At 46.7% G+C, this 72,089-nt stretch overlaps 2 protein-coding genes across 2 annotated transcripts; both read right to left on the bottom strand.

Moving 5' to 3' along the window:
* Positions 1–22,045: 22,045 nt before the first annotated feature.
* On the bottom strand, positions 22,046–24,638 carry LOC136458306 (ATP-dependent Clp protease proteolytic subunit 3, chloroplastic-like). Its single transcript, XM_066458269.1, has 3 exons — positions 24,324–24,638; positions 22,545–22,640; positions 22,046–22,456 (listed from the first exon to the last, which is right to left on the bottom strand). The coding sequence occupies exons 1-3, from the start codon at positions 24,621–24,623 to the stop codon at positions 22,178–22,180; spliced, it is 675 nt and encodes a 224-aa protein (XP_066314366.1). The 5' UTR covers positions 24,624–24,638; the 3' UTR covers positions 22,046–22,177.
* A 6,999-nt stretch (positions 24,639–31,637) lies between these two features.
* On the bottom strand, positions 31,638–48,334 carry LOC136458305 (ATP-dependent Clp protease proteolytic subunit 3, chloroplastic-like). Its single transcript, XM_066458268.1, has 5 exons — positions 47,972–48,334; positions 45,253–45,367; positions 33,841–34,016; positions 32,062–32,157; positions 31,638–31,973 (listed from the first exon to the last, which is right to left on the bottom strand). Exons 1-5 carry the CDS (start codon positions 48,245–48,247, stop codon positions 31,695–31,697), a joined length of 942 nt encoding a protein of 313 aa, XP_066314365.1. The 5' UTR covers positions 48,248–48,334; the 3' UTR covers positions 31,638–31,694.
* Between the last annotated feature and the right edge of the window lie 23,755 nt (positions 48,335–72,089).

The raw sequence follows: 72,089 nt of genomic DNA, 5'->3' as shown, positions 1-72,089 counted from the left end.
TGTCCAGGTATGCCCCAGGTTTTGTTGATACCAAAGAAAAGAAGATAGAAAGTTTCAAGGGAGGCCTTGGCACGAAGCTGATGAAGACTATGGCCAACTCCAAGTGCACCATCTACAATGAGTTTATTAGTGATGCTTTGACCCAGGAAAACCATAACAATATGCATGTGGCAGCTAAGGGCCGCAAGAGGGTAGCAGAGGTAGGCGTCTTAGGTTCATATTAGTCTAGAGCTCCTATAACAGCTAGGCCATAGTTTCGCCCACCAGCACCTAAGTTCAGGCCTCTACCACCAAAAGCTCAGAATAGCCTGACCTCAGAAGGCATTCTGTAAGGTGTTTACTATTGCCTTACCCAAAGGGAATGGTAGTTAGGGAAGCTCCACTAGGACCTAGGAGTAATCAACCCTGCTACAACTATAATCAAGTAGGGTCATTGGGCCAAAGAATGCCCCCACCCTAAGAAGAACGGCAATCAGAATTAGAACAATCAGAGGCCAGCGAACTCAAGGGCACGTCCTAGATATGTGCACTATACTGCTGTTGAGGAGGTGCCCATGGGAGAAGTTGTCACGGCTGGTATGTTTCTTGTCAACCTAGCATCCTGCTATTATTTTATTTGATTTAGGAGCTTCTCATTCATTTATGAGCCAAGTAGTTTGCATCTAGACATGATCAAAAAGTAATTGAAGTAAGCAAGGGTGGTTATAATATAAGTTCAGCTGGGGCTACTATTTCTACAAATAAGATAGTTAGAAACGTGCTCATCTCTATACAAGAGAGGGAGTATACAATGGATTTGATAGTATTGCCTGGGTTATCCATAAGCATAATCTTAGGCATGAATTGGATGAAGGATCATGGTGTTCTCATTGACACTAGCACTCGTACTATTATGTTGAGAGAACCCAAGGGAGGAAATGCTTTTCTAGTACCACTTTCCCAAAATTTTGAACTCCAACACTTAGCTTGTGCTATCCAAACCACTACCCTTTGTGATATCCTAGTGGTTTATGAGTTTCCTGATATATTTCTAGATGAGTTACCAGGTTTACCACCTAATAGGGATATGGAATTTAAAATTGAGTTAGTGCCAGGTACGGCACCTATCTCAAGAAGGCCTTATAGGATGCCACCAAATGAGTTAGCGGAACTTAAAATTCAGCTACAAGATCTGTTGGACAAAGGTCTCATTCAACCTAGTTCATCTCCATGGGGATATCCAGCATTGTTTGTGAAGAAGAAGGACAAGTCCTTGAGAATGTGTGTGGATTACTAGGCCACTTAATGTTGTGACCATAAAAACAAGTATCATTTGCCTCGCATCGACATCTTGTTTGATCAGTTGGCAAAAGCAAAGGTATTCTCCAAGATCGACTTGAGATCGGCTATCATCGAATAAAGATTAGGCCAGAGGATATACCTAAAACTATTTTCTCCACTAGGTACGGCTTATATGAGTATTTGGTTATGTCTTTTGGACTAACGAATGCTCATGCCTACTTTATGTACCTATGAATTCGGTATTCATGCTCGAGCTCGACAAGTTTGTGGTAGTGTTTATCAATGATATATTGATTTATTCAGAGAATGAGGCAGATCATGCAGAGCATCTGAGGATTGTTCTGTCCAGATTGAGGGAGCATAAGCTATATGCAAAGTTTAGCAAGTGTGAATTTTGGTTGAGCAAGGTACCTTTCTTAGGTCACATCTTATCAAGAGATGGAATATCTATAGACCCATCGAAAGGTACAAGAGGTCATGGATTGGAAGGCCCCTGACTTCGGTCCATGAAGTTTAGAGTTTTCTAGGGTTAGCAGGATATTATCGTCGTTTTATCCCAGATTTCTCTAAGATAGCTAAGCCCATGACTAGGCTACTTTAGAAAGATGAGAAGTTCAAGTGGACACCAGAGTGTGAAGCAGCTTTTCACACCCTCAGGACTCTATTAACTACAACTTCTATTTTAGCACAACCCGACATTGAAAAGCCTTTCAATGTATTTTGTGATGCATCGGGTATAGGTTTGGGGTAGTGTGCTCATGCAAGAAGGAAGAGTTATTGCATATGCTTCTCAGTAGTTGAGAAAACATGAAGTCAACTACCCTACTCATGATTTAGAACTTGCTAGCGGTTGCTCATGCATTAAAGATATGGAGACATTATTTGTTGGGCAATGTATGTCATATATATACTGACCACAAAAGTCTCAAGTATATCTTTACCCAACTGAAGCTGAACATGAGATAGCAAAGATGCCTAGAGTTGATTAAGGACTATAATTTGGAAGTGCACTACCATCCAGGGAAAGCCAACGTTGTAGGCGATGCACTTAGTCGGAAGTCTCATTGCAACACTATGGAAGCATTGTTGGAAGATGGATTTAATTTGTTACATCCTATTGTACTACACAATATCACTATCAATTGTTCACTTGAGAGCAAAATCATAGAGCTGCAGAAGATAGATGTAGGTATATTTCACATCAAGAGTAAGATGCAAGAATAAGAAATCAAGCATTTCAGATTGGATGAAAGGGGTGTGTTATGGTTTGAGGACCGACTTGTGGTACCGAAAGACCGTGAGCTTAGAAATCAAATTTTAGATGAATCTCATTCGTCCAAGTTGTCAATCCATCCAGGGTAGTAGCAAAATGTATCAAGATTTGAAGACCTATTTTTGGTGGACTAAGATGAAGAAGGAGATCGTAGCCTATGTCGCTAGGTGCGATAACTATAATAGAGTAAAAGTTGTTCATATGAAATCTGCTGGATTACTTCAGCCATTGTCTATTCTAGGTTGGAAATGGGAAGAAATTAGTATGGACTTTATCACAGGCCTTCCAATGACACAGCAAGGTCACGATTCAATATGGGTCATTGTAGATCGTCTCACCAAGTCAGCACATTTTATACCTATGAACATAAGGTATCATGTGGTAAAGTATGCTGAGCTATATGTTTCTCAGATTGTGAGGCTACATGGGGTACCCAGGACCATAATCTCAGACCGAGGACCATAGTTCATAGCTCGTTTCTAGGAGCACTTGCACCAGGCTTTGGGAACTAAATTGATTAGAAGTTCGGCATACCATCCACAAACTTCAAGACAGACTGAGCGAGTGAACTAGATCTTAGAAGATTTGCTGAGAGCTTGTGTTATATCTTCCAAGGGTTCATGGGAGAAATGGCTACCTTTAGCAAAGTTCTCCTATGACAATAGTTATCAAGCAAGCATCAAGATGGCTCCCATTTGAAGCCTTGTATGGCAGAAAATGGAGAACTCCATTGAATTGGATTGAGCTCGGTGAAAGGAGATACTTTGGTATTAACTTTGTCACTGAAGCTGAAGAGCAAGTGCATATTATTCAATAGCATATGAAAGACGCTTAGTCCAGACAAAAGAGTTATGCTAATAAAGAAGAAGACCACTGCCTTTTGAAGTGGGAGACTGTATACTTAAAAGTGTCGCCCATGAAAGGAGTGCAGAGATTTGGAGTGAAAAGGAAGCTTGTGCCCAGATATGTAGGGCCATACAAGATTATTGAACGGAAAGGGAATGTCACTTATAAGTTACAACTTCCACCAGAGATGAGTGCAATATTCGATGTCTTCCATGTTTCTCAGTTGAAGAGATGTCTTCGTATACCCAAGGAAGCTATTGCACCCACCAACATAAAGCTTCAATTGGATTTGACCTATGAAGAGAAGCCAATCCGAGTGTTAGAAGAGATGGAAAGAGTAACATGGAGTAAGATCATTAAGTTCTATAAGGTGGTATGGAATAATCATAGTGAACAAGATGCCACGTGGGAACAAGAGGATTATTTACGAGAGGTTTATCCCGCCTTTTTCCAAGAATGGTAGGTCTTGCAAATCTTGGGACAAGATTTTTATAAGGGGGAGGGGCTATAACACCCTAGGTGTTAGGCTTGCATAATTTGACTTGCATTGCATGAGCATGAGCATCAAGCATTCATATTTAAGCTTTTATATTTGAAACATGTGATTGAAACATATGAAACATGTGTGTTATTTTATGTTTCTTTGTATATATGCTTATGATCATGAGTGAATACATGTAAATGGTTGATGTGAGTCACTAAATCATCTTAGCTACACTTAGGATGACTAATGGAACATTGTTCATGAAGATCACTTTGTCTAATCAAGTCCTTAAGTGATGCTATGTATGTTGACCTAGAAAGTGAAATGTGTAACCAATATATGAAATGTTTGTGTGACCTTATGGATAGCTTAAACATGTTTAGAATGTCATTATGAACAACTTTGGTATTCATGACTGAGGGTAATTTGGTCACTAAGTCATAGTTCAAGTGTTAGTCATCATTTAAATGTAGTAGGTTTGACCTAGTTTGAACGATATGATAGAGACTTTACATGGATGTGTGCACTAAAGTAAGGTTGTAGTATTTGATGAGAGGAACAACTTTTATTTTTGGGTCATGAGCAAATTATGTGCATAGCTTAGTCTTTTTGAGCTCACAAAATTCAACCTTTTGCTGTTTTTTTCAAAATCAAAAATTTCGCTAAGTCATTTTCGATTGACAGTGTGACGAGCTCAACTTTGGGCTGATTTTACTCCCTAACCATCGAGAATTAGGACTTGATTTCTAAATAAGATTTGTAGCTGGTACATAGCTCTAAAAGTTTGATTTTAGTGTTGTTCACTGAATCGCTCTAGATTGATAGAATTAGCGTCTTGAAATCGTGCTATCAGGCGCTTGAATGGGCACTGACGAACGCCGCGCCACCCCAGTTCGTGGCCGACCGGCCATAGACGCTGGTAGCCGCGTGGAGGAAATGAAGCCGCACGTCATCGTTGCCCTGGCCAGCCAGGCCACACTGAGCTAAAGCGCGCCTTCACCCTCCCCATTATCCACCGTGACGCCCCACGCTCCCATTTGCATTTCCCTACCTCCTCCTTTGCCGTAGCGCTCGTCCATAGTAGCCGCCGCAGCGCCGAGCTCACACTGTCGCTTTGTCGACCACCAAGCTTGCCTCGCATTGCTTCTCCACCACCGCAGTCACTCCACCGTGATCCCACCGCCTCACTGCGCTCACATTTCTCACTAGCCGCGCACGGTAAGGCTACCATGCTGCGTTCGCCCTCGCCGGTGTTCCGCCGCCATGCTACGTCGCCATGGCTAGGATGCTTTCATCCATCGTGTGCCACGATAGTGTTTGCTCTGGTTTCACTATAGCCTATAGATGCTTGGTCGAGCCCTAGTTTGAGTCGTCGTGGTCACCTCCGGTGTAGCTCATCCACTACTACTTCACCTAGTGATGGTGTTAATTATGATGCCACTCTAAAGGAGGAAATGGGACCTTGAAAAAGGAGGTCAATGAGCTCACTCATGCCTTAGGCAATGCCTTTGGTGGTGAGGTCCACTTGCTAAAGCGCTTGGGTAGCCAAATGATATCTCTCAACAAAGAGGGATTGGGCTATACCCCCTAAAAGTGTATTTGCCCCCTATGTGGGTTTTGGTGTATTGATGACATCCAAATTAGGGACTAATGTGATCTTAATGAGATATGTCACAGCTATTAGTCCCATGAAAGATTCAAAGAGTTGTTAAAGATGAAATAGTATCCCTCAATTCTTGAAGTTGTAAAGCGGACGAACTCAAAACACACTCCAAAGGTTTTATTTTTGTTTATGAGTTTAGGATCCACCACACTATTAAGAGGGATGCAAACTTAGTTGGTCTGAGGAAGATAGAGTGCTCAAGCATTAAAGTAGAATCAAAAGAGAGACACTCTTGCACTCCACGAGCACGTAGAATATTTTTCAGTGACTGTTGGTGTCGGAAGTCCTGACGTAATCCAAACTCCCAACTGTCGGAAGTCATGACTCATGTCGGAAGTCCTGACGCCCAGTCACTTAGCCTGCGCAGTGACTGTGGCCATCGGAAGTCCTGATGTGAGTTAGAACTCCCGACAGTCGAAAGTCCTGACCCAAGTTGGAAGTCCCGATACCTAGGTTCACTAGTCGGCTGTCTGTGCCCGTCGAAAGTCCCAACCCTTATCGGGAGTCCCGACACCTGGGGCTTTGCTGGTTGACTGTCTGCACACGTTGGAAGTCCCAACGTACGTTGGGAGTCCCAATCGTCGAAAGTCCCGATGTTTGTTGGTAGTTCTGACATTGACTTGCTCATGCAGACTTCTGACCCTATGTGAACAGTGTTTTTGTTAAGGTCGGAAGTCCTAAGATCTATGTCGGAACTTGCGACGTAGATCTGAATGGTTAGATTTCTACTAAGAGTATAAATAGCCCTCTCTTCACTTCTAACCGTTATAGACTCATTCACAGCTGACCCAACTTCGTCCCAACAGCTCCCAAGCAACAAAGGCACCCCTCTCCTCCTTCCTTTGCTCCAATCTTCAATTCCCCTATGGTTTTGAGTGAAAGGAGAGTGGATTAATTGAGAAAATCATTTTGTCAAGCTTGAGCACTTGATTTCTTCATCAAGTCAGTTGGTTTTGCATCTATTACTCTTGGGGCTTTGCCCCTAGCCAGCTAGGCATTGCCCAAGAGCTTCCATCTTATGGAAGAGCCTTGGGAAGTTTGTATTATCCTTTGATTTCTTAGTGGAAAGCTCAAGTGACCTTTGTGGTTGCTTTGAGAGAGGCAAGGAGGTGGAATAGACTCCAACCTTTGTGGTCACCTCAACAACAAGGACATAGGAGCTCCTTTGTGGGGTTGCCGAACCTCAGGATAAATCCTTGTGTCCCATGTGCTTGTTGTTGTGACTACTAGAGATTACTTGTATTTGTTTATCTCTCTCTCTCTCTTGAACTTCATTTTAGGGTTTGGACTCGATCTACGGTTTGGAGGCATTACGACGTCAAGGGAGTGACCCAACCTCTTCACCAAACAACAAGGAAGTGGGGTTGTAAGATTATTTTTCTACAAAGTTAAATTTGGCACTGCTTTTGTAGTTCACATAGGCATCGGGACTGCTGGCGTTTGTTCTAAAACTTCTAAAGACGTTGAGAGTTCCAACCCAAACGTCGGGACTTTTCGACATTCACTGACAAATTTAAACTTAGCATTTGCAGTTAATTTTTAGATATGCCTATTCACCCCCCCCCCCTTAGGCATTGTTAGATCCTTTCAATTGGTATCAAAGCAAGGTCTTCTTTTAGCGTTTCACCGCGTAAGAAGAAACAATGTCAAAGTCCAACAAGATGCAAGTCGTTGCCGCCGAGATGCCTAAGAAAATAGCTGAAGAGTTGATGGCTGCTCAAGTCAAGTTCTTTCAAGATGAAATGAAGAAGATGCAAGATGAGATGAGCAAGATGAAGGAAGAATTGAGAAAGAAGGTTGATGATGCAATAAGTGGCAAGAATGATACAACAAGTGACAAGAATGAAGCAAACAAAGATGCCGCTAGTGATATTGGAGCCGGTGAGCATGCTCATGGAAAGGGAATATATTCAAACATGAGCTTTGACTATGGACAGCTCATAAAAGGTTCAACACTACATACTCCATCCATCAACATTGGCAAGCCACCTCACTTTGATGGAACAAGATAACACCGATTGGTCTTACAAGATGAAGATGCATCTCATTGCCGCAAGACTTTGGGAAGTTGTGGATGTTTGTGTGATGATTCCTACCAATGAAGATAGAGAGATAACTCTAGAAGAAGTGCACAACCTCCATCAAAGTGATTTGGGATACTTTGAAAGTGTCATTTGAAGGAGATAGAAGTGTGAGAAAAGGCAACATTGAGTTACTTCATGGTAAATTGGAAAGAGTTGTGTTCTTGCAAAATGAAACAACACAATCCATGTTTGATAGGCTCATGGCATTGGTCAACCGCATAAGAGCTCTTGGAAGCACCGAATGCGATGACAACAAGGTTGCTAGAAAGATGTTGAGAACCTATAGAGCCAAGAACAACATGCTAGCGTCTTGTGATCATGGAAAGGCCCAGTTATGATGAGATGACACCCCAAGAAGTTCTTTCAAAACTCAAGCATCATGAGTGTCTAGATGAAGATGCAATCAATGCTCACAATCAAAATCCTAATGCAATGGGATACAACAAGAGTGCAGCCCTTAAAGCAACTCAACAACATGAAGGTCAAGGTTTAAGTCAAGAGAAGAAGAAGAAAGTGAAGGATGAATCCTCAAGTGGACAAGAAGATTCTGAATGTAGAGGTTGCATTTATGATTAGAAATTTTAGAAAGTTTATAAAGAAGAAGAGCAACCGCAAGACCTATGGTGATGGAAAGAGAAGATTCAAAAAGAGGTTTTGCTATGGATGTGGTCAAACCGGTCACTTCATAGCCGATTGTCCAAATGAGAAGAAGCACAAGCACAACAAGGATGAAGACAAGAAGAACAAAGGCAAGAAGAGAGGTGAAGCTCATCTTGGGGAAGAATGGGAGTCAAGTGATAGTGACTCAAATGATGATGAGAAGAAGAAGGGAGCCACAAACATCGCCATCCACCACTCTTCTTCACCAACAATGATCTTCCCCAACTCAACTTCACCACCAAAACTCTTCACCAACAATGATCTTCCCCAACTCAACTTCACCACTTCCCCAACCTATCTTCACCACCGAAGGTCTTCTCCAAGCTCATCGACAATGACTACTACATTCCAACTTGCCTCATGGCAAAAGGGGAGAAGGTACATGTTACACCCGATCCCTCTAGTGATGAGTATGATAGTTGTGATGAAAACATAGAAGAAATTGAGTCAACCATGATAAAGAAATTTGGTAAAAAGGCCTTCACTAAAATAAAAATACTAATGAAGAAATTAGAGAAGAGGGATAGATGCTTAGAGATGCAAGGAGATATAATCACTCAAGAGAGAGAGAAAAACCTTACACTTGAAGCATCTATCGCCGAGGAAAAGATGAAGGTTGAGAAGTTAACCGTAGAATTGTCTTTAGCCAATGACTCAATTGGGAAATTGACTAAGGAACATTCCTCGGTTAATGATCAAGTAGCTAGCCTCAAGAATGAGAAGAGTATAGCTCAAGAAAGCCTCACATGCTTGGAAGAAAAATACCAAAATCTTGAGATAAACTATAGTACTCTTTGGGCAAGCTCTTCAACTTCTCCTAAGGCAACCGAAGACTCTAATATCTCCACTAGTAATGGTTGTAAAAGATGCTATAAAATTGATGTGGATGCATATTCAACTAACCTTGTTGAGTTAGAGAAGAAAGACAAGGAGATTCATAGGTTGAAGATGATCTTGAAGAATGGGTACAAGTGTCAAGAGCAATCTAATAAGACTATATACAAGTCATCAAGGCACCCATCAATCAAGGAAGGCATTGGATATAATAGGTATGATGGAAAGGCCAATGGAAGGAACATGATCAATGGTGTGCCTTGTGTGAAGTTCAGCAAGGGCTTTGCTCTTGATGAGCTTATATGCAAGGCCAACAACAAGGTCTACAATCCAAAGATCCAACCTACAAGTGACAAGACAATCAAGACAAAGCAATCCAAGGCCTCCAAGCCACAAGCACCACTTCCATGGTGCAATGCTAGTGACTATATGTGTTGTTGGGGCAAGGATGGAAAGATTGTGGTCAAGTATGTTGGTGCCCAAAAGAGGAAGGAAATTATGAGAAGTGTTTGGGTGCCCAAGTTTTATGTGACTAACCCCTAGGACCCAAATCTTTTTGGGTACCTAAAACAAAAGCTTGATTTATCATTGTAGGAATATTCCTCCAGTGGAACAAGTTGGGTGTTGGATAGTGGATGCACCCAAATCATATGAGTGAAGAGGACATGTTCACATCATTCCAACCAAGTCATGATCAAAGTGGAAATATTGTGTTTGGTGACAATGGAAAAGGAGAAGTTCTCGGATTGGGTAAAATTGCTATATCAAATGATAATTCCATTTCAAATGTTTTACTTGTGAATTCGTTGAGATACAATTTGTTGTCCATCTCACAACTTTGTGAGATGGGTTATAATTGTCTCTTTACGGATAAGGGTGTGGAAGTCTATAGAAGGGAGGATTCCTCTATTGCATTTATAGGGTCATTTAAAAGGGAAACTCTATCTAGTTGATTTCACATCAAATAGAGTAAATCATGAGACTTGTTTAATGGCAAAATCTAGCATGGGTTGGTTATGGCATCGCCGACTTGCCCATGTTGGGATGAGGAACTTGGCCAAACTTCAAAAAGGAGAACACATCCTTGGACTAACAAATGTTTCATTTGAGAAAGATAGGATTTGTAGTACATGTCAAGCGAGAAAATAAGTTGGAGCTAAACATCCCGTCAAGAATGTTGTGACAACTGAAAGGCCATTGGAATTGCTTCATATGGACATATTTGGACCTGTCGCTTATATAAGCATTGGTGGTAACAAATATGGTTTCATAATTGTTGATGATTATTGTCGTTTCACTTGGGTATTCTTTTTGCATGAAAAGAGTGAAGTCCAAGGTATCTTCAAGAAGTTTGTAAGAAGAGCCCAAAATGAGTTTCGATGTCAAAATGAAGAGAGTTAGAAGTGACAATGGGACGGAGTTCAAGAATACCAACATTGAAGAGTTTCTCGATGAAGAAGGAATTAAGCATGAGTTTTTGGTTCCATACACTCCACAACAAAATGGTGTTGTGGAGAGGAAGAACCAAACGCTCATAGAAGCTGCAAGAGCAATGTTGGATGAGTACAAGACTCCAACCAATTATTGGGTGGAAGCGGTAAACTACTGGCATATCATGCCATCAACCGCTTATATCTTCACAAGAAAAGAGAAAAGACCGCCTATGAACTTCTAACTGGTAAAAAGCCTAAGGTGCACTACTTTAGAGTTTTTGGATCCAAGTGTTTCATACTTAACAAGAAATCCAAAAGCTCTAAGTTTGCACCAAAGGTTGATGAAGGTTTCATGCTTGGTTATGGTACTAACGAACATGAATATCGTGTTTTCAATAAAACCACCGGTTTGATTGAAATCGTGGTAGACATGACTTTCGATGAAACCGATGGCTCTCAAAAGGAGCAAGTCAATGTTGAGATTGTAGGTAATGAAGAAGCTCCACACAAAGCAATCAAGAAGCTTGCCATTGGTGAAGTAAAGCCCATCAAAGATGAAGATGAAGACCATGTTGTGCATGATGATCTTGATCCAACCATTCATCATGTTTCATCCAATGAACATGGTGAGCTTCCGCAACAAGAAATAATCAAGATGGGAGATCAAATGAAGCACAAGGTCACTCTCATGAAGATGGTGTCAACAATGAGCAAGCTCAACCTCAACTCAATAATGAAGAAAGAAGTAAAGTCAATCCTCCATAAGCTCATGATTGTGATCCTCTGATCGATCATGACCATGATTATGACGATGATGGCCCTATCCAAAGATCAACTCAAGTGCCACATCCTAGAGTGCATCAATCCATTCAACGGGATCATCCTGTTGATAACATATTGGGGAGCATTCGATGAGGGGTAACTACATGTTCTCATTTAGCAAGTTTTTGTGAACATTACTCGTTTGTTTCTCCTTTGGAACTTCATAGGGTGGAAGAGGCACTTGATGATCCAGATTGGATGATAGCCATGCAAGAGGAGTTGAACAACTTCACTCGGAATGATGTCTAGTCCTTGGTGGAAAGGCCCAAGCAAAATGTGATTGGAACAAAGTGGGTCTTCCGTAACAAGCAAGATGAGGATGGTGTGGTAACAAGGAATAAGGCAAGGTTGGTGGCTCAAGGATTCACTCAAATTGAAGGCCTTGATTTTGAGGAGACCTATGCATGGGTGGCTAGGCTAGAATCAATTCGTATTCTACTTGCCTATGTTGCCCATCATGACTTCAAGCTATATCAAATGGACATGAAGAGTGCATTTCTCAATGGCCCCCTATCCGAGTTGGTGTATGTAGAGCAACCACCAGGCTTTGAAGATCCCAAGTATCCAAACCACGTATACAAGCTCGACAAGGCACTCTATGGGCTCAAACAAGCCCCTAGAGCTTGGTATGATTGCTTGAAGGATTTCCTACTCAAACAAGGTTTTGAGATAGGAAAGGCCGATGCTACTTTGTTTACTCGCAAAGTCAATAATGATATCTTTGTTTGCCAAATATATGTCGATGACATAATATTTGGTAGTACTAATGTGGTTTTTTGTGAGGAATTTAGTAGGATTATGACCAATAGGTTTGAGATGTCCATGATGGGAGAGTTAGTTCAACCAATGGACATCAAGCAACTCAAGGATGACACATTCATAAGTCAAACCAAGTACACCAACGACAAGTTGAAGAAGTTTAACTTGGACAAGGCTGAGCCCATCAAGACACCAATGCCAACCAATGGACATCTTGACCTTGATCAAGGAGGAAAGGACATCGATCAAAAGGTATATCACTCCATGATTGGATCCCTTCTTTACCTTGGTGCATCTAGGCCCGATATTATGCTTAGCGTGTGTATGTGTGCAAGATTTCAAGCTAATCTGAAAGAATGTCATTTGATGGCCATTAAGAGAATTTTTTGGTATTTAGTGCACACTCCTAATCTTGGCTTGTGGTATCCTAAGGGCTCCACTTTTGAGTTACTTGGCTATTCCAATTCAGATTATGCCGGTTGCAAAGTAACCCAAAAGAGTACTATTGGGACTTGCCAATTTATTGGCCGATCCTTGGTGTCTTGGAGCTCTAAGAAGCAAAACTCCGTTGCTTTGTCCACCGCCGAAGCCGAGTATGTGGCGGCCGGTGCATGTTGTGCCCGACTACTTTGGATGAAGCAAACCCTCAAAGACTCTAGATGTGAGTTAACCAAGATTCCACTTTTGTGTGACAATAAGAGTGCCATTAAGTTGGCAACCAATCCTATAAACTACTCTCGAACAAAGCCAATAGACATCCGACATCATTTTTTGAGAGACCACAAATCCAAAGAAGATATCGCCATTCACCATGTGAGCACCTAAAAACAACTAGCTAATATCTTCACAAAGCCCCTAGATGAGTCAAGATTTTGTGCTTTGAGGAGTGAACTAAATATCATTGATTCTCGTAACGTGGCTTGATGTCTTGCACACACACACTTTGTTTGATCTAGTTAGGAGAAAAGAATTAAGAAAATATTGTGTGACACTTTCAAAATCTACTTTATAATTTTCATGAGTGACTATTGCTTTGTGTTGGTTGAATGAAATCTAGTCACTTGTGAAAATGTTAGTATCCATCATATTTTTGCCCTGCATGGTAGAGTGAGTTTAGGTTGAGGTGTTTTTTAGATTCCCTGCATCGGAAGTCCCGACGTAGATCGGAACTCCCGACGGCCGGAAGTCACGGCTCGCACTAGGACTCCCAACCGCTGGAAGTCCCGACGTACGCCAAGAGTCCCAACGTATGCTGGGAGTCCCGATGCAGATCTAGTTTTTTATCCACGTCGCATTGATTGACCACGTCATTTATACCCGACCCGACTCATTTTACTACGGTTACTCTCTCCATCCCCTACTCTCGTCGCCATCCCTCGCTTCTCGCATCGCTCTTGCCCTTCCTCATGCTGCCCCCACCCTTCCGCGCGCTGCCCTTGCTCCTCCTCATGTCATCATGCCCTGCCCGTGGCTCTGGCCTACCGGAAGCTTCAGCCCCCACCCCTTCTGGTTGCGCTGCCGGGAGTCCTGTTGGCTCCTCCGACCACCGCCCGTCCTTCGATCTTCTTCCTTGGCTCGGTGGTGTGGTGGGGATTCCATTCATGGTGGTGCTAGGGCTCATCAATTCATTCGTGGTCTATGGATTTTGTCTTTCTCTATCTCCTCTTTCCTCGATTCAAGGTAATACCATGGCATCCTAACCCTAATGCAATGTACCTTGCGATTTGCCTTTATTTCTTCTTCTTCCTCTCTACTCCTCTATCCTCCTTGTATGAATGTGTGTCGCGATTTGAAGCCCCATGAATGGGATGGTCACCATGTGCATCGGAAGTACTAGCGACCGTCAGAACTCCCGACGACAGGCTGGAACTCTTGGCTGTCTAAAGTCCCAACTCCGGCCAGGACTCCCGACCCAATGGTCACCACTCAATTCATGTTTCTCCACTTCTTGATGTTCGTTCACTTCTTGTTATCTTGTTTCTTAGTTCTCCTTCATGTTTTCCGCAGCCATGGATGGTGGTAGTCCCTCGCGTCGCAAGGAGAAGAGGTCCAAGAAGAATCAAGACCCTGCCGCTGTCCCCAGGCCGTCTGGCTGCACCAAAGCAGCATGTCCCCGTACTAGTGCTAGTGGTTCTCGTGCTGCATGTCACCATGATGACCAAGGATCTTTAGCTGTTGCTCCTCCTTCTGCTCCTACCTCTATTGGGGATGTACCTGTTGTTGATGCAGAAGAAGAAGCTCTTGAGCATGCTGGCCGCACCATTGTTGTTCCACCTATTCGCACACCAACTCATGGTCCAGGGTTCATCACTCAGCTTATTCCCTTCCCAGGGTGTTTTGCCAATCATGCGGGAGCCCACCATGGCTCCTAATCCTACTGGTGGCTGGACTCCTCCCCTGCCAGTTGACTACTATCATCGAGTTAAGGACATCAGGTCCATGAGAGGCAGAAACCATTATGCTAAGGACGAGAAGGATCTCCGGCTTGAGTATCGCTTCTAGCACCCGTTCCACTTTGACTTTATGATTCCATCATCTATCGGAAGTTTTTGAAGAAAAGGGAGCCACCGGTTCTTCAGATGAAATGCATTGATACATATTCTCTTGGTTTGTACAAGGAGCCTGAGCTGGAGCAAATGGTTTGTGATATACGCTCAATGGGGCTATCCTACTTGCTGGAATTTAGGAAGCACTGGAACAATGAGCTTATCGGTCAGTTTTATGCTTCCTATCACCATGAGAGAGACCCTACCAGTGTTGTTGACATTGTTCATTGGACCACTAAAGGCAAGCACTACAAGGTGGATTTCATTACTTTCTCTCGCCTTCTTGATTTAAGTCAAGCCGACCACATTGCACCTGAATTGACTGAGTATGAGGATGTGGCTTTAGAGGAGTACCAGCATATGTATCTTGATGGCCATTCAGCTAATGGACAGACTAGTGTTTCTGAAGCCCTACTACTATGTCCTCAATAACATTCTATGCCAGATCTTGTATCCAAAGCAAGGTGACTCCACTTTCCTTTGTGATGATTCTTAGAAGGTGCTTCAGTGCTTTGGTGATGATTTTCAGAAATTTTCCATCAGCCGATACATTTGGAACAAGATACATGATGCTACTGAGGATCTGGTGAAGCATCTTCCCTATGCACCCTATATCATGCATGTGATTGAGCAAGTGTCCGGCATCCGGTTCCCCATAGACACTCAACACAATCTCCTCAAGATCTCCAACAAGACATCTATCACTGTTGCAAAAGAACTGAGGGAGAAAGGTGCTGCAGCCAAAGCCAAAGGCAAAGGTGTTTTGGGTTCTTGCTCTCGTCGTGGTGCATCACCACCTGCTACAGCTGCTTGCTCTTCCAGTGCAGAGCCTCTCTCTTCTTCCTCCTATGGTAAGAAGCCCAACAAGTTCAAGTTCCTCATGACCTTCATGTTTGGACAATGTTGTGCTAGTGCTCAACGTGAGCATGATATCCAAGAGAGGCTCTATCAATTGGAATAGTAGGCTGGTATTGTGTCTTCTCCTCCACCGCCATTTGTGCCTCCCCATGATCCTTTACCACTTTATGATGAGGCTTGTGTGGCATATGAGGATGATGCGGTTTCTCGCCCTCATGGCAAGGGCAAGGCCACTGAAGCAGCTGAGGACTACATGGAGGAGGATGATGATGAAGATGATGATGGTGGTGATGATGGTGACCATGAAGATGATGATGACTATGAGGACGAGTAGTCGGTTCTTCATGCGGTCTACCCCTTTTGGCACTTGTTGACAAAGCGGGAGTGTTAGGCTTTGATCACTCTTGTAATAAGTTAGTTGGTTATTTAGTTTCGAGACTTTAAAACCTTTAGCGTGTATGCACTATGTCGTATGGTGGCTAGCTTGTGATGGACAACTATTTATATGTGTTTGTGATGAATGATTGTAGGACAAGTAATAGTTTTCTATCTATCTTATTAGCTTGTGCTTGTCTCTGCTTGTGATGGTGGATGTATTTTGGATGGCCATGTGATGCTTCGAGTTTTTACCTTGAAATCTTGGCCATCATATTCTCTTTTACTTGTTGTGTGAAATAACATGTCATATTGCATTCCTTTTCATGGATATATATTTGTTTACACACACTTGTTGCACCCCACGGATTACAAAATTTAGGGGAGCTTTTGTCTTGATGTATGCAAGTCATGTATAGATGATTCTAATTGAAATTCAAATTCATGCATACTTAAAGGGGGAGGTCTTCATAAATTTTGGGTTTCAAAAGCTTTAAATTCTTTCATTCTTATAAAAGCTTAAGTTGGTTGTCATCAATTACCAAAAAGGGAGAGATTGAAAGTTCATTTGCCCCCTATGTGAGTTTTGGTGTATTGATGACATCCAAATTAGGGACTAATGTGATCTTAATGAGATATGTCGCAGCTATTAGTCCCATGAAAGATTTAAAGAGTTGATAAAGATGAAATTGTATCCCTCAATTCTTGAAGTTGTAAAGGCGGACAAACTCAACACGCACTCCAAAGGTTTTATTTTTGTTTTTGAGTTTAGGATCCACCGCACTATTAAGAGAGATGCAAACTTAGTTGGTCTGAGGAAGATAGAGTGCTCAAGCATTAAAATAGAATCAAAAGAGAGACACTCTTGCACTCCATGAGCATGTAATGTCGAAAGTCCCGACGTAAGTCGGAACTCCTGACCGTCGGAAGTCACGACTCATGCCAAAAGTCCTGACGCCCAGTCACTTAGCCTGCATAGTGACTGTGGCCGTTAGAAGTCCCGACATGAGTCGAAACTCTCGACAGTCGAAAGTCCCGACCCAAGTCGGAAGTCCTGATACCTAGGTTTACTGGCCGGCTGTCTATGCTCATTGGAAGTCCCGTCGTACGTTGGAACTTTCGATAGTTGAAAGTCTCGACCCTTGTCAGGAGTTCCGACATTGACTTGCTCATGCGGACTTTCTGACCCTGTGTGAACAGTGTTTTGTTAAGGTCGACAGTCCCAAGATCTACGTCGGAACTTCCAACGTAGATCTGAATGGTTAGATTTCTACTAAGAGTATAAATAGCCCTCTCTTCACTTCTAACCGTTACGGACTCATTCACAACTGACCCAACTTCGTCCCAACAGCTCCCAAGCAACAAAGGCACCCCTCTTCTCCCTCCTTTGCACCAATCTTCAATTCCCCTAGGGTTTTTAGTGAAAGGAGAGTGGATTCAGTGAGAGAATCACTTTGGCAAGCTTGAGCACTTGATTTCTTCATCAAGCCAATTGGTTTTGCGTCTATTACTCTTGAGACTTTGCCCCTAGCCAGCTAAGCGTTGCCCAAGAGCTTCCATCTTGTGGAAGAGCCTTGGAAAGTTTGTATTACCCTTTGATTTCTTGGTGGAAAGCTCAAGTGACCTTTGTGGTCGCTTTGAGAGAGGCAAGGAGGTGGAATAGACTCCGACCTTTGTGGTCACCTCAACAACGAGGACATAGGAGCTCCTTTGTGGGGTTGCCAAACCTCGGGATAAATCCTTGTGTCCCATGTGGTTGTTGTTGTGATTGCTAGAGATTACTTGTATTTGTTTGTCTCTCTCTCTCTTGAACTTCATTTTAGGGTTTAGACTCGATCTAAGGTTTGGAGGCATTACGGCGTCAAGGGAGTGACCCAACCTCTTCACCAAACCACAAGGAAGTGGGGATGTAAGATTATTTTTTTACAAAGTTAAATTTGGCACTACTTTTGTAGTTCACATAGGCATCGGGACTGCTGACATTTGTGCCGGAACTTCTGACGACGTTGGGAGTTCCGACCCAAACGCCAGGACTTCCGACATTGATTGACAAATTTGAACTTAGCATTTGTAGTTAATTTTTAGATACGCCTATTCACCCCCCCCCTCTTGGCATTGTTAGATCCTTTCACCCCCCAAGAAAGGTAAGGCGGCCTTTGCTACTCACAAGACTTGTTTTGTGAAGAATAATGGTCGGTTTTGCAATAGTTGTAAGCAAGTTGGGCATCTATAGCAATATTGCAAAAACAAGAAATCACAAGCTAATGTATCCTCAATTAAGTTTGATTCTTCTTATATGCTTACCAAGGGTGTGAATGGTGTGCAAGCTATGTTCATTGGTGCACCAATTGTGGGCTTAAAGAAGAAAGTCATTTGGGTACCAAAGATCTTGGTCATGAACCTTCAAGGACCCAAAAAGGTTTGGGTACCTAAAAACAATTGACCTTCTTTTGTAGGTCAATTATAAAGCTAGAGGAAGGCATTGGGTGCTTGATAGTGGGTGCACACAATACATGATCGGTGATTCAAGAATGTTCAATTCAATCAACACAAGTGGCAACAATGAGTTTGATAGTATCACATTTGGTGACAATGTCAAAGGCAAGGTCAAATAGGCTTGGTAAGATTACAATATCCAATGACATGAGCATATCAAATGTGTTGCTAGTAGAATCACTCAACTTTAACCTAATGTTAGTAGCACAATTGTGTGATCTTGGATTTAAGTGCATATTTGGAGTTGATGATGTAGAGATCATAAGTGTAGATGGCTCTAACTTGGTATTTAGAGGATTTAGATATGATAATCTATACTTGGTTGATTTCAATGCTAGTGAAGCTCAATTATCAACATGTTTATTCACTAAATCTAGCATGGGTTGGTTATGGCATAGAAGGCTTGGACATGTTGGAATAAAACAATTGAATAGATTGATTAAGCATGATCTACTGAAGGGCTTTCAAAGATGTGATATTTTATAAGGATAGATTGTGTAGCTCTTGTCAAGCTAGAAAACAAGTTGGACGCTTTGAGACTAACACCCTTTTAAAGCTTATCATGTGTGTAGTAGTCTCATTGCAAGGAAAATAGAGTCCTTAGAGATACGCATCATGCTTTCAAAATCCACCACCCATTGCAAGTGGTGTCAATCCAATTGAATTTCTACATGTGGTATTTCTAAACTGATATCATTATGTTGATATTACATTTGGTATATTTATATGCTTTCTCCATGCATTACTCCTTTGTGCATTAATTTGTCGGTTATGCATATGCTTTGCCTCACATCATATGTATGCATACACTTAGGGGGAGCTTAGTCTATGTAATGTGAGAGTCAAGTTTTATGATCAATTCCACTCCACATACAAAGGATCACAAAATTTGACCCTCCCTTGTGCTACTAATGTCTTCCTTTTTGGTTTTTGATTCCAAAGGGGGAGAAGTTGTAGGACCAAAAGCAAGCCCAACCCATAATAAAACCAAATCCAAAATTCACATATTTTTTAAGATACCATGATACAAGTGCAAGCATTCAATTGGTATCAAGCATACAAGTGGTTTGGTTATGGGAAGATCAAAGGGGAGAACCCCATTTGGGAATGATCCGAGAAAGGGAGGAAAGTGGATTATGGAGTTAGGGGGAGGCTTATGTCCATAATACCACAAGGGGACATTGGCAAGGGCAAGATAAGTTTTCAAAGATCCATACAAGTGATATCTTTTTAGCATCATATGATCTTGGCTTTGCATTGCATCCCTAGTAAGCAAAAAGGTTTTCCATTTGTATTTGTTATTATTTGCTTACTTTGGTTGTGTTGTGATGAAGCACCAAAAAGGAGATTGTAAGGAAAATGAACCCTTGGTCCATTTAGTTTGCATTGGTGTCCGATGAACAACATGATCATTTGGACTAATGTTGTTTGCTAGTATACAAGGTGGACTTTGACTTAGGCAAAGAGGTGACCCAGATGATCAACACCTCAAGCAAAACATTATTAGCTTTTTTGAAGACCTGAAAGACATGCTAGAAGTCAAATACACCAAGAAGTAGAAGCGCGGACACAAATACACAAACAAAGTTGAAGCCACTCAAGCTGAGACAAAGAGGTGAATGAATTGGAATCGTCTCATGATTTTGGATCTGCTCAAATTGATATTACACCAGTTCAAAGCTATAGAGCTTTTCATCACCTTTCCAAAAAGTCCAAGATCAACAAAACCAGAGTTTGGAGCTAAAAGTTACGCCCAAAATACGGAAGTGAGTCTGCGGTGAAAATGGAGCATGAGATGGTCCTACGCTAATGGTACGACGCCCCCATCTTTGGTCCGATGCTCACTGAAATGAACTGAACAGTGTCACCATATGGTTAGACCCTCACAGTTTGGTCTGATGCTCCCAGAAAAGTTGCAACGGTCACTGACACCTAGCCGTTACAAAAGCGTCGGACCCTGACACTAATGGTCTGACGGTCTCCTTCAATCCGGTCCGACGGTCCGCAGGAAGGGTGAACTTGTCCCCAACGGCTATATCTTTGCTTGGGGCAATAAATAGGTGCTCAAATCAGCCAAGAGATGTGTGGAGAAGCTATGTGAAGGTGCTAGAGTGTTGAGACACCATATTGGATCCCTCCAAATGCATAGTGCTTAATAGATCACTCGGTGATTAGCGTAGGTACCTTGCGAAGTGCTTAGGTTAGTTAGACCATGCTCATATGCGCTTGCTCTAGGTTTAGGCCTAGTGTTTAGTGAGGTTTGCATACCTCTTACCACTCGGTGCTTGCGCGCACCATTGTTGTATTTGGCGGGGCTTGTAGTCTTGCGAGACCACACCAGCCGTGTTTGTGGTGTGGCCGCCACCATGTACCGGAGAGAACAAGGCCCATGGTGTTTCGGCCGAAAGCTTGATAGTGAAGATAGCATGGAGCAGTCCGGGAGAGGCTTGCCGGATTGTACATCAGAGACCTACTTGCGCGTGGGGAAGGCCCGAGGCTATCCACGGAGTTACCCGACCGGGAGCTTGGCCCTTGCGAGGGATTCCTTGTGAGGGGCTCCAACGAGGACTAGGGGGAAGCTTACGTGCTTCTTGATACCTCGATAAAAATACTAAAGTCGTCCACGGAGTTTGCATCTCTACCTCATCTTTAGCTTCCGCATTTATATTGCAATCTTGGTTGTGTGCTTTACATTTCCTAGCGTAGTTGATAGGCTAGTTGATAGGATTAGAACCTAGGTTACATTAGGTTACATACTCTTTTACGGTAAAGACAACAACACACTAGCAAAGTCGTAGTTGCACATCTAGATAGTTTATTTATTTGTATAGGTTTTGCTAAGGTGAAAATTAGAGGTCATAGTTAGAAGTAGAGTTTGAATTGCCTAATTCACTCCCTCTCTTAGGCGTCATGGTCCTTACAACATCCACTCTTCTCATTAGGCTTGGTTAGGTCAAGTGAAAGTTTGTGCTTATTACTCTTGGTGATCGGCATCACCTAAACAGCTTGGTGATGATTGAAAGTTTGGTGATCACTCGGTGGAGCTTGTGGGTGAGCCAACTCATGTTGTAAGTGGTTGTGGACGATTCTCCGCGTCAGGGTGACAAAAAATCAGCCCATAGTGAGCACTTGATCCTTACACGGAGCTATATCCTTGTATGGGTGCTCCAACGAGAACTAATGGGGAGTGCCAACTCTCCGATACCTCTAAAAAACATCGTCATGTTTCTTTCTCTCTTTATATTTCACAGTTACATTTGTGCAATTACTTTGACGGTTTTACATTCCTAGAATTATCTTGCTAGATTAGGATTGAAACTGTTGCGAAACTCCTTGTGCAGTAAGATAGAAATCACTATTAGACATAAGGGATCAAATGAGCTAAGCGATAGGTTTTAATTGTTGCAAGAATTTAGTTTAGCCCAATTACCCCTCTTGGACATCCTTTCAGCTGGGATTATACCTATCAACTTTAGTGCAAAGTAGGATTTTTTTTTATACATTTTATACGACATGTCTTTCTAACCGTCCTCGTTCCCACGTACAACAGGAATCATCGTTATGCTGGGCAACTCCTTGTGTTATGGACTAATGGTGCATCGCAAGAACAAGAAACCAAATATGCACCCCGTGAAACAACGCAGCATCCAAAACACTGCACTGGATTAACATCCTCCCATAATCTGTATCCATACAATGATTTAGAATACAGCTAGCGCACTAAGCCATTTCTATTATCGACCTATAATGACCTAAAAGGTCTTCAAGTTGCCGATGCCTCCTTGAGCTTCCCATCATCTCCAGTTGCACTTCCGTTACCATTGTGAATTAGTTTCTCCTCTGAAGGTAGATGTTTCATGATCTTCCTGGTCGGCCCCGAAGCCTTCCACAAGTACCACACGCGCGATTTTGGAGGTGGAACAGATCCTGCCAAGGGAGCTACCAACCCTCGTTTCCCCTCATCTATGATACTGTCAACTATCCCATAATCCTTGGCTTCCCAAGGACTCATGAAATAATCAAACTTTGTGTCTTCATCAATCTACAAGAAATGGCAATCAGTAAATTCTGCAACAAAATTTTCTGTTGCTATGTAAAAATCAAGTATCAAGCAAAAAGTTCCGTAGTACCTGCTCTTCAGATTTTCCAGTAATTCTCGACATTATTTTATTGATCTTAATCTTCTCGTACATCATCTCTCTTATTTGTAGTCCCATCTCCGTGACCTACCAGAATGGGCAAGGCAAATCCATAAGTCAGTGTCACTATTATTTAAATACTAGAGTTGGCAAAACAGTGCCATATTATGCATTAAAAGCATATACATTTGATAGGGATCCAATTAAAATGCCAAGTTAGCAGTATTTGTATAACACCATATAGGCCTAAAACATCACGAAGCCTACTTCGCATCCAAGTAGGGTTGAAACGAGGCATATTTCCAGCTGTCCGTCCGAAAGGGGTTCAAATACTTGATGCATAGTACGTATATGAATCCCGACAATTAATCTCTACCATATCAGAATCTGAATAATCAAAGTCGAATATCTGATACATACATACATACATATATGCACTCTATATCAATATCCAACGCATCCGACACTATCCACATCCGACTCCGAATCCCAAAAAAACAACCACCCTTGTTCATATCTGCAATATCCGTCATATCCGATCTACTTTCATCCCTACATCCATGGAAATATAATGGAAGATCCTAGTTGCAGGTCTTCAATTTGGACCTCTTTTTATTTCAGTGTACGACTCCGATTTCACAATTTACTAGGAAAAATGCAGTAAAAGTAGACTATGGGTGCGTTTGGTAGCGCTCCATGAGCTGCTCCATGCCCAGCTTCTTGAACTGAGAGGAACCGGAGACGCAAGACGGAGCTGAAAAAACTAGCTCCCTCCAGCTCCGTCTTCAGATCCGTGGGCCCATGGCCAAATTGCCCTCACCTTGGGCAGAGGAAGAGGTCGTGCACGGGGCATGGGGCGCGGAGCCAGCAAGGGCCAACTGACCGGCCAGAGCGGAGGGAGACAAGATGGGCGGCGGGACAGGCACTGTGCGAGTGGGCAAACAGGAGGAAGAGGTGGAGTGTGGAGCCAGCCGAGGACGTCGCGCCCACGGCGGAGGGAGAGGGCGTCACGTTTGGGGCTGAGGAAGAAGGCGACTAGACGAGCGGGGCATGGGCAGCAGAGGGAGAGGATGTCGAGACGAGCGGGGCATGGGTGGCGGCCCTATTGCTGTGCGAGCACTCAAAACGCTCGATGGTTCGAGGATGAGGATGAGGAAACAAAGAAAAAAAGAACGAGAGGAAGCGATGAACATAGAAGAAAAATAGATTTCTTTTCAAGGAGAAATAGAGGAAAAAAGAAAACAAAAAAATAGAAGGGCATTATGGACATTTATTCATTTTACCTACTAGGAGAAGTTGTTTTACCAAACGTTTTTCTAACCAGTGAAGTTGGAGCCAGAAAAAGCTGTTTCATCGGAGAATCCATAACTGAAGCTGTTTTAGCTAAAGCTAGAGCTCTACCAAACGGCCCCTACATATGCTAATAAGGTCTTGTTTATCACTACAGCACTCACAAATCTATCATAAATGGAATATGTATCATGATATCGCTATTCGTGCCAATAGTTGGGTAACTGTGATATTTGGCTAACACCAAAGCCCCCATTTTGGTACCAAAGCAAATCTCAATAAGATGAACAAGCCTTACCAAGCAAGAGCCACAAAGTACATAAGAAAGAGGTGGTAGTAAAAGGTCATAGAGAAAAATATGTTCCCATTTATGACCTCAATGTTATATCCTGACTCGATTAAATAAAAACAGGAAAGACAGAAAATCTTACAAGAAATAAATAGCAAAAAGCAACACAACAGCAAACAATTGTTACTTACTTTCCCGCCAGCACCACCTGATGGCTGATGGATCATAATCCTTGCATTTGGCATGCAGTACCTCTTACCCTTTGTCCCAGCAGCAAGTAAAAATGCACCCATTGAAGCCGCCAATCCAAAGCAAACAGTTGAGACATCAGCTTTGCAAAATTTCATAGCATCATATACTCCCATTCCTGCAAATTGATGTGTCATGTCATAACACAGCAAACACCAGTACACGACTATAATAGAGGACTGGTAAGGAACTAAGCAAGGCTCAGTTAATGGTAGGTTGTGGGCATACACCCCACCACCCATGTTCTAGTCCTCTTCAACTTGAATTTTGGTGTTTGTCTTATTTACAATTCCACCTAGTTCCTCCTAGGTTGGTTGAGATCAATGTTCAAAAAGGCGACATTAGGCGCGCTTACGCGCTAGGCGGAGGGGTGCCGCCTCGCCTATGGGGGTAGGCGGAGGATAGGCGCCGCCAGGAGGAAAGCGGGCTGCCGACGCGGCCAGGAGGCGGCAGGCGACGAGCGGAGGCTGGGAGGAAGGCGGGCTGTGGGCGCATCTGCGAGGGAGGACGGGTGTCGATGTCCGGCGGGCGCATCTGAGGGAGGAGCGGGCGCTTCTGAGGGAGGAGCGTGCGCATCTGCGAGGGATTGAGGAGCGGCGGCGTTGGAGAAACAGGGGAGGGAAGCAGAGTTCGTGTGGTGGGAGGAGGATGGCTGGATGGATAAGGTGGGCTGGGCTTTTTTGATGGGCCTTTCTTCCAACTTTAGGTCCACAGATCTCTTATTTCTTTTTTTATTTAAGGAAATTTAAGGTAATACATATGTATGTGTATAAAAATTAAAACGCCTAGAAAAACGCCTAGGCTCGCCTAGGCTCTAGGCCATGGGTCATCGCCTAGAAACTGTTAGTTGCTGAATTCTCACTCTTGGTAGTAGGAGAATTCTTACTCTCATCAAGAGAGAATGACACTAGGAGTTGGGGCAATTTTCTTGTCTATTTCTCACACAAACTCACACAAATGCCATACCAACCTGAGGGGTTGGGGTTACATATTTATAGGCTGCTAGCCAGCCAAGCATATGCCAAGATGCTAGTCTAAGATGCTAATATGCTGTCCTAGTTAAGATGCTGTCCTCTAGTCTAAGATGCTGTCCTCTAAGATGCTGTCCTCTAGTCTAAGATGCGGTCCTAAAAACAGAAAAACAGCCACAAAGACTATGTGAGCAGCACAGCCCCACAAAGACCAGCCACACATGAGACTTATCCATCATTGGACCATGTGAGCAGCACAGCCCCACAAAGACCAGCCACACATGAGACTTATCCATCATTCTCCCCCTAAGTCTTGTGCGTCGTCTTGTGGGAGAGTTGAACCATCCCGGTCCTGGAGCAGAGCTCAAGGAACTTGATCCTCCCAAGGGGCTTGGTAAGCAGGTCCGCAAGCTGGTCCTTGGTATTGATGTAGCTCGCCTTGATGCTCCCTTCCTCCAAACAGCTTCGGATGAGTGGTACCTCACCCGGATGTGCTTGCTGCGTTCGTGGAACACTGGGTTCTTTGCCAGGGCCAGAGCGGACTTGCTGTCCACCCTGAGCTCCACCGCTCTAGTGTCTCTGCCGAGGAGATCACCAAGCAGTCGAGCGAGCCAGAGCGCCTGAGTCGAAGCGGTGGAGGCCGCTATGTACTCGGCCTCGCAGCTGGACAGGGCCACCACCTGCTGCTTGACCGACTGTCAGCTAACGAGGCACTTGCCGAGGAAGAAGAGGATCCCGCTCGTGCTCTTGCTGGTGTCGATGTCGCCGGCGTGGTCGCTGTCGCTGTACCCGACGAAGTGTGCCGCCCCAGGGCACCTCGGGTAGTAGAGGCCGTGGTCGAGAGTCCCCGCAACGTAGCGGATGATCCTCTTCACTAGCCTGCTGGTGCTCCGTCGTCGGTCGCTGCATGAACCGACTAACGTAGCCGACGGAGAATGCCAAGTCCGGCTGTGTGTGGGCGAGGTAGCGAAGGCTCCCCACAAGACGCCGGTACTGCGTAGCATCCACCTCCTCCGTCGTGCTGTCGCAGCTCAGCTTCAGCCTCTCCTCCATCGGAGTGAGAGCTGGGTTGCAGTCGGTGAGCCCAGCTAGCTCAACGACGCGCTTGGCGTAGGCGGTCTGTCGAAGCGTGATCCCAGAGTCATCCTGGTGCACCTCGATTCCCAGGTAGAAGGAGAGAGGCCCCAGGTCACTCATCTGGAAGGTGGCCTTCATCTCTTCCTTGAATGCCGCCACCTCCACATCCTTGGTGCCGGTGATCACCAAGTCGTCGACGTAGACACCCACCAGCAGGGCATTACCTCCATTGCCCCGTCGGTAGATGGCCGCCTCGTGCGGGCTTTGCTCCAAGCCCATCCCCTTTAGCGTGGAATCCAGCTTGGCACTCCACGCCCTCGGTGCCTGCCGCAAGCCATAGAGGGCCTTGAGCAGGCGGAGCACCTTGCCCTCCTTGCCGGGGATCACAAATCCCGGCGGCTGGTGCACGTAGACCTCCTCCTTCAAGTCGCCGTTAAGGAACGCCGACTTGACGTCCATGTGATGAACACGCCAGCCCTCCTGGGCAGCTAGCGCAAGGAGGAGTCGCACGGACTCCATCCGTGCCACGGGAGCAAAGGCGTCGTCGAAGTCGACCCCCTCCTGCTGCACGAAACCTCGTGCCACCAAGCGAGCCTTGTGCTTGACGATGGCACCGGCTTCATCCCTCTTCAGCTTGTACACCCACTTAAGGGTGATCGCGCGATGACCACGAGGAAGGTCAGCAAGCTCCCAGGTGCGGTTCTTCTCAACCGCATCCATCTCCAACTGCATCGCGGCGCGCCATGCCGCATGTCTCTCGGCCTCTGCAAACGACCGAGGCTCGCCGTCGTCACACGCAAGGTGCAACTGCGCCTCCAGGTCGTGAGGCACCGGTCCCGGCACCGGCTGGTCGCCGAGAAGGTTCTCCATCGTACGGTACCGCAACGGCTCGCCGTCGTGGTACGCGTCGACGCGCTCCTCGTCGTGAGAGAGCGGAGTAGTGAGCTCAACCGGGCCGTGCTCGACACGTGCTGGTGGTGGAGTAGACGTGCCCGGAGTAGTGCCTGTCGGTGCTGGAGTGCGTGGCGTTGCCGGCTGTGGTGGAGCCGGCGAAGAACTCATCACAGCCGAGGTCCTGGCTGGAGAGCATGGTGCTGTCGGAGTAGCAGGCACCGGGGTCGGTGGAGGCTCGGGGACTGGGGTAGACGCGCTCGCCGAAGAAGAGCCGCCTACTCCCCTAGCTCCCTCGAAGTGGACGTACTTGACAGAGAAGTCGTCGTACATCGCAGCCGAGTCGTCGTTCACCGCCTTGTCCCACGCCCATCCTCGCCCTTCGTCGAACACAATGTCGCGCGCCGTGCGTACACGCTGTGTCTTCGAGCCATCCGCGTAGCCAATGAACACTCCCGGAGTGCTCCTGTCGTCGAGCTTGCTGATGTGGCCAAGCTCCTTGGCGAACGCGAGGCAGCCGAAGACCTGCAAGTGGGAGACCGCCGGCTTGCGCCCATGCCAAGCCTCGTACGGCGTCCTACCGTCGAGCGCCTTGGTAGGTGAGCGGTTGAGGATGTAGACGGCCGTCACCACCGCCTCTCCCCAGAAGACAGCCGGCATCCCCCTCTGCTTGAGGAGGGCCCGAGCCATCCCCACAACCGTCTGGTTGCGCCGCTCGACGACGCCGTTCTGCTGCGGGCTGTACGGCGCGGAGTAGTGGCGCTGAATGCCCTCGTCAGCGCAGTACGACGCGAATTCAGCCGCTGTGAATTCGCCGCCGTTGTCGGTGCGCAGCACGCGCAGCTTGCGGCCGCACTCCGCCTCCGCAGCAGCCTGCGCGCGCCTGATGGCGTCCGCAGCCTCTCCCTTGCTGCCGAGGACCATCACCCACATGTAGCGGGAGAGGTCGTCGACGAGCAGCAGGAAGTAGCGTCGTCCTCCCGGTGTGGCCGGTGTCACCGGGCCACACAAGTCCCCGTGCACAAGCTCGAGCCTCTCCTTGGCTCGAAAGCTAGCCCGCTGTGGAAAGGGGAGTCGCCTCTGCTTCGTCAACACGCAGACGTCGCAGAGCTGCTCCACATGGTCGAGGCACGGCAGGCCTCGCACCATCTCCGTGGCACTGAGCCGCTTCAGGGCCTCAAAGTGAAGGTGCCCGAAACGCTCGTGCCACTGCCACGCCTCGTCGTCCCGACGAGCAGCGAGACAGAGGGGTTGTGCCACCTGCACGTTAAGGACGTAGAGTCGATTTGCGCTTCTGGATACCTTGGCAAGAAGGCGACGACGACGATCCCAAATCCTCATGACTCCGTCCTCAACCACCACGCGCGAACCGTTCTCATCCAGCTGTCCCAAGCTGATGATGGAGTTCTTCAACGCGGGGATGTAGTAGACTCCGATGAGCAGCCTGTGCTCACCAGACACGGTGGTGAAGATGACGGAGCCGACGCCCTTGATCTCCACGCCGGAGGCATCCCCAAACTTGACGGAGCCTCGGACGCTAGAGTCAAGCTCGGTGAAGAACTCCCGTCGACCGGTCATGTGATGGGTGGCGCCGGTGTCGAGGCACCACCCGTCAGTCTTGTCGTTGCCGAAGCTGTCGCCGAGGAGGGCGTGTGCTTTTGGCTCGTCGAGGTAGAGGAGAGCCGCTGCGGCCGGTGCCGCTGGAGGTAGCTCAATGCTTGCATGTGCCATGAACAGAGCCGGCTCCTCCTCCGCCTGTGCGACGTGGGCCTGGCCGCGTCGTGGCTGTCGGCAGTCCTTGGCCCAATGGCCGAGCTGACTGCAGTTGCAGGCAGGCGTCGTCCCGTGCCGGCGGCGCCGCCCTGGGCGCCTCCGCGGGCATCACCCTCGGCACAGTCCTCGCGCCCCGGCCTGGGCGTCTCTGCGCGCCTTGCGTGGCTTGCCACACTTGCGGCCGCCTGTCGCGGAAGAAGGCTCCCCCTTCTTCCGGTCACCTTGGCTGGCAAGCCACTGCTCCCGAGTGAGAAGGAGCTTCCCGCCAGTGGTGATGGGCTCCGAGAGAGACTGTGGCTCATCGCTGTCGACGACCTTGAGGCGACCTATCGCCTCCTCGATCGACATCGTGGAGAGATCCAGCAGGGACTCGATCGAGCGAGCCATCTGCTTGTACTTCTCGGGGACGCAGCGGAAGAGCTTTTCGACAGCTCTCTCCTCGCCGTAGGTGTCATCGCCGAACTGCACCATCTTCTGCAACAGAGGTGTTGAGACGGAGAGCAAAGTCATCAACGTCCTCACCTGGCTTGAAGGCCAGGTTCTCCCACTCCTTGCGAAGTGCCTGCAGTGTGGACTTGCGGGCGCGGTCGCTGCCGATGCGTGCCGCAGCGATGGCGTCCCAAGCCTCCTTGGCAGTCCGCTTGCTGGTAAGCGAGAACTGCATCTCGGGCGGGACTGCAGCGATGAGGGCATCCAGCGCCCGTCGATCTAGGTCGTAGTCGACGTCGCCGTATCGGACTGCCTCCCACATGTGCCGCACCTGGAGCTTTACCCTCATCACCGCAGCCCACTCGACGTAGTTGGTCTTGGTGAGGGTAGGCCACCCACCGCCGGGACCGACGTCCCTGACAACAGCCTGGAGCCCGTGGTAACCACGGTACCGATCCAGGGAGAGCCACGCTGCCTGTGAAGGCCGCGCTCTCCATCGACCCGTCGGTACCGATCCGGGGAGAGCCAAGCTGCCTGTGAAGGCCGCGCTCTCCATCGACCCGTCCGCCACCGTTGCCATGCGCGCCTCCTCCAGGAGTGCCGCCGCCGTGCGCGCCTCCTCCAGCAGCGCCGCCAGCGTGTCCGCGCCTGTCTGGGCTGCCGCCGCGCTCGTGGGCGTGCGCGGCTGCCCCAGGAGCGCCATCGCCGTGCGCGCCTCCTCCAGGAAAGCCGCCAGCGCGTCCGCGCTTGTCTGGGCTGCCGCCACGCTCGTGGGCGTGCGCGGCTGCCCACTGCGACGCCCGCGCTCGCGTTGCCTCCCTCTCTAGCAGCTCGAGGTCCGCGTCGGCGGTGTCATCAGCGGAAATGGAGCTGCCGATGCTGCCGCGCAGAGCCTCGACCTCCGCCGCTGCCGCACGCGCTGCATTCGCCGCCGCCGCTGCTTCCGCCTCAGCTCAGGCTGCTGCCAGCTCCGCCGCTGCCAGCCTCGACGCCCTTGCCGCCGCCGCAGCGGTCTCTGCCGCCGCTCGCTCGCGTTCCTCTGCCGTGGCAAGTTCGGCCTCCTGCCGACGCCGCGTGCTCGAGGCAACCGAGCGCTGAAACTGCCCTGCGGACATGACGCGCTACCGGGGGGCTGCTGCGTGGGGAGAGGGCTGCTTCAGACGAGCTACTGCGTGGGGGAGGAGTGAGCAGGAGCGGCCGGAGCTACTGCTCGTAGCTGGGGCTGTTGTGTGGCTGGGAGGAGAGATGAGCAAGAGATGCTCAGGCTACAGGATAATATGGCTCTGATACCAGTTGTTAGTCGCTGAATTCTCACTCTTGGTAGTAAGAGAATTCTTACTCTCATCGAGAGAGGATGACATTAGGAGTTGGGGCAATTTTCTTGTCTATTTCTCACACAAACTCACACAAATGCCATACCAACCTGAGGGGTTAGGGTTATCACTCGGTGGAGCTTGTGGGTGAGCCAACTCATGTTGTAAGTGGTTGTGGACGATTCTCCGCGTCAGGGTGACAAAAAATCAGCCCATAGTGAGCACTTGATCCTTACACGGAGCTATATCCTTGTATGGGTGCTCCAACGAGAACTAATGGGGAGTGCCAACTCTCCGATACCTCTAAAAAACATCGTCATGTTTCTTTCTCTCTTTATATTTCACAGTTACATTTGTGCAATTACTTTGACGGTTTTACATTCCTAGAATTATCTTGCTAGATTAGGATTGAAACTGTTGCGAAACTCCTTGTGCAGTAAGATAGAAATCACTATTAGACATAAGGGATCAAATGAGCTAAGCGATAGGTTTTAATTGTTGCAAGAATTTAGTTTAGCCCAATTACCCCTCTTGGACATCCTTTCAGCTGGGATTATACCTATCAACTTTAGTGCAAAGTAGGATTTTTTTTATACATTTTATACGACATGTCTTTCTAACCGTCCTCGTTCCCACGTACAACAGGAATCATCGTTATGCTGGGCAACTCCTTGTGTTATGGACTAATGGTGCATCGCAAGAACAAGAAACCAAATATGCACCCCGTGAAACAACGCAGCATCCAAAACACTGCACTGGATTAACATCCTCCCATAATCTGTATCCATACAATGATTTAGAATACAGCTAGCGCACTAAGGCCATTTCTATTATCGACCTATAATGACCTAAAAGGTCTTCAAGTTGCCGATGCCTCCTTGAGCTTCCCATCATCTCCAGTTGCACTTCCGTTACCATTGTGAATTAGTTTCTCCTCTGAAGGTAGATGTTTCATGATCTTCCTGGTCGGCCCCGAAGCCTTCCACAAGTACCACACGCGCGATTTTGGAGGTGGAACAGATCCTGCCAAGGGAGCTACCAACCCTCGTTTCCCCTCATCTATGATACTGTCAACTATCCCATAATCCTTGGCTTCCCAAGGACTCATGAAATAATCAAACTTTGTGTCTTCATCAATCTACAAGAAATGGCAATCAGTAAATTCTGCAACAAAATTTTCTGTTGCTATGTAAAAATCAAGTATCAAGCAAAAAGTTCCGTAGTACCTGCTCTTCAGATTTTCCAGTAATTCTCGACATTATTTTATTGATCTTAATCTTCTCGTACATCATCTCTCTTATTTGTAGTCCCATCTCCGTGACCTACCAGAATGGGCAAGGCAAATCCATAAGTCAGTGTCACTATTATTTAAATACTAGAGTTGGCAAAACAGTGCCATATTATGCATTAAAAGCATATACATTTGATAGGGATCCAATTAAAATGCCAAGTTAGCAGTATTTGTATAACACCATATAGGCCTAAAACATCACGAAGCCTACTTCGCATCCAAGTAGGGTTGAAACGAGGCATATTTCCAGCTGTCCGTCCGAAAGGGGTTCAAATACTTGATGCATAGTACGTATATGAATCCCGACAATTAATCTCTACCATATCAGAATCTGAATAATCAAAGTCGAATATCTGATACATACATACATACATATATGCACTCTATATCAATATCCAACGCATCCGACACTATCCACATCCGACTCCGAATCCCAAAAAAACAACCACCCTTGTTCATATCTGCAATATCCGTCATATCCGATCTACTTTCATCCCTACATCCATGGAAATATAATGGAAGATCCTAGTTGCAGGTCTTCAATTTGGACCTCTTTTTATTTCAGTGTACGACTCCGATTTCACAATTTACTAGGAAAAATGCAGTAAAAGTAGACTATGGGTGCGTTTGGTAGCGCTCCATGAGCTGCTCCATGCCCAGCTTCTTGAACTGAGAGGAACCGGAGACGCAAGACGGAGCTGAAAAAACTAGCTCCCTCCAGCTCCGTCTTCAGATCCGTGGGCCCATGGCCAAATTGCCCTCACCTTGGGCAGAGGAAGAGGTCGTGCACGGGGCATGGGGCGCGGAGCCAGCAAGGGCCAACTGACCGGCCAGAGCGGAGGGAGACAAGATGGGCGGCGGGACAGGCACTGTGCGAGTGGGCAAACAGGAGGAAGAGGTGGAGTGTGGAGCCAGCCGAGGACGTCGCGCCCACGGCGGAGGGAGAGGGCGTCACGTTTGGGGCTGAGGAAGAAGGCGACTAGACGAGCGGGGCATGGGCAGCAGAGGGAGAGGATGTCGAGACGAGCGGGGCATGGGTGGCGGCCCTATTGCTGTGCGAGCACTCAAAACGCTCGATGGTTCGAGGATGAGGATGAGGAAACAAAGAAAAAAAGAACGAGAGGAAGCGATGAACATAGAAGAAAAATAGATTTCTTTTCAAGGAGAAATAGAGGAAAAAAGAAAACAAAAAAATAGAAGGGCATTATGGACATTTATTCATTTTACCTACTAGGAGAAGTTGTTTTACCAAACGTTTTTCTAACCAGTGAAGTTGGAGCCAGAAAAAGCTGTTTCATCGGAGAATCCATAACTGAAGCTGTTTTAGCTAAAGCTAGAGCTCTACCAAACGGCCCCTACATATGCTAATAAGGTCTTGTTTATCACTACAGCACTCACAAATCTATCATAAATGGAATATGTATCATGATATCGCTATTCGTGCCAATAGTTGGGTAACTGTGATATTTGGCTAACACCAAAGCCCCCATTTTGGTACCAAAGCAAATCTCAATAAGATGAACAAGCCTTACCAAGCAAGAGCCACAAAGTACATAAGAAAGAGGTGGTAGTAAAAGGTCATAGAGAAAAATATGTTCCCATTTATGACCTCAATGTTATATCCTGACTCGATTAAATAAAAACAGGAAAGACAGAAAATCTTACAAGAAATAAATAGCAAAAAGCAACACAACAGCAAACAATTGTTACTTACTTTCCCGCCAGCACCACCTGATGGCTGATGGATCATAATCCTTGCATTTGGCATGCAGTACCTCTTACCCTTTGTCCCAGCAGCAAGTAAAAATGCACCCATTGAAGCCGCCAATCCAAAGCAAACAGTTGAGACATCAGCTTTGCAAAATTTCATAGCATCATATACTCCCATTCCTGCAAATTGATGTGTCATGTCATAACACAGCAAACACCAGTACACGACTATAATAGAGGACTGGTAAGGAACTAAGCAAGGCTCAGTTAATGGTAGGTTGTGGGCATACACCCCACCACCCATGTTCTAGTCCTCTTCAACTTGAATTTTGGTGTTTGTCTTATTTACAATTCCACCTAGTTCCTCCTAGGTTGGTTGAGATCAATGTTCAAAAAGGCGACATTAGGCGCGCTTACGCGCTAGGCGGAGGGGTGCCGCCTCGCCTATGGGGGTAGGCGGAGGATAGGCGCCGCCAGGAGGAAAGCGGGCTGCCGACGCGGCCAGGAGGCGGCAGGCGACGAGCGGAGGCTGGGAGGAAGGCGGGCTGTGGGCGCATCTGCGAGGGAGGACGGGTGTCGATGTCCGGCGGGCGCATCTGAGGGAGGAGCGGGCGCTTCTGAGGGAGGAGCGTGCGCATCTGCGAGGGATTGAGGAGCGGCGGCGTTGGAGAAACAGGGGAGGGAAGCAGAGTTCGTGTGGTGGGAGGAGGATGGCTGGATGGATAAGGTGGGCTGGGCTTTTTTGATGGGCCTTTCTTCCAACTTTAGGTCCACAGATCTCTTATTTCTTTTTTTATTTAAGGAAATTTAAGGTAATACATATGTATGTGTATAAAAATTAAAACGCCTAGAAAAACGCCTAGGCTCGCCTAGGCTCTAGGCCATGGGTCATCAGCCTAGAAACTGTTAGTTGCTGAATTCTCACTCTTGGTAGTAGGAGAATTCTTACTCTCATCAAGAGAGAATGACACTAGGAGTTGGGGCAATTTTCTTGTCTATTTCTCACACAAACTCACACAAATGCCATACCAACCTGAGGGGTTGGGGTTACATATTTATAGGCTGCTAGCCAGCCAAGCATATGCCAAGATGCTAGTCTAAGATGCTAATATGCTGTCCTAGTTAAGATGCTGTCCTCTAGTCTAAGATGCTGTCCTCTAAGATGCTGTCCTCTAGTCTAAGATGCGGTCCTAAAAACAGAAAAACAGCCACAAAGGACTATGTGAGCAGCACAGCCCCACAAAGACCAGCCACACATGAGACTTATCCATCATTGGACCATGTGAGCAGCACAGTCCCACAAAGACCAGCCACACATGAGACTTATCCATCATTCTCCCCCTAAGTCTTGTGCGTCGTCTTGTGGGAGAGTTGAACCATCCCGGTCCTGGAGCAGAGCTCAAGGAACTTGATCCTCCCAAGGGGCTTGGTAAGCAGATCCGCAAGCTGGTCCTTGGTATTGATGTAGCTCGCCTTGATGCTCCCTTCCTCCAAACAGCTTCGGATGAGTGGTACCTCACCCGGATGTGCTTGCTGCAGTTCGTGGAACACTGGGTTCTTTGCCAGGGCCAGAGCGGACTTGCTGTCCACCCTGAGCTCCACCGCTCTAGTGTCTCTGCCGAGGAGATCACCAAGTAGTCGAGCGAGCCAGAGCGCCTGAGTCGAAGCAGGTGGAGGCCGCTATGTACTCGGCCTCAGCAGCTGGACAGGGCCACCACCTGCTGCTTGACCGACTGTCAGCTAACGAGGCACTTGCCGAGGAAGAAGAGGATCCCGCTCGTGCTCTTGCTGGTGTCGATGTCGCCGGCGTGGTCGCTGTCGCTGTACCCGACGAAGTGTGCCGCCCCAGGGCACCTCGGGTAGTAGAGGCCGTGGTCGAGAGTCCCCGCAACGTAGCGGATGATCCTCTTCATAGCCTACTGGTGCTCCGTCGTCGGTCGCTGCATGAACCGACTAACGTAGCCGACGGAGAATGCCAAGTTCGGCTGTGTGTGGGCGAGGTAGCGAAGGCTCCCCACAAGACGCCGGTACTGCTGTAGCATCCACCTCCTCCGTCGTGCTGTCGCAGCTCAGCTTTCAGCCTCTCCTCCATCGGAGTGAGAGCTGGGTTGCAGTCGGTGAGCCCAGCTAGCTCAACGACGCGCTTTGCGTAGGCGGTCTGTCGAAGCGTGATCCCAGAGTCATCCTGGTGCACCTCGATTCCCAGGTAGAAGGAGAGAGGCCCCAGGTCACTCATCTGGAAGGTGGCCTTCATCTCTTCCTTGAATGACGCCACCTCCACATCCTTGGTGCCGGTGATCACCAAGTCGTCGACGTAGACACCCACCAGCAGGGCATTACCTCCATTGCCCCGTCGGTAGATGGCCACCTCGTGCGGGCTTTGCTCCAAGCCCATCCCCTTTAGCGTGGAATCCAGCTTGGCACTCCACGCCCTCGGTGCCTGCCGCAAGCCATAGAGGGCCTTGAGCAGGCGGAGCACCTTGCCCTCCTTGCCGGGGATCACAAATCCCGGCGGCTGGTGCACGTAGACCTCCTTCAAGTCGCCGTTAAGGAACGCCGACTTGACGTCCATGTGATGAACACGCCAGCCCTCCTAGGCAGCTAGCGCAAGGAGGAGTCGCACGGACTCCATCCGTGCCACGGGAGCAAAGGCGTCGTCGAAGTCGACCCCCTCCTGCTGCACGAAACCTCGTGCCACCAAGTGAGCCTTGTGCTTGACGATGGCACCGGCTTCATCCCTCTTCAGCTTGTACACCCACTTAAGGGTGATCGCGCGATGACCACGAGGAAGGTCAGCAAGCTCCCAGGTGCGGTTCTTCTCAACCGCATCCATCTCCAACTGCATCGCGGCGCGCCATGCCGCATGTCTCTCGGCCTCTGCAAACGACCGAGGCTCGCCGTCGTCACACGCAAGGTGCAACTGCGCCTCCAGGTCGTGAGGCACCGGTCCCAGCACCGGCTGGTCGCCGAGAAGGTTCTCCATCGTACGGTACCGCAACGGCTCGCCGTCGTGGTACGCGTCGACGCGCTCCTCGTCGTGAGAGAGCGGAGTAGTGAGCTCAACCGGGCCGTGCTCGACACGTGCTGGTGGTGGAGTAGACGTGCCCGGAGTGGTGCCTGTCGGTGCTGGAGTGCGTGGCGTTGCCGGCTGTGGTGGAGCCAGCGAAGAACTCATCACAGCCAAGGTCCTGGCTGGAGAGCAGTGGTGCTGTCGGAGTAGCAGGCAGCCGGGGTCGGTGGAGGCTCGGGGACTGGGGTAGACGCGCTCGCCGAAGAAGAGCCGCCTACTCCCCTAGCTCCCTCGAAGTGGACGTACTTCGACAGAGAAGTCGTCGTACAGTCGCAGCCGAGTCCGTCGTTCACCGCCTTGTCCCACGCCCATCCTCGCCCTTCGTCGAACACAATGTCGCACGCCGTGCGTACACGCTGTCTTCGAGCCATCCGCGTAGCCAATGAACACTCCCGGAGTGCTCCTGTCGTCGAGCTTGCTGATGTGGCCAAGCTCCTTGGCGAACGCGAGGCAGCTGAAGACCCGCAAGTAGGAGACCGCCGGCTTGCGCCCATGCCAAGCCTCGTACGACGTCCTGCCGTCGAGCGCCTTGGTAGGTGAGCGGTTGAGGATGTAGACGGCCATCACCACCGCCTCTCCCCAGAAGACAGCTGGCATCCCCCTCTGCTTGAGGAGGGCCCGAGCCATCCCCACAACCGTTTGGTTGCGCCGCTCAACGACGCCGTTCTGCTGCGGGCTGTACGGCGCGGAGTAGTGGCGCTGAATGCCCTCGTCAGCGCAGTACGACGCGAATTCAGCCGCTGTGAATTCGCCGCCGTTGTCGGTGCGCAGCACGCGCAGCTTGCGGCCGCACTCCGCCTCCGCAGCAGCCTGCGCGCGCCTGATGGCGTCCGCAGCCTCTCCCTTGCTGCCGAGGACCATCACCCACATGTAGCGGGAGAGGTCGTCGACGAGCAGCAGGAAGTGGCGTCGTCCTCCCGGTGTAGCCGGTGTCACCGGGCCACACAAGTCCCCGTGCACAAGCTCGAGCTTCTCCTTGGCTCGAAAGCTAGCCCGCTGTGGAAAGGGGAGTCGCCTCTGCTTTGTCAACACGCAGACGTCGCAGAGCTGCTCCACATGGTCGAGGCACGGCAGGCCTCGCACCATCTCCGTGGCACTGAGCCGCTTCAGGGCCTCAAAGTGAAGGTGCCCAAAACGCTCGTGCCACTGCCACGCCTCGTCGTCCCGACGAGCAGCGAGACAGAGGGGTTGTGCCACCTGTACGTTAAGGACATAGAGTCGATTTGCGTTTCTGGATACCTTGGCAAGAAGGCGACGACGACGATCCCAAATCCTCATGACTCCGTCCTCAACCACCACGCGCAAACCGTTCTCATCCAGCTGTCCCAAGCTGATGGAGTTCTTCAACGCGGGGATGTAGTAGACTTCGATGAGCAGCCTGTGCTCACCAGACACGGTGGTGGAAGATGACAGAGCCAACTCCCTTGATCTCCACGCCGGAGGCATCCCCAAACTTGACGGAGCCTCGGACGCTAGAGTCAAGCTCGGTGAAGAACTCCCGTCGACCGGTCATGTGATGGGTGGCGCTGGTGTCGAAGCACCACCCGTCAGTCTTGTCGTTGCCGGAGCTGTCGCCGAGGAGGGCGTGTGCTTTTGGCTCGTCGAGGTAGAGGAGAGCCGCTGCGGCCGGTGCCGCTGGAGGTAGCTCAATGCTTGCATGTGCCATGAACAGAGTCGGCTCCTCCGCCTGTGCGACGTGGGCCTGGCCGCGTCGTGGCTGTCGGCAGTCCTTGGCCCAATGGCCGAGCTAACTGCAGTTGCAGCAGGCGTCGTCCCGTGCCGGCGGCGCCGCCCTGGGCGCCTCCGCGGGCATCACCCTCGGCACGTCCTCGCGCCCCGGCCTGGGCGTCTCTGCGCGCCTTGCGTGGCTTGCCACACTTGCGGCCCCCTTCTTCCGGTCACCTTGGCTGGCAAGCCACTGCTCCTGAGTGAGAAGGAGCTTCCCGCCAGTGGTGATGGGCTCCGAGAGAGACTGTGGCTCATCGCTGTCGACGACCTTGAGGCGACCTATCGCCTCCTCGATCGACATCGTGGAGAGATCCAGCAGGGACTCGATCGAGCGAGCCATCTGCTTGTACTTCTCGGGGACGCAGCGAAAGAGCTTTTCGACAGCTCTCTCCTCGCCGTAGGTGTCATCACCGAACTGCACCATCTTCTGCAACAGGGTGTTGAGACGGAGAGCAAAGTCATCAACGTCCTCACCTGGCTTGAAGGCCAGGTTCTCCTACTCCTTGCGAAGTGCCTGCAGTGTGGACTTGCGGGCGCGGTCGCTGCCGATGCGTGCCGCAGCGATGGCGTCCCAAGCCTCCTTGGCAGTCCGCTTGTTGGTAAGCGAGAACTGCATCTCGGGCGGGACTGCAGCGATGAGGGCATCCAGCGCCCGTCGATCTAGGTCGTAGTCGACGTCGCCGTATCGGACTGCCTCCCACATGTGCCGCACCTGGAGCTTTACCCTCATCACCGCAGCCCACTTGACGTAGTTGGTCTTGGTGAGAGTAGGCCACCCACCGCTGGGACCGACGTCCCTGACAACAGCCTGGAGCCCGTGGTAACCACGGTACTGATCCGGGGAGAGCCACGTTGCCTGTGAAGGCCGCGCTCTCCATCGACCCGTCGGTACCGATCCGGGGAGAGCCACGCTGCCTGTGAAGGCCGCGCTCTCCATCGACCCGTCCGCCACCGGTGCCATGCGCGCCTCCTCCAGGAGTGCCGCCGCCGTGCTCGCCTCCTCCAGCAGCGCCGCCAGCGCGTCCGCGCCTGTCTGGGCTGCCGCCGCGCTCGTGGGCGTGCGCGGCTGCCCCAGGAGCGCCATCGCCGTGCGCGCCTCCTCCAGGAGCGCCGCCAGCGCGTCCGCGCTTGTCTGGGCTGCCGCCACGCTCGTGGGCGTGCACGGCTGCCCACTGCGACGCCCGCGCTCGCGTTGCCTCCCTTTCTAGCAGCTCGAGGTCTGCGTCGGCGGTGTCATCAGCGGAAATGGAGCCGCCGATACTGCCACGCAGAGCCTCAACCTCCGCCGCTGCCGCACGCGCTGCATTCGCCGCCGCCGCTGCTTCCGCCTCCGCTCTGGCTGCTACCAGCTCCGCCGCTGCCAGCCTCGACGCCTTGCCGCCGCCGCAGCGGTCTCTGCCGCCGCTCGCTCGCGTTCCTCTGCCGTGGCAAGTTCGGCCTCCTGCCGACGCCGCGTGCTTGAGGCGACCGAGCGCTGAAACTGCCCTGCGGACATGACGCGCTACCGGGGGGCTGCTGCGTGGGGAGAGGGCTGCTTCAGACGAGCTACTGCGCGGGGGAGGAGTGAGCAGGAGCGGCCGGAGCTACTGCTCGCAGCTGGGGCTGTTGTGTGGCTGGGAGGAGAGATGAGCAAGAGATGCTCAGGCTACAGGATAATATGGCTCTGATACTAGTTGTTAGTCGCTGAATTCTCACTCTTGGTAGTAGGAGAATTCTTACTCTCATCGAGAGAGGATGACATTAGGAGTTGGGGCAATTTTCTTGTCTATTTCTCACACAAACTCACACAAATGCCATACCAACCTGAGGGGTTGGGGTTACATATTTATAGGCTGCTAGCCAGCCAAGCATATGCCAAGATGCTAGTCTAAGATGCTAATATGCTGTCCTCTAGTCTAAGATGTTGTCCTCTAAGATGCTGTCCTCTAGTCTAAGATGCTGTCCTAAAAACAGAAAAACAGCCACAAGGGCCGGCGCCACCGCACCGTTACCTTCAGGCCGGGACAACTGCCCCACAGGAGGCGCGGCGAGGGGGGTTTTTTTACCCCCAGCCTGAAATTCGCTCCCACGGGAATTCGAACTCAGGACCTGGGGGGGTGCTGCTGGAAAGCTCTAACCGATTGAGCTAGTCCTTTGGCTGGCCAAGAGATTCTTAAAGGAAAACAAACCTTAGTACTCCCTCAATTCCAAATTATAAGACATTTTGGCATTTCTAGATACATAGATTTTGCTACATATCTAGATATACACTTATGTCTAGATACATAGTAAAATCAAAGCATCTAAAAAAGCCAAAACGTCTTATAATTTAGAACGGAGGGAGTAGCTAGCTAGGTTTAGGTCAAAACTGATAAACACTCTGGGTCTCAAAACAACTAAAAGAAGATTTGGAGAACCATAAGGAGTCCAAAACAGGTTTTAAATAGTGGTTTTCTGAAACTATTGTCCTATCATTTTATCGTTACATGAAATTCCATGGACTAATGTTTCAGGAAAGTGCATTACTATATGGTTCTAGTTCAAGGTGCACTACGAGTGTTTCTGCACTATCTGTTGTATCTGCAGAGCATTCAAAGGTAGCAATTAGCAATGGACTAGCATATGTATCTTAGTTTAGGACGTGAGCTTAGCTCAACTGGTTGGGTGGGAGGTACAAGAAGCAATTAGCAATGGACTAGCATATGTATCTTAGTTTAGGACATGAGCCTAGCTGAACAGGTTCAAGTTCTCTCTCGGTTTGAATTTGGGTTGTTAATTAAAAACCACCTAGTTCCCTTTTATCCTAGTAACTGTGTCATGGAATATGATGGTTTAGATGAACATGGAATTATTATATCAGCTATGGTTAGTACTGTATGATATTAAGTGATATACCACATGTTTCGTACATGTTAGTTGCTAATCTAGAGTTGAATAGCTAAAATTAACTTGATGACCAAATTATAACTGTATACATGAATTGGTAAGCATTTTATGCAAAATGTTGTCAAGCTAGCTCCACTTATATAGCGTTGCATAATCCTTGGAGTCACTTTATTTTTGGTTTATGACGGGTAAGTCTAGCTGAGTACCTTCTTGTACTCAGGGTTTATTTCCCATTGTTGCAGATAGTATGATGTATAATGGCTATTATAAGAACTACTTCTGTCCCGTCGTGGATGAGGAGTAGGGCCCTGGGCAAGCCCTCATCATAATCCCTCCCTTATGCTTTTGTGGAATTGTGATCGTGAGCTGGCACCATATTTAAACAATGTTGGATATGTTGGTTTCAAACTTATTTAATTCTGCTACTATTTTGCCTAAACTTGGTTTGTAATAACTTTTAATCATACTTTGATGTATGGAATTGTAATTGTGAACTTTATGTAATGTATGACATTTATATTGAATCATGTAGATCTTGGTTGTATGTTGATTAATCGAGACCCTTCATGGTACTCGATGGACTATCGGGTTTATATGGGCTAAAGTATGATATTGCGACTGCTTACGGGCTACCATTGTACTTGTGCTCTTATAAATTGGATGGTTCTGCTATAGGGGAGCCCCATCACTTTCACTAAAAATGTGAATCTTGGCCTCTTATGCCAATTTAAGAATTCAATTCTATATGCACACATTTAGGGAGAGGCTATACACCCATGGATCAAAAAATCTCAGTTATATTTCAATCAAGCCCTAATTATGGGTTTAGTGATAATGACCACGCAATTAGAGGACTAATGAGATTTATCGAGATTACAAGCAGAGAACTAAGAATTGAGGATGTTATATGAAACGGAGGAGCCCCCACTTACAAATGTTGCGGCTTCAAACTCAAAGGAGGTTTAAATTCTTTTATATTTCGAATTTGAGTATAGAAATGTTGTACTATAAAGGGGGACATAATAAACTTGCTAAAGTGTGCAACCAAGTGCTCAATCTCTTACGCATACATCCTCAATTGCTCAGCCAAGACAGCCAACTTATCAATATTTTCACCCTTGCTATCTTGCCTGGTGCGGCAGTGCCACACCTAAAGAGAGGAACTACCGTAGTTCAGCCACGGCACTACCGTGACTTAACTGACCGTTGGGGGTTGGGGGTATTTATACCTCTCCTAGCCCTCTCCAACAGCTCTTCTTCCTCCTCTGCCTAGCTGTTGATGGTAGTTAACAACCAATATAAACCATCAAAAACATATGTATAAGGGCATAATTGTGATCACCAACAAAGGTCTAGGGGTTTAAACTAACAAATTCCACGAGTTTTGGTGAACCTGTATTTTCTACAGGATTTATCTAGAAAACCATCAAGGCAGACCTACATGTCAGAATTAATCATGCTTATCCACTGTAACACCCTAGTGTTAAGCATTGCATTTGGCATTTGCATTTCATGAGCATAAGCATCATCCAAGCATTCATGAGCATGACCATATGAAGTTTCATTTCATTTACCTTCTCTTTATCACATGGGATATTGCTCATATACTTAATTATGCTTATGATCATATGTGACCAATGCATGAGATGGTTGTGAGGTCACCAAAATACCTTAGACACATCTAGAATGATAATTGGAACAATGTTTATATTCAGGACATAGACCAAATTTGCTTCTAAGTGTTGGTTTCATTTGAAATGCCATTTTCATGATACTAGTTTGACCAAAGTTGAATATTAGCTTAGAGTGTTTGCATGGCTATGTGACCTAAATAAAAGTTGTAGTTATCATCAAGGGTAACAAACTTTATTTAAGGGTCATGAGCTAAATCAGTGCATAATATGGTCAAATAGAGCTCACAAGTTTCAACTCAATGTTGTTTATAACTTAGAAAATTTTGCTAAGTCCTAAACCGGTTTACAGTTTCAGAGTACCTCACTTTAGAGCTTTGTAGTTTGAAAACCGTTGCGAATTAGACAAAACTCCTTTCTGAAATCTTCTTGTACTCATGTAGCTCTATAATTTTTATTAAGTTTTTGCTAAATCACCACGGATTAGAAGATATAGAGGCACGAAGTAGCGCTGTCAATCGACTGAATCAGCGCCGCGCGCGCGTCGTGGCCGACCGGTGTCGGGCCACGGTCGTCGCGTGGAGGCTGTCCGCCGGTGTCGGGCCCGCGCGTTAGGCCAACGCGGGTAGCAAAAGGGCAGCGACGCGCCCTCCCTCCTCACTCACTCTCACTCACCTCGCTCTGCCTCTCTCTCTCCTCGACGTGCCCGAGCGACGCCACAGCATGCCGTGCCATTGCCGCCGACCTCCAAAAGCTCACGCGCCACTACCGCCACACCATTCTTCGATAGCTCACGTACACAACTCTACCACACATCACTCCACCTTGCCGACCCTCTAGCATCACCATTCAAGCCTAGGTATAGCTGCAGTTCCAGCTCGCTGTTGTCGCGCCCTCACTGAAGCATCACTGAGCTTGTGCTCGTCGTGGCCGTGCTCCATCGAGCCATCTCACTCACGCGTTCCTCTTGCTAGGGTTAGGTTAGAGCTATGTCTAACTCAAGGCAAGAGCCTAAGGCCACTCAAGGCAAGAGCCTAAGGCCAATGCTGGCCTCGTCGGAGCAGAACGCCACCATGCCACCATTACGCTCGCGCCATCGTGCAGCCATGCACGCGGCTAAGCTTCGCCGCCGCTCCACCCTGACCTAATCCATGCCGTAGAGCTTCGCTAGGGTTTGTAGATGCCGTAGCCGCGCTCACCTGGCCTTGCCGTCATCGGGGATGGCCAAAGCACCTCCGCACACTATCGTCGAGCCACCATGCTCATCGGTGAGCTAGCTCTGGTGATCCTCCAAGCAAACCGAGGGTACCTGTAGGTGCGGAATAGGATGGGAAACACGTTGGTGCTGACCTCATCACCGGTGACCTCGCTGTCGGCGAGTTCTTACCTATCAAAGAGCCGCCTCTATTCTGTTTTGCTGTCATGTGGAGCTGGGTTAACTGCTGGACCTGCGTGTCAGTCATAGCGGGGTGTATGGACCGGGTGTACCTAGCTGTAGCGCCCAAGTGGAAATTTGATTTTCTTTTTTTTATTTTCATAGATTTTGTTGCTAACGGCAAGGGGGGGCCAAGGCCCAGTTTGGCCCCAACGTAGCTCCGCCAGTGCGCAAGGTCACTGATCCTTTTGCCATGAATCCAGATTCTTTGCCGCAAACTATAACACAGACAAAATATCTTTTGTTGTCTCTTCTGAACGTTTTTCTCATTGTTATAGTTTGTTCCCATCTTTGATATGACCATAGAAAGATTTCTTCTGTCAGTGAACTATCTCAAATATATGCACTTTTGTAAGCAAATTTAATTTCATTATACCAGAAATTTCAGATGTATTTATGGTTCACGATAAATTGAATATGTTCCATGCAGGGACAACTTTTAAGGACGACATACAGTGACCCTACTGTAGTTGGTCCATAGCTTGAGAGCTCCAATTTTTCATATGGTGCTTGGCTCAATTTTGGCACGAGTCACATGACCAATGAAACCAAACCCGATAGGGGATAAGACAAGAAACCAGTTTATTGCAGTGCAACAAATACAATCTGAAAAGTTCGACTGTCCAAAACTCCAAACAGAGATCTGTAAAATAAGCTCTTGCAATGACAAAATGAGAAAACACACACCTGCTGTTATAGAACCTCCAGGTGAGTTGATAAACAATTTAATATCCTTAGTCTGGTCCTCTGCATCCAATAGTAGGAGCTGGCTGATAATGAGATCAGCACTTGTATCATCCACCTACATAGCATAAGTCATCCCAACAGATCCATAAAAAAGCTTGAAATCTATTTAGATCATACTGATGATACAAAGAGAAGCTCCCTGGAATAAAATTTGCTAATAAATTGAAGCACAGAAAGTACAAAACTGAATTTTCAGGACGCAGAAAGTAAAGGCCAAAGTGTACCAGAGGCCCTCATACTCGCTCAGGGGTGTCACATAGTTCCCTACAAATCTGCAGATAATCTATCCCTAAAATTATTAATTGTGCCACTAGAGGTTCAAATATCATTAATCAGCAATTAATTGTCCATGTGGCATGCTAGAATGGCCATCTGAGAGAGCGCATTATGAGTGATGAATAGGAAAAATTTGGATCACATGGATGCCACATTGATGACAAGTAGGTTGATTAACACTAATTAGAGGTTTGGACCATGACTGAACCACTTAGTACATCTAGGGATACTGATCAGCAAATTATAGTTCAAGGACCTAGATGACACCCCCAAACAAGTTGAACAGCTGATGCACTTTACTCCAAAGTAAATAATAGCATCCGGTTCTTCAAACACCAATAAAGCATTTTTCTAACACTAAAGCAGCGGCTGCTGCAGCCATTTGCTGCTACTGAAGAGACTTGCAGCCACAGCCGCAGCTGCAGCCGCGGCTTTAGCTGCAGCAATCAGAGAAATTTCAAGATTCAACATTTAATTTGTTTTACAAGGTGCAATGTTATACACAGTTGATAAAAAGGTCACTTCCTACCAACACAAACCTGGCACATAAAGAAGACTATCAGCAGACAGAGATAATAACAAACTCTTTCCTGCTTTCTTTGTTGTCGGGGAGATCTATGCGTCCCAGTGAATGACATTTGAAAATTATTTTTGGCTTAAATATATGGTGGCATAATTGCTAATCATAAATAAAAAATATAAAAATACCACTGACAAAGGCAAGAAATATACAAAGATCACTTCCATCCGTCCCACACAACCTATTTTATACATCAAATATATGTCCGTTGTTAGAGTTTGATCCTAAGCATGATGTATTTCTCAGTTCTAGATTTATATTTATGGTTTGAGTTAAAATTGTGAAACTAACAATGTCTCATGCTAATATCTATATACCTAATATTAAAAGGCATTGTTCACCTAAACAACATTTAAACGGTAACGAAGGCCACCTATGTCGTTTAGGCCCCAAAGGGGGAATTAAACGGTTTGACTGTTAGAACCCGTCTAAACGGTCTAAACAGAATTGAGTTAAATGTGACTAAATGATCTAAACGGTCATTTAATTCAACATTTAGTCAATAGGAGGATTACAACTACCATATTTGTCACCCAGCTAATTAACATCGTAAGTATATGAGATGGAGAGGGATTTAGTTTTCTTCCAAGTAATTTATTTGGTAGAATACTCATTTTTTACAAGCGCAAATATGTATACTTTCTAGGATATTTAACTTTTACATACATAAATATGTATACTTTAGTGTTACCATACAAAACCATTTAGACTCCGTTTAAACAACGTCTAAACGGCCTAAACGCTAAACAAAGGGTGACCGGTTGTTTACCATTTAGTGTTTAGGATAACATTGTTAAAAAGGAGAAAAATTCTTCCTCCGTTCCTTGGTCCATCACTCTCACCCCTGTTTGTTTGTCCCTCCACTTCCTCGAGCATAAACCTGGCTGATTTTACTAATAATGGTAGTACTATGAATTAGAGATTAGAATCCTGATTGGTTTAAACTTGCATGTGTATTGTTTGATAAGAGCTCTCGCGCACTGCACTATCCCATCTGTGACCTAACCTCTTGACCCATGGTCATACTGAATTAGAATAGCCACGTTCAGCCACGGTCCAGAGTCAGATTTCAAGATGTACTGGAACAGTTTATGCGATCGCTTAATAAATGTTTGAGCTGAGGTAACTGTGCAACAAGCTGCAACGTACATGCATGTTTACTACTGTGGGTATCCATACACGTATCTATACTTGAAAAATTGAAGAGATTTTTCCGTCTGGCTTCTTTTTACTTCCCACATGCCCTCGCGCCCCTCCCTGTTCTGTCAGTAATTTGTACTCTACCCATGCTCGTATGAGTCAGAACAACATGCATCTAGTGATGGGGTACGGCGTTCAATTCCAACACATGTCCAGCGACAATATGGAATCTCCTTGTCCCGTATGTGACCCAGACTTATGACCCGTGCTCATATGGGTTAGAGCAACATGCGTCCAACTACCGAACAGAGCCCAATTCTAAATTGAATTGCAACAAATGACATAAATCTCCAAGCCGCAAATAGGTATAACACACACGGCACGTCTGCTAGTCTCTCTCTCATACACACATATATTAGGTTGCAACCTCCATTGGTCTGGTCTTCAACAAAAAAAAAGGGCAGGTGTACACAAAATATTAGGTTGGATATTAGAGGTACAGTAAGTAATGACACATTTTCTTTTATTTTACGATCTTTAGCAAGTGTGAGCAAGGCATCTATACAGCGAGTAAATCGGTTGCAACTATTCTAACAAAAAAAAACAAGAACAAGAATACAGAGATCTTAAAATTTTGCGGAAGAAACGGATCAAAGAACTAACCGGGGAACCGAGGAAGACGATGCGCTGGCGAAGGAGCATGTTGGATGTATCAAGCTCCTCTAGGCGCGCCTTCCTGGCAGCCGGCCTCGCCGCCGCCAGACCGGATGGGACCCACCTAGCGGAGAGCGTCCGCTGGGCCCACGTCGCCGCCGATCCGCGAACCGCCGCCGCCCTTGGCGCTGTGCTCCGGCCATCCGAGGAACAGGGGGTGAGGAATATGGACGAAGGAGAGAAGGAAGTGCAGGGAGGTGCCGGGAGCACGGGGGACGCCGCCATGGCTGCTTCCGCGGCTTCCACTCCTTGCCTAGCGGCGGCGGCTTATGCTGCTGCTAGCGCTATCTGCAGGTGGGAGCGAAAGCGAGAAGTCCGTTTACCAGTTGGAGATGGGCCCACCTCATGAGCTGTGTAACATGAGTTTTTTTTTTTTTTTTTTTTAATCTCAGGACTTCATTAGTTTTCACAGGTAGGCAAATCACCGGGACCTAGTTTAAAAAAAAAATCATCGACACCTGGCTCATCAACTCTTCCGAGCCAGGGGCTAAAACGTTAGCTCCATATTTAGCTAAACAATCAGCTACATTATTACATTCTCTATTACACCTCGAGATAATACAAGAAGAGAACTCTAAAATACTAACGTCCTATTCTTGAGCACTACTTTTCACCGAATGAACAGTATTTTTCTCTCAAAATAAATCAACATAAGTATCATGAGCTAAATTTCAGCGAAACGAACGCCTAATCTAGTGCACTAGACTGCCAATAGCACTTCGGTCGACATCCGCTGAATTGAGAACAGTTGCGAGTACTGTCGCATCAGTCTCCAAAATAACACGCTGCATACCCAGGTGAGCAGCATGTTGCACACTTCGAAGAGCTCAGCTTAGCATGTATAGAAGACGCCACATGACAAATATTGCAAGCACCAGACAACATCACTTCACTTTTCGTATTCCTCACAACAAAGCCCCACCCTCCAGTTCCTCATTTGGAATCAAAGACACCGTCGATATTAATTTTGTAGTACTCCTGGGGTAGTGGTCTTCATCTATGTTTGACACAACTGTTGGCGTCCTTATTATTGTTTTCAAGCTTCTCAAATTCCATTAGGAAATAGGAGACTGAACTCACAATTTCAGGTGCAGATTGCATTCACTCACCTTCATTTGCTTTATTCCTTGCTGACCACCTCCAAAGGAATACAATAACCTTCATTTGATTAATCTTCTCTAACTTGCAAATCTTAGAGATTGTCTCAATTTTCTGATTGACGAAGCCAAAACAGATCTAATGTCTTCCATATTCAGTAAGCGCCAACAGGATTTAACATTCTTGCATTTGAAGAAAATGTGTCCACAATCCTCAGTGTAACATGAGAATTTATTACTACTAGAAGGTGTGTTTGATTTGAAAAATGAGGTGGCTTATATTCTTCTCACTTCTCACTTTTTTATGTGGTTTGTGATGAAATGAAATAATTTGATCCATCGTCACCTCATTTCTCCCAAACTAATAATTAGTATATGCATGAGGGATGGGTTGATTCCACTAAAATTCATAAGATAAACTCATGATGCATCACCTCATGAAGCATGGGGTAACTACGTAAACCAAAAACACTATAAATGTTCATGGTTGCAAGAAAAAACGTGTCATACTTGTAACGACCCAAAAATTGTTATAATTTTCACAAGCATCTTGAGCATAAAAATGCACCTAAAAATTCCTATAATTAAAAATTTTGCATGTTACTTCTAAATTTGCTGAGCATCATGTGCTTTTAAATTCAAATTAGAAATTAACTTGTGCAAAGTGAATCAAAGTTGCTCACTGTCGGTTTGACGGAGTGCCCCTCACTCACTGGTGATGGAGTGTCCGTCAGGCCAACTACACAGACCGACAGAGTCGAGCCCTGGCGGAGCGTCCGCCAGAGCCGGCAGACTACCCGCCAAATCCCTGCGCCACCTGTCCCATGCAGTGAGTGAGGTGTCACACATACACCACCCCTGGCCCCCACATGTCAGCCCTCCCCTCTCACATATGGACCAGTCCCTCCACCTTCCCCTCTCATTCACGTCATTCTTCAGCAAGCCAAGAAGTAGAGAAAGGAGAAATGAGAGGAGAGGAAGAAGAGAAGAGAGGAGGAGAGGAAGGAAGATGAGAGGAGAAGGAGATGGGCGACCAGCCCCTGCTAGGAGCACGCCAACGTCGAGCTTCTCCACCGTCACCACGCCCTCGACGTTGCCGGAGATGGAGAAGAAGGCCCCAAGCTTCATCCTCTTCTCCAAGCTCCCATGGAGGTGCCCAAAGCCCAATCTACAGTCGTCGAGCGAGCTCAAGACAAATTGTTGTAGATTGAGGTCCCCCACAGTATGGTGAGCACATCCCCAAAGCCCATTGTCGGTTTTTTGTAAACTAGACTAGTAAATTTATACGACTACCGCGGTGCTTTAGGAAGACGATGGTAGCATCCAAAAGACACGAGGATTTATACTGGTTCAGGCTAGAGCCCTATGTCCAGTCTCAGAGATAATCGAATGTGTATTCCTCGCTTGAATGCTCTGAAGTTCTTAGAATGGGGGTGCAACAATGGGGAAAGAGGTAGGAGAGCTAGAGCTACAAGATGGACTGCCCGAAGGGAAGCTTCAGGAGCCCTACTACGGTGTGGAAAAATGAGTTCAAGATGGATGCCATGGCTGCCCTTATATAGAGTTTGGGCCAGGGCAGTGTACAAAGAAGAAGGTTCTCCTAACCGAAGGGTTGTGAGTCTGAGGGAGGACCTAGCTAACTTGGCTTGCAAGCTACGCCGTCTTGTGCACGTCTGGGCATGGTTGTTGTCATGGTCTTATGGCCACGTTGTGACATGGTGTGACATGGTGCTACTGTGCTGGCCATGGTAGCACTGTAGGCACAGCAGTGGTTCGCCAGGTGTCCTGTGCGACGTGGTCTTTGTCATTGCCTCCTGGTTTCCTAGGGCATCGTACATGAGTTGGTAGCCGCCCCTAGGTCGTCGATCACCTGGTTCGCTTGTGGAGCTAATGGCCATGATCCCGAGCGTTATGGTCGTGGCTCCCGCCGGTCTAGATGGCCTCTAAGTCAAGGCCTTAGTCGTGCATCCCATCCCAGTAGTGTGTAGAATCGTACATGCATCTTGTTGGGCCATATCTGGCTGGTGGGCAGCGTACCGGCCGTCACCGCTTTGGGCGGTGTTGTCTTGTCTGAGCTACGTGGCGCAAGGGGTGGCATTTGACCGGACTGAGGTGACTGTTGTCCCCTCAGTCCTTACAGGGTTAGTGCGGCGTGCCTACTCTTGTCAAAGCGATCATGTTTGGCTAGGCTTGACCTCTCCATGTTCCTTCTAGGGGTCAAGACGATGAAGAGGTCATGAGTCTCTTACGCATCGTGCGGCTAAGACAAAAGGAGGGGTCACAGCTGCCTTTGCTTGGCTTAGCTGGGCCTCAGTCGTTTGGGACTTCACTAGCTGATGTGTCATGTGCCGCTCGGCCTGCTAACTAATCGGTGCCTTGAGACACCTGGGGATTATAACCTCGATAGTAGCCCCTGAGAGTTTTCGTGATCATGAAGTGATCATGAAAGCGCTGAGATGCGTGCATGCTGAGTGCTGGTTCGTTGTTCATGGCTTGTTCAAGCTTCATCACTCAACCCTTCACTACTACACTGGCAAGTTTCATAGCTGCGTCGTAACCCACATTACAGTCCAATTTCGGCCTTGGTAGTAAGCTATCGACAGTGATGATCATAGCCTTCACCATCGACATCTGGGACCGACTATAGTGTACACTAACACCGTTGATTGGCTTATGATCCGTCCATGATTAGGTCCTTACTTCTGTCGCATTGGAGCACGACCCCGCTGTGGATGTACACTAACACCGTCGCATTGGCAAATGATCCGCATATGTTGAGGCTGTGAAAACCGTTGTGTGGGCACATCAACTACCTGTGTAGTGGTCACCATCACCGTCGCCTTGTACTTCAACCTGACTGTTAGCGGTGCGGGTTCACTGTCGGTTCGATGGCCAAGATGCCTGTGTAGAGGTTAACACCACTGTCGCTTCAGTGTATGATCCGCCAATACAAAGGTCATGGTCACTGTCGCCTTGCACCACGATCCTCCTTTGATGATCATTTAGTCGGTGTTGGGTCAGGACATTCTTGGTTCACAGTTGGGCACACCTCTTCACAAACTCTTGGAAATGAGTTGGAATTCGAGGAATTAACTGAGCCCAAGATTGCCCATCATCCGCTGGAGTTCAGAGAACATTGGCTACTGAACGAAAGGATTTCCACAAAGCTTTCTAGTTTTCAGTAGTCGTCGCCAACTTGCCAGACAAGTCTTTAATAGTTTTTGGGCCTACACAAGATCTCTATCAGCTCCATGCCTAATCAACTTAGCAAGCGCAAGTTCCTCCTCAACATGAGTAATTACCTTCTCAGCCTTGTTGTGACTCGTACGAACAAGAGTCTTCATTTCATCAACGCCCTTCGAGAGCTTCTGCTTTTCAACCCGGAGAGCTGTACAAGACAACAAACAACAAGTCAATAGAAAGGAGAATTTGAAGGTAGAAGGAAACAAAAAGAACCTACAATACCATTGCACTCCTTCTTCATGGCCTCCAAATTCTTCATGGCCTCCGAATTCTTTAGAGCCTCCTGGGTAGCGGCATCCCTCTGTTTCTCGGCCTCAACAACCCGGGCACAGAGACCTTATTCCTCCTTCTGATGTGTTTTACGCTCAGCCTCCATCTTGGCCTAGCAGAGATCCAGCTCTACCTTCAGGACGCTCAACTCAGAAGACAACTTCTTCTTGGTTTCCGATGAGAAGAAGAAGCTGGTATGGTCCTGAGAGAAGGACTAAACAAAAAAGAAAGAGAGAAAGAAGGCACAAGAATAGGAGAAAGATGGACATCCAAAGAAAGAACTTCAGAAAACTTACTTGGAGTTTTTCTCCAAAAGAAGTCGCAAAGGTCACGAACTCTCCCCAGGAAGCGGTTAACTCTGACAACCAATGAGTGGTATCAAATTGATGAACCACATCTTCAGTAGAAAGAGGAGCGGAGGGAGAAGACGGCCGATGCGGAGAAGACAAGGCCAAAGACACATCATGGGAAGTCCCGGCTGCCTCCCTAGATGAGTCCACCGCAATGGCCACGGTCACCTCCGGGGTAGCCAAGACAGCAGCAGCATCATCACCAGAAGGCCTTGTCGCCCCCACAACCACTTCACTAACAGTGCACTACGAGTCCTGAGGCTCAGTACTCGGTGGCACAACAGAGGGCTGGCAAGAAGTCAACGGAGAGACGAGAGAAGACGAAGGCCTAAAAGTTGATAAAAGAACTCGCCAATGAGAACAAGAGAAAAGGAGAACAAAAGCAAAGAGACGAAACCAGAATCCACTCACCCAGCTATCTTCATCTTCGCAAAACAAAAAGAAGACCTCATGGGAGGAACCACAGCAGCAAAAACATCCCCGCCACTAGGCGGCAGGAGTGGTATAGCTGGTACCAGAGCCCCAGAAGAACCCGGTACCAGAGCTACAGAAGAACTCAGCAATGGAGCCATAGAAGAACCCGGTGGAGGAGCCTTAGAAGAACTAGTGCCCGACGACCACTTACTACAAAAAGATCAAGACCAAAGTCAAAACGAATAGGAGGGATTTAGCAGCAGCAGAACAAGAAAATAACTCACCGCCACGTGATAAGGGGTGCATCATCGCCCTCTTCTTCCTCAGTCTCGACCAAGGCCACCATAGTACCAACTGAAAAAAGAACAAAAATACTCGGTTCAAGACAAAAACAAGAAGAAAAAAGGGACAGAGTGTATTAATATACTCACCTAAGAGCATGCTAGCTACAATTGGAGTACCTAGACGAGTACTTGGCTGGCGAGACTTCTTGGAAGCAGGTAAACTAGATGAAGAACCATCCGCTCGCCCCCTCTTCGAGACACTATGAGGACCTCAAGGGACTGGATGAGGAACATATTCTTCATATACATCAACAACTCCGGAAGAAACTCCAGGAAACACAGTGGTGATTGGGAACTTACTGGTTATAGAAGCCCCAGCAAGGTTCTCCCCAGTATTCACCATGGCAGGGGGCATCAAGAGGGATCGGGTCAACAAAGTTGCGCCCTAATGCCTACAGAAAGAATAAAACAATAAGACAAGAAAAATTAAGCAAAAATGGATACAACAAAAGAAATACAGAAAGTACCCGCACAAAGAGAAAACTAGTCACAGCTGGAGGCAGGTTGTTGGCAAAGAACTCAGAGATAGTAAGCGGGACAACGCTTGCTCCCTTCAGCATCTTCTAGAGACGCTTGAGAACCTCCTCGTCGGTCAACTCAAGAGCAGGGACCATTCACGAAGGATCCTCAGCCCTAGAGTACTCGAAGCCAAAGGTCTCTCGTTCCTTCAGAGGCTGGACACAACAGCGAAGAAAACTTGAGACGATTCTGAAACTGGTCAAGCCCTGCTGCTTCAGAGTGCTTATCCGCTCAAGGAATGGTTGGATCGCCTGGAGCTCGACTGGAGTCAGGGAGTTCTTTTCCCACCGGTCGTTAACCGAGGGACTAGATCCAGAATGCATGGCAAGAGAAGGAATCAAATTGGTGGTATAGAACCAATCGGCACATCAATCCCTCACAGAATCAACCAGGTCATAGTCAAAGAACTTGCTTTTCAGACCCTGGCGAAACTGAATCCCACAGCCGCCAAGAACGTTGGTATCTTCACGGCGGGGTTGAGGCTTTAGACGAAAGAAGTGATGGAAAAGAGAAAGAGAAGGAGGAATTCCAAGGAAAGCTTCACAGAGATGTACGAAAACAAAAAGATGGAGGACAGCATTGGGAGTTAGATGGTTCAGACTAACCCTAAAATAACCAAAAAATTGATGAAGGAAGGCGGAAGCAGGAAGGCAAAGATCGGCATGGATAAAAGAGACGAAAAGAATGATCTCACCAGGACCTGGAGCAGGGACCCGGTGCTCGCCTAGGACTCTCCATTCAACAATGCCCTTGCTCTGGATCAGACCATCGCTGGCAAGCTCGCGGAGCTAGTCTTCAGTTGTTGTCGGAGCCGGCCAAGCTTTCTGGGTAGCCCTCATGGCCACGAACTCCTAGTTCTCGATCACAGAAAGAGACGACTCCTCGTCCACGAAGGTTGCCTAGGACTTGCTCACAGCTTTCTTCCTACCCATGTACTAATGGAGGTAGGAAGGAACTAGGGGAAGAGAAGGTTTGGACGGCTACGCTAAGATGGCGGCGGCAATGGTGACGACAGATTTCTGAAAGCTAGGATTTCAAGGCAAGAGAAGGGTAGTAAAGAAAAAGAAGATAAAGGGTCTTTAAATAGATTTTACAGCGATAAAAATGGCCCACCAGGCCTGTTAAAGCACCGTGTGAGAACGCAACGGTCCTTTTACTAACATAGCTAAAATGATGAAGGGCACAAATCCACACAATGGTACAATTCAACGGGCAGATTTCAGACTTATCCATCCAGCACTATGACGGAATTATCAGATTACTGCAAAAAAACAACCCGTCAACCATGAAGAAAAGAAGGGCTACCTCACAAGGAACATAAGAACTCGGTTCTTACGGAAAGAACTCAGGAATCTCATGAACAACCAGGACTACAGCAGAAAAATAAATGACAACCAAGATTCTTTCCATTACAAGCGACTTCAAAAATAGAAGATTACAAATCTTACAAGACCCAACGAACTCGGTACCACGAAAAGCAAAGTAGCAAAGAGGAACCTAGACACGGCTAGGCTCTAGAATGACTACGTGTCCCAAATTGCTGCTCGGTAGAACAAACCGCACTCGGCTACACTGTTTTCTTCAAAGGATGGACACAGTGCACCCAATGTAGAAATCAGTAGAACGGCGGGACAACATGGAGCAGAGAAGGCCGGCAGGCATCTGTCTACCCAAGTTCGATGTGATGTTGGATATGGTGTTGATCTGCACCAAATAGTCTCAAGACAAGCGGCGAGGATCAACCCAGAACTGCCAGATGAAGGAACGAAGCCCACATCACAAGACTTCCTCCAACTACTGCCACGTACATCCTGGTACATTGCTGCTGCAGGATTAGTCTACCTCTAATCCCTATCATAAGACTTCCTCCAGCTACAACAAAGGCACACAAGAACTACAAAACACACCCGGGGGCTGCTCTACTTCACAAACTACCATATTCATAACTACGAAGGTTTCAACAGAATGTTCAATGGTTGAAAACAAGTACTCCGGGAGGGTATTTATAGATCAAAGGAGTGGTGCACATGGACTAGGAGTACCAACGAAATAAGCCTAACAAAGGACACAGTGAGAAGATAGGGCTCAATAATGGAAGACTCAGGCGAGAGGGAATAGTACTCAAAGATGAGCATATTCAGAAGAATATACCAACACAGTACAACCCATGAACAAAAGGCATTCACACTCAACCACCAACGTACAACTACATCTAACAACAGCAGACTACCAGAGAATATGCCAAGACTCTGCATTCGAGTTCTTCTCAACCCGGATATATGCTCGGGGGCTGCAAAAGGAGAGGTATATAGTTCTTTCGAACAACTCAGATTCAAGACCCTCCAACTTTTTGTTCCAAATAGCAAGAGGCTCGAGGGCTACACTCAGTGAGTGCACTTTTTCCTTCAAAAAACCGCACGTCACTCAGAATACTTCTTCAAGATAGACAACTTCAAGGCCACAAGATAAAAAGAACCCGGACATAGCTATATCCGAGCTCTTTCCGACAAAAAGAACCCGAACATAGCTAAATCAGAGCTCTTTTCAACAAGGAAACCGGGGAACCTTTCAATGAAGAATCAGGAAGATTTCAAGAAAAGACCCTCAAGCTACTTGTGCTAAACAACAAGAGGCTTGGGGGCTACATCCAAATGGGGGTACTTTTTCTTTAAAAAGGTACACACCACGCGAAGATCTCACGAAGCGCTGCACGGTTTCGCTCAAGAAAGCACTCAGATGACGCTTGTTCCTGCTCGACAAGACTTGAAGGAACAAGATGAGGCTTCCAGAACTCAACCATGAAGTGCTCGGGGGCTTGTCGGTGCGGGACCCACGGGATACCCCGCAAGGAAGGGAGAAGAACTAGCCTAACTAGGATTTCTTCCCCTGTAATCTTAGTAGTAGTATTATTCTGTAATCCTACTAGGAACTCTCATTGTAAACCAACTAGGACTCTGGCCTCCTGACTATATAAAGGAGAGCAGGGCTCCTTAGATCGGGAGTTTAGAGAATAATTGTACAACACAACACTTTACAATCAATCCAACGCAAAGGCTAACGCCGACTAGACGTAGGGCTATTACTCGATCTACGACCGAGGGCCCGAACCAGGATAAATCGACTGTCTCTTGTGTTAACCGTCGAGTTTTGCATATGCTGAAGCCCGAACATACTGCCCCGGGGACCCCCATGGCAGGCTATCGATGGTCAAACATCGACAGCTGGCGTGCCAGGTAGGGGATTTTGGCGAATTTGCATCCGAGAGCTCGACAGACCTTGACAACATGATCTTCTCGATGGGATCAACCTTCATCTTCGGTTCATGGATCTACGAGGCAGGCAACAACGACAAGCTCTAATGCTATCTCCTCAAAGATTCGGATCATCATCAGGACCTTTTCATTTCGACAACAACAATAGATTAGCTTGCCAGAAGATTCGCGCAGCTCGTGATTTCTAATCCAACTCGGATTTCGCGACTTCACGCATCTGATTCGAACTCAAGTTCCGCTTCTGAGACGAAATCTTATCCGAGTCCTTTTAGAAAACCGAGTTATTTTCTGGCAAAGCTCCAGAGCATGACGTCAACCTATCAAGAATACTACTCGGAATACACTCAGAATACTTCAAAGAAGTCGGGTCCTCTTCCATTTGGATTCCACAACATGGCGACATCTAATCAGACATGGCCCGAAGGATTCCTCGATCCGGTGCTCAGAATGCCACTGAAGGGAGCCCAGGAAGGTCTTGTTCTAACTATAACATCTCAAGACTACATTGTTCACTGGCCAAGTACCATTCCTGAGGATGACAGCACCCAACTAGTCGATGATACAACAACAAAAACTCTACCCTACCAAGAAGGAGATTCGATCTATGACCTTGAAACCTCTACTAAAGTTATCAATAGCTCTAGCAGTACGGAAATCAACGACGATGATAGAACAACTCACGCTAGAGAAGTATTCATGATTCACTATCCTCGATCACCATTGATCCCCCTAGAAGTACCTGACGTGAGGTCTTCAGATGAATCCAAATCCAACATATCACCATTTATCCAGGGGCATGATGGTGAGACTGAGGGTCAGAGGCAAGCAAGAGAAAGAAAGAACAAATTGAAACAATGATGTCAACGCCGTGCTAAGCAGCGAAAGGATACTTGGATCAAATATGAGTCAGATCTAGCCAAGTACAACAGAAGAAAATCAAAGCGAGAGGTCGAAGAAGGATGAGTAGCGAATACACCCTACGACAAGATCCGAGAAGCATTAGAAGAACTCAGGGCGACTTCATATCCTAATGAAAAATAAGAACAGCTCCGGGACTTTCTCCGATCAATAGTCCTTAGAACACACGACGGAAGGGCAACATCTCATGAACAGGAAGATCAAAATCAAAGGAAGTCCACTTTCGAAAGACTTGGACCAAGTGGAAGTCACAATGGAGAAAGCCGAAGAAATCATAGTCAAAACAACCGAGTCGAACAACCATGAAAGGCTAGAAGCAGAGCACATACTTAGACAGCCACGCAGAACTACTCTCACCAAGACGATAGTTGGCAAGAAGGGGGCATAGAATCATAATATACGAAAGCCAGAACGCACGATAGATTCCCCTGTTTTGCAAACAGACTTGCTTCAATACGACTACCTCACAAGTTCAAGCCGTCCAACCACTCCAAGTATGATGGCAAGACCAAACCAAAGCAATGGCTCAAGATTTACTCACAATTGATTGAATTGGCCGGAGGTGACGATGACATCAAAACCTTGTTCTTTCCCATGGCCCTAGAAACCATGCCACTTCAATGGTTTGACAAATTGAATCCAGGATCAATCAGAAATTGGGAAGACTTGCAAAGAGCTTTCTGTGAAAATTTTGTGAGAATTATTACACATCTAATCACCCACGCAGAGTTAAAAGGCCTCAAGCAGAAAGGAGGTGAAAGTCTCAGGAACTACTATCGATGATTTGGCGAACTACGAGCTCAAGTACATGACATCACACAACGAGAAGTAATCGAAGCCTTCTCTCATGGAATCATGGCTAGGTGGCAATTTCAAGACTTCTATAAAGAAAACCCAAGAAACAATGAAGAATCCAGAAGAACAGTGGAAAAGATGATTACTGCAGAGGAGAAGACACGAGAAAGATTCCCGGATAGAAACAACAGAGACAACCTGGATAGGCAAATTCCTCAAAATAGTAGACATCAGGAGAGAAAGCATGGTCCAGACAACACAGTAGCAATGGATGACAAATTAAAGAAATTTACCAAACCTAGAAGATATGACAACATTGAGAACATATGTTGCCCCTTGCACCCCAATGGAAAGCACACCATCAGAAATTGCTACACCTTCAACGAAAGATACACTAGAAAAGATAGCAAGGGAAACAGTAAAGAAGACAATCAGAAAAAGGAGACAACCTTGAAGACAAGGGATTCCAAAAATCCAGAAGGACAGTGGCAGTAATCTTTGTCGGGGTTCTCGATTCTAGAAGCAAACATCAAGAAAAACTAGCGTTACGAACCATCATGGTAGCAGAACCTGCTACACCAAGATATCTCAATTGGTTAGAGTATCCAATCCAATTTTCAAGAGAAGACCAATGGACCAGTGTAGGAAACATAGGCCATTATCCACTAGTTCTAGATCCAACCATTGCCGATATGACTGTTATGAAAGTACTAATCGACGGAGGAGCTAGACTCAACATCATTTTTTCAGAAACTCTAAGGAATGATGGGACTACAACTCACCGAGATGATCACACCAACAAGCACACCTTTTTATGGCATAGTACCCGGCAAGGCAGTAATGCCACTTGGACAAATCACTCTACCAGTTACCTTTGGAACTCCCTTGAACTACCATACAGAGTTCATCAAGTTTGAAGTCGCGGACTTCGATTCATCATATCACGTGATCCTCGGGCGCCCGACACTAGCAAAATTCATGGCAATACCGCATTATCCATACCTGTTGCTTAAGATGCCAGGGCCTAACGGTGTTCTTTCTCTTCGGAGCGATTTAAAGCGCGCATTTGACTGTGATGTTCAGGCTATTCAAATTGCAGCAAGAGCATAGGCAAACGATGGAAGAAAAGAAGTAGGCCATTATTGCCACAGAAATAAGCCAAGAAGAACTAGAGATACCGGCTAAAAAGCTAAGCATCCTAGCACCACCAAAAGAAGCCGATATCAAGCAAATCGACCTGGGCACTGGTGATCCCTCAAAAACGGCAACCATCAGTGCACACCTATCAGCAAAATAGGAACTCGCGCTCACCAACTTTCTTTGGGACAATAAAGATATCTTCGCTTGGAAGGTGACCAACATGCCAGGGGTCCCAAGAGAGTTGGCTGAGCACATAATTGATATCAATGAAGGCTCCAAGCCTATGAAACAACGACTACGACGATTCTCTCTCGACAAGAAGGCAGCAATTAAAAAGGAAATTACAAAACTAATGGCAGCCGGATTCATTAGAGAAATCCTTCATCCACATTGGCTAGCAAACCTAGTTCTAGTACATAAAAAGAATATGGACGAGTGGCGCATGTGTGTCGACTACATAGATCTCAACAAACACTGCCTGAAAGATCCATTCGGGCTACCACGCATTGATCAGATAGTTGATTCAATAGCAGGATCTGCCCTATTATCCTTTCTGGACTGCTATTCCGGATATCTCCAGATCACATTAAAAGAATAGGACCAAAGCAAGACATCTTTCATCACTCTGTTCGGCGCCTACTGCTACAAGACCATATCATTTGGACTCAAGAATGCTAGAGCCACTTACTAAAGAGCTATCCAAACATGTCTTGGTGATCAGATCAGCGAAAACGTAGAAGCATACGTGGATGACGTGGTTGTAAAAACAAAGAACCCAGATGCACTAATTGAAGACTTAAAACAAACCTTCGAGAATCTAAAAAGGTGGAGGTGGAAATTGAACCCAAACAAGTGTGTATTCGGAGTTCCTTCAGGACAACTACTCGGATTCTTAGTCAGTCATCGCGGAATTGAAGCAAGCGCCAAACAAATTCAAGCCATAACGGAGATGGGCCCTCCTCGAAGCGTCAAAGATGTACAAAAACTAATAGGCTGCATGGCGGCACTCAATCATTTCATTTCAAGACTCAGTGAAAAAGGATTACCCTTCTTTAAACTACTAAAGAAGACAGACAAGTTTGAGTGGACGGAAGAAGCCAATGAAGCTTTCAAGAAACTTAAGGCATACCTCACATCCTCACCAGTCCTCACACCTCCAAAGAAAGATGAAGACATGATGCTATACATTGCGACAACTTCTACTATAGTCAGCACAGCGATAGTAGTGGAAAGAGAAGAAGAATGGCGCATGTATAAAGTACAACGCCTAGTATACTACATCAGCGAAGTACTAGTCAGAATCAAAAATCCGGTATCCACATGTGCAAAAACTACTCTATGCCCTACTGATCACTTCACGCAAGCTTCGTCACTATTTTGAAAGCCACAAGATTATCGTGGTGACATATTTCCCACTAGGAGACATCTTACACAACAAAGATGCAACAGGGCGCATATCCAAGTGGGCGGTTGAACTCGGTGCTCTCAACATCGATTTCACCCTGCGGAAAGCAATTAAATCTCAAGCCCTTGCTGATTTTGTTGCCGAATGGACAGAAATTCAACAACCCATGTCAAGCACCATCCTTGTTCATTAGAAGATGTACTTTGATGGATCACTCAAGCTAGGCGAAGCTAGTGTAGGCGTCCTCCTAATTTCTCTAGATGGAAAACAACTCAAGTATGTCCTTCAGATATTATGGCAAGCTACCAACAATGAAGAAGAATGCGAAGCTCTCATCCATGGGCTACGAGTGGCAATCACCCTTAGAATCAAGCGATTACTCATATACGGCAATTCGGCAGTAGTCATCAACCAAGTCAACAAAGATTGGGATTGCACCAAAGAAAACATGGGTGCTTACTGTGCTGAAATCCAAAAACTCGAAAAAAATTTCCAAGGATTAGAAATTCTACATGTCCTACGGGATTCCAACATTATAGCAGATGTCCTTGCCAAGCTTGGATCAGACAGGGCAGAGGTCCCACCTGGTGTGTTCATAGAGGAGTTATCAGCCCCCTCTATCAAACAACCCAGTGAAATAACCCCTCAAATCTCAGCCAAAGGCACCCAGATCTTGGTAATACCACTTCATGGACCCAGGTTTTTATTGATTACATCAAAGAGAATAAGTTGCCAGCGGAAAAATAGGAAGCCACACAAGTCGTTCGTAGAAGCAAGAACTACGTCCTAGTAGGAGACAAGCTATACAGAAGAGCCGCATCATCAGGAGTACTCCTAAAATGTGTCTCATTTGAAGAAGGCAAACAAATCCTAGATGGAATACACTCAGGTTGCTAGTGGAAATCATGCTGCTTCAAGAACACTAGTCGGCAAAGCATTTCGCACTGGTTTCTACTGGCCAACCACTTTGAAAGACGCAGAAGAACTCGTTAGAAGATGCAAAAGTTGTCAAATGTTCGCAAGACAGGCTCATGTGCCAACCCACAACCTCATCTACATCCCACCCGCTTGGCCTTTCTCCTACTAGGGGCTAGATCAAGTAGGACCTCTCAAGAAAGCAAAGGGCGGTTTTGAGTACATCTTTGTAGCAATTGACAAGATTCACCAAGTGGATTGAATACAAACCACTCGCAAAATACAGCACAGCCAAAGTAGTCAAGTTCATCCAAGACATTATGCACCGCTTCAGCATGCCCAATCGAATCATCACAGACTTGGGTTCTCCCTTCACATCTACAGAATTCAAAAGTTGGGCACAGGATTGTGGCTTCAGCATAGATTACACATCAGTCGCACATCCAGAAGCCAACGGATAGGTAGAAAGGGCTAATGGACTCATACTAGCTAGGATTGAAACCAAGACTGTATGAAGAGCTAGCAGACTATGGATCAAAATAGATTGAAGAATTACCCAAAGTAGTATGGGGGCTACGAACTTAAATAAGCAGAGCCACCGGATACTCGCCTTTCTTCCTAGTTTACGGATCAGAAGCCATACTACCTGCCGACTTGATTTGGACGTCACCAAGGATAGAATAGTATGACTGAAGGAGAAGCAGAACACACCAGAAGATTAGAACTCGATGGTACAGAAGAAGTTAGAATAAACGCTACCCTGCAATCAGTAAGATACCTCCAAGGACTAAGGCAGCCACTACAACAAGAATACCCTAGTCTTGATCATTACAAGTCGGAGACCTAGTACTAAGAAGAATAGAAAAAACCAACGGACTGCCACAAACTACTCAGTCCATGGGAAGGTCCTTTTATCGTCAAAAAAGTCATCGGACCAAGGCACATACAAGCTCATAACTGAAGACTAGAAAAGAAGTCAACAATACATGGCACATCAGTTAGCTACGAAGATTCTATGAATGAAAACAACTCAAGAGAAAATATGTATACAAGACATAAGAGATCAACGTTCATGATCAACAAAGATAGCGCCCACCAAAAACATATGTATCATTATGACATATCAATATTAATGATCAATAAAGATGATTCTTTCTCGACAAACATATGTCTCATCATGGCTTTCCCCGAGTTGTTTCTAAAAAGCAAAATGGCTGAAAAGATGCCTGAGCATCTCGGCCGAGAGCAAAATAGCTGAAAAGACGCTTGAGCCCGCTGATAAGGGTAGCTAACAAGCTAACACCCAAAATAAAAAGCAAAATGGCTGAAAAGACGCCTGAGCATCCCGACCGAGAGTAAAATAGCTGAAAAGACGCTTGAGCCCACTAATGAGGGTAGCTAACAAGCTAACACCCAAAATAAAAAGCAAAATGGCTGAAAAGACACCTGAGCATCCCGGCCAAGAGCAAAATAGCTGAAAAGATGCTTGAGCCCGCCGATGAGGGTAGCTGACAAGCTAACACCCAAAATAAAAAGCAAAATGGCTAAAAAGACGCCTGAGCATCCCGGCCGAGAGCAAAATAGCTAAAAAGACGCTTGAGCTCGCCGATGAGGGTAGCTAACAAGCTAACACCCAAAATAAAAAGCAAAATGGCTGAAAATACGCCTGAGCATCCTAGCCGAGAGCAAAATAGCTGAAAAGATGCTTGAACCCGCCGATGAGGGTAGCTAACAAGCTAACACCTGAAACAAAAAGCAAAACGACTAAAACTAAGCCTGATCATAGATCACAGCAATTTCAAGACAAGACCCTCTAGCTACTTGTTCCAAATAGCAAGAGGCTCGGGGGCTACACTGGAGATACCCAAGAACACAAAGATCTACATATAATGAGTTGTTTACATGGCATAAAAGAAGGCCAGACGATACCCAAGAACATAAAGATCTATATATAACGAGTTATTTACAGGGCACAAAAGAAGGCCAGACAAGCACTCGATAGATCAAGAAAGGTTGTCAACACAAAGATCTATATAAATAATGAGTTGTTTACATGGGACAGAAAAGTACTCGACAAATCAAGAAAGTTTGTCAAGATAGCGCACAGAATTGTTTACAAGGCAAAGATGAAATCAAGACAAAGTACTCAGCAAGCCAAGTAACTCTGACCAATTGGACAAATCATACAAGGAATAAACAAGGCATCCAGGCAAAGAAGACATCAACAAAAATCTTCATTCAAAAAGAAGCATAATATCATATTACAAGGCACGGGCATAAAGGTCAAATACATCAAGCGTCATCATCAGGAGAAGAGATAACAATATTAAGATTATCTATAATTCTACTAGCTAAGTCTTCAACCTTAGGCTCCATCCTCTCAATAGCATCAATGTATTCTTAACTATCAACTTCCTCTGGTATCTTGGACAAAGGAGCCATTGGAGCAAGAACCCAGACCTGGGCCAAGATATTCTTGGTTCACAGTTGGGCACACCTCTTCACGAACTCTTGGAAACGAGTCAGAATTTGAGGAATTAACTGAGCCCAAGATTGTCCATCATCCGCTAGAGTTCGGAGAACGTCGGCTACTGAATGAAAGGATTTCCACAAAGCTTTCTAGTTTTTAGTAGCCGTCGCCAACTTGCCAGACAAGTCTTCAATAGTTTTTTGGGCCTGCACAAGATCTCTATCAGCTCCACGCCTAATCAACTTAGCAAGCACATGTTCCTCCTTAGCATGAGTAATTACCTCCTCAGCCTTGTTGTGACTCGTACGAACAAGAGTCTTCATTTCATCAATGCCCTCCAAGAGCTTCTGCTTTTCAACCCAGAGAGCTGTACAAGACAACAAACAACAAGTCAATAGAAAGGAGAATTTGAATGCAGAAGGAAACAAAAAGAACCCGCAATACCATTGCACTCCTTCTTCACGGGCTCTAAATTATTCATGGCCTCTGAATTCTTTAGAGCCTCCTAGGTAGCAGCATCCCTCTATTTCTCAGCCTCAACAACCCGGGCATGGAGACCTTGTTCCTCCTTCTGATGTGTTTTACGCTCAGCCTCCATCTCAGCCTGGCAGAGATCCAGCTCTGCCTTCAGGGCGCTCAACTCAGAAGACAACTTCTTCTCGATTTTCGATGAGAAGAAGAAGCTGGTATGGTCCCAAGAGAAGGACTGAACAAAAATGAAAGAGAGAAAGAAGGCATAAGAACAGGAGAAAGACGGACATCCAAAGAAAGAACTTCAGAAAACTTACTTGGAGTTTTTCTCCAAAAGAAGTTGCAAAGGTCGCGAACTCTCCCTAGGAAGCGGTTAACTCTGACAACCGATGAGTGGCATCAAATTGATGAACCACATCTTCAGTAGAAAGAGGAGCGGAGGGAGAAGATGGCTGATGCGGAGATGACAAGGCCAAAGACACAACATGGGAAGTCCTGGCTGCCTCCCTAGATGAGTCCACCGTAATGGCCACGGTCACCTCCGGGGCCGCCAAGACAGCAGCAACATCGTCACTGAAAGGCCTTGTCGGCCCCACAACCACTTCACTAACAGTGCGCTGCGAGTCCTAAGGCTCAGTACTCGGTGGCACAACAGAGGGCTGGCAAGAAGTCGACAGAGAGACGAGAGAAGACGAAGGCCTGAAAGTTGATAAAAGAACTCACCAATGAGAACAAGAGAAAAGGCGAACAAAAGCAAAGAGACGAAACCAGAATCCACTCACCCAGCTATCTTCTTCTTCACAAAACAAAAAGAAGACCTCACAGGAGGAACCATGGCAGCAAAAACGTCCCCGCCACTAGGCGGCAGGAGCGGTATAGCCGGTACTAGAGCTCTAGAAGAACCTAGTACTAGAGCTACGGAAGAACTCAGCACCGAAGCCATAGAAGAACCCAGTGCAGGAGCCTTAGAAGAACTAGTGCCTGACGACCGCTTACTACAAAAAGATCAAGACCAAAGTCAAAACGAATAGGAGGGATTCAGCAGTAGCAGAACAAGAAAATAACTCATCGCCGTGTGATAAGGGGTGCATCATCGCCCTCTTCTTCCTTAGTCTCGACCAAGGCCACCATAGTACCAGCTAAAAAAAGAACAAAAATACTCGGTTCAAGACAAAAACAAGAAGAAAAAAGGGACAGAGTGTATTAATATGCTCACCTAAGAGCATGCTAGCTACAACTAGAGTACCTGGATGAGTACTTGGCTAGCGAGACTTCTTGGAAGCAGGTAAACCAGATGAAGAACCATCCGCTCGCCCCCTCTTTGAGACACTATGAGGACCTCGAGGGACTGGACGAGGAACATATTCTTCATATACATCAACAACTCCGGAAGAAACTCCAGGAAACACAGTGGTGATTGGGAACTTACTGGTTACAGAAGCCCCAGCAAGGTTCTCCCCAGTATTCACCACGACAGGGGGGCATCAAGAGGGATCGGGTCAACAAAGTTGCACCCCAATGCCTATAGAAAGAATAAAACACCAAGACAAGGAAAATTAAGCAAAAATGGATATAGCAAAAAAATACAGAAAGTACCCGCACAAAGAGAAAACTACTCATAGCTGGAGGCGGGTTGTTGGTAGAGAACTCAGAGATAGTAAGCGGGATAATGCTTGCTCCCTTCAGCATCTTCTGGAGACGCTTAAGAACCTCCTCATCGGTCAACTCAAGAGCAGGGACCATTCGCGAAGGATCCTCAGCTCCAGAGTACTCAAAGCCAAAGTTCTCTCGTTCCTTCAAAGGCTAGACACAACGACAAAGAAAACTTGAGATGATTCTAAAACCGGTCAAGCCCTACTGCTTTAGAGTGCTTATCCGCTCAAGGAATGGCTGGATCGCCTGGAGCTCGGCTAGAGTCAGGGAGTTCTTTTCCCACCGGTCGTTAACCGATGGACCAGATGTAGAATGCACGGCAAGAGAAGGAATCAAATTGGCGGCATAGAACCAATCATCACGCCAATCCCTCACAGAATCAACCAGGTCATAGTCAAAGAACTTGGTTTTTAGACCCTAGTGAAACTGAATCCCACAGCCACCAAGAACATTGGTATCTTCATGGTGGGGTTGAGGCTTCAGACGAAAGAAGTGACAGAAAAGAGAAAGAGAAGGAGGAATTCCAAGGAAAGCTTCACAGAGATGTATGAAAATAGAAAGATGGAGGACGACATTGGGAGTTAGATGGTTTAGACTAACCCCAAAATAACCAAGAATTTGATGAAGGAAGGCGAAGCAGGAAGGCAAAGACCGGCACGGATAAAAGAGACGAAAAGAATCATCTCACCAGGACCTAGAGCAGGGACCAAGTGCTCACCTAAGACTCTCCATTCAGCAATGCCCTTGCTCTAGATCAGACCATCGCTGGCAAGCTCGCGGAGCTGGTCTTCAGTTGTTGTCGGAGCCGGCCAAGCTTTCTAGGTAGCCCTCATGGCCACGAACTCCTGGTTCTCGATCACGGAAAAAGACGACTCCTCATCCATGAAGGTTGCTTGGGACTTGCTCGTAGCTTTCTTCCTACCCATGTACTAATGGAGGTAGGAAGGAACTAGGGGAAGAGAAGGTTTGGACGGCGGCGCTAAGATGGCGGCGGCAATGGCGATGGCGGATTTCTGAAAGCTAGGGTTTCAAGGCAAGAGAAGGGCAGTAAAGAAAAAGGAGATGAAGGGTCTTTAAATAGATTTTACAGTGATAAAAACGGCCCACTAGGCTAGTTAAAGCACCATGTGAGAACACAATGGTCCATTTACTGACACAGCTAAAATGACGGAGGGCACAAATCCACACAACGGTACAATTCAACGAGTAAATTTCAGACTTATCCATCCAGCACTACGGCGGAGTTATCAGATTACTGCAAAAAAAAACAACCCATCAACCATTAAGAAAAGAAGGGCTACCTCACAAGGAACATAAGAACTCGGTTCTTACAGAAAGAACTTAGGAATCTCATGAACAACCAGGACTACAGTAGAAAAATAAATGATAACTCAGAAGACAAGATTCTTTCCATTACAAGCGACTTCAAAAATAGAATATTACAAATCTTACAAGACCCAACGAACTCGGTACCATGAAAAGCAAAGTAGCAAAGAGGAACCCAGACATGGCTAGGCTCTAGAACGACTACGTGTCCCAAATCGCTACTCGGTAGAACAAACCGCACTTGGCTATACTGTTTTCTTCAAAGGACGGATGCAGTGCACCCAAGGCGGAAATTAGCAGAACGGCGGGACAACATGGAGCAAAGAAGGCCAGCAGGCATCTGTCTACCTAAGTCTGATGTGATGCTAGATATGGTGTTGATCCACACCGGACAGTCTCAAGACAAGCGGCGAGGATCAACCCAGAACTGCCAGATGAAGGAACGAAGCCCACATCATAAGACTTCCTCCAACTACTGCCACATACATCCTGGTACATTGCTGCTATGAGATTAGCCTACCTCTAATCCCTATCACAAGACTTCCTCCAGCTATGACAAAGACACATAAGAACTACAAAACATGCCTGGGGGCTGCTCTACTTCACAAACTACCATATTCATAACTATGAAGGTTTCAATAGAATGTTCAATGGATGAAAACAAGTACTCCGGGAGGGTATTTATAGATCAAAGGAGCGGTGCACATGGACTAGGAGTACCAATGAAATAAGCCTAATAAAGGACACAGTGAAAAGACAGGGCTCAATAATGGAAGACTCAGGCGAGAGGGAATAGTACTCGAAGACGTGCATATTTGGAAGAATATACCAACACAGTACAACCTATGAACAAAAGGCATTCACACTCAACCACCAATGTACAACTACATCTAACAACAGCAGACTACTAGAGAATACGCCAAGACTCTGCATCTAAGTTCTTCCCAACCCAGATATATGCTCGGGGGCTGCAAAAGGAGAGGTATATAGTTCTTTTGAACAACTCAGATTTAAGACCCTCCAACTTTTTGCTCCAAATAGCAAGAGGCTCAGGGGCTACACTCAGTGAGTGCACTTTTTCCTTAAAAAAAGCGCACGTCACTCAAAGCACTTCTTCAAGACAGACAACTTCAAGGCCACAAGATAAAAAGAACCCGGACATAGCTATATCCGAGCTCTTTCCAACAAAAAGAACCCGAACACAGCTAAATCAGAGCTCTTTTCAACAAGGAAACCGGGGAACCTTTCAACGAAGAATCAGGAAGATTTCAAGAAAAGACCCTCAAGCTCCTTGTGCCAAACAGCAAGAGGCTTGGGGGCTACATCCAAATGGGGGTACTTTTTTCTTCAAAAAGGTACACACGACACGAAGATCTCATGAAGCGCTGCACGGTTTTGCTCAAGAAAGCACTCGGACGACGCTTGTTCCTGCTCGACAAGACTTGAAGAAACAAGACGAGGCTTCTAGAACTCAACCAGGAAGTGCTCGAGGGCTTGTCGGTGCGGGGCCCATGGGATACCCCACAAGGAAGGGAGAAGAACTAGCCTAACTAGGATTTCTTCCCCTGTAATCTTAGTAGTAGTATTATTCTTTAATCCTACTAGGAACTCTCATTGTAAACCGACTAGGACTCTGGCCTCCTGACTATATAAAGGAGGGTAGGGCTCCTTAGGATCGAGAGTTCAGAGAACAATTGTACAACACAATACTTTACAATCAATCCAACGCAAAGGCTAACACCGACTGGATGTAGGGCTATTACTTGATCTACGACCGAGGGCCCAAACTAGGATAAATCGACTGTCTCTTGCGTTAACCGTCGAGTTCTGCATACGCTGAAGCCTGAACATACTGCCCTAGGGACCCCCATGGCAGGCTATCGGTGGTCAAACATCGACAACCATGGAACCCGTCTTATTCATCTCTAATCCACAACCTAGGACAAAGTAGTAGAATTAATAATATTGAACATATCATTCCTTTAGTCAACAAGCTAAAATTTGTCTATGCATACATAGAATGAAAACAACTTCCTACCTGAACAAAGACTATCGTGGTGATGAAATGTAGGAAATGCACCTTTACTGCTCTGCTAATGACTCCTTGAACAAGGGAACATAAGGAAACTAGTAAGGCCTGTTCATATGGAAACACCCTCTTGATCTACAAAAGCGGATGACACGGGCATGGATGACATGAACCTTTCTACGGTCCATGTCATATGCAATCAATGTTCTATCCTTCCCAACAAGAAAAATGAAATTCCATTCTAGGTGAACTATAATCACTCTGTACTCCTCATCACAAAGCTAAGAACCAATTTTAATATTCATGCATGCAAACAATTCCTCCGTGTCCACAACATGCTTCAAACTCCTAGTTATCAGTACCATAGTCTTCAAGTATCCACACTAAAAACCAAGACCTATTGCGAAAATCAGCACAACACACACATAGGTGACCCTGAGCTTGATGGATGGACATTTTAGCACCACCTGGTTTATGAATTGTCCTCCATGTCTTTCCCTCCATATCCATAGCAACTATCGCAGAGTACTCAAGCATGTGCATAAAGCCATTAAGAAGAACACTTCTTGATTTTGAACACTAGAACAATACTACCCTCGCCCTATTTAGATTCCTTAAAGATCCATGCTGTAGTTTTAGATAAGTAGATCTCCACACCTACGCATGCACCCTCCACCTCAACAAATTCAATCACATAGAAGTGCGAGGACATTGGGTCAAAACCTAAGTGAGCCTAACCAACAGAATGAATGCTACGTGGTAGTACATCCCATTTGTCGGCCATCGGATTGCAGACAACATAGCGACGTAATCCATCAAGCCCAGCACACCAGCAAAGTACGAGGCCATTACAACAATCTAAGACTAGGACTTTTAAGGGGAAGGGCAAGAAGGACAAGGAGGGACGTTCACCAGTGATGCTAGTGAAGTGGCGATTGCCCTTCCACCAGCTGCCATAGAAAAAGCCAACGATAGTCTGTGAAAGCTTCTTACATTGATAGGAGTCAAAGATGACACGCCTCTAGGAGCGATAGACACACTTGCAACTAGCACAAGGACCGGGCAGGGAGGTAGCAGAAGATGTCGACAAGCACATCATCTGAGAGGATGTCCACTACATTCCTCATGTTGGGGCCTCCTTCATTTGGAAGGACACCACTAGCCGAAGAGATGAGGCTGCCATGCCATCGAATTGCATCAATAAACATTAGTAAGGAGACGAGTTTTGAGGAGAAGGGACGGCAATGCAAGTAAGGCCTTATTACACTTGCCTTTGGATCTAGTGGCGGTGAGCACGAGTGTCATGCCGGTGACAGCAGCAGCTCATTCACCGGTGGATCTATGCGGGCAATCCGGTGATGTGCACTGGCATGAAGCAAGGGCTGAGTAATGCTAATGAGCAGGAGCGGCGATGATGAATAGCGGCAATGAGGAAA

This window comes from Miscanthus floridulus, chromosome 6 (genome assembly GCF_019320115.1).
Source record: "Miscanthus floridulus cultivar M001 chromosome 6, ASM1932011v1, whole genome shotgun sequence".
Classification (NCBI taxonomy): domain Eukaryota; kingdom Viridiplantae; phylum Streptophyta; class Magnoliopsida; order Poales; family Poaceae; genus Miscanthus; species Miscanthus floridulus.
The sequence above is the reverse complement of the archived record's forward strand: the minus strand, read 5'-3'. Positions and strand labels throughout refer to the sequence as shown.

Coding starts and splice junctions, on each gene's coding strand:
- LOC136458306 (XM_066458269.1), bottom strand. CDS start 24,623: ATGGGTGGTGGGGTGTATGCCCACAACCTACCATTAACTGAGCCTTGC. Junction 22,641..24,323: donor CAGGTGGTGCTGGCGGGAAA/GTAAGTAACAAT, acceptor CCATTCTGGTAG/GTCACGGAGATGGGACTACA. Junction 22,457..22,544: donor CTGGAAAATCTGAAGAGCAG/GTACTACGGAAC, acceptor CATTTCTTGTAG/ATTGATGAAGACACAAAGTT.
- LOC136458305 (XM_066458268.1), bottom strand. CDS start 48,247: ATGGCGGCGTCCCCCGTGCTCCCGGCACCTCCCTGCACTTCCTTCTCT. Junction 34,017..45,252: donor TGGAGGTTCTATAACAGCAG/GTGTGTGTTTTC, acceptor ATCAATTTGCAG/GAATGGGAGTATATGATGCT. Junction 32,158..33,840: donor CAGGTGGTGCTGGCGGGAAA/GTAAGTAACAAT, acceptor CCATTCTGGTAG/GTCACGGAGATGGGACTACA.